This window comes from Peromyscus leucopus, chromosome 12 (genome assembly GCF_004664715.2).
Source record: "Peromyscus leucopus breed LL Stock chromosome 12, UCI_PerLeu_2.1, whole genome shotgun sequence".
In the NCBI taxonomy this organism is placed as follows: domain Eukaryota; kingdom Metazoa; phylum Chordata; class Mammalia; order Rodentia; family Cricetidae; genus Peromyscus; species Peromyscus leucopus.
This window is the reverse complement of record NC_051073.1, coordinates 51,154,621-51,226,709: the sequence shown is the minus strand read 5'-3', so window position 1 is coordinate 51,226,709 and position 72,089 is coordinate 51,154,621. Positions and strand designations below refer to the sequence as shown.

Below are 72,089 nucleotides of genomic sequence, written 5' to 3'. Positions count from 1 at the left end.
TCATGGGTAGAACAGATATCCACTACAGAAAATAAATTCAGGATGTAAGTTATTCTAGGTGCCATTTAGACCCCTAAACTGCTTTAGGTTAAAAGCAAGTAATGATCATAAAAAATACTCTGTTACCAAAAAAATATAAAAGCTCTCTGAAACATATAAGTTAGTGGAACATTGATAAGAATCGTTCCAAAGCCGGGGGGTAGGGGAGGTTGGGGTGGTGGTGGTGGTGGCGGTGGCGGCGGCGGGCGGCAGTGCACACCTTTAATCCCAGCACTTGGGAGGCAGAGCCAGGTGGATCTCTGAGAGTTCGAGGCCAGCCTGGGCTACCAAGTGAGTTCCAGGAAAGGCTCAAAGCTACACAGAGAAACCCTGTCTCAAAAAACCAAAAAAAAAAAAAAAAAAAAAAAAAAGGTCAACACGCGTAGAATGTATGTGTTTAGTAATAGGCTTGAATTTCTTGTGACAAGGTAAGAAAAGAGATATCTAATTTGGTATTAAACAGTAAAGTGAGACACAAAATACTCAATTCACAGATATGTATATAAGGAACTAATGTATAATTTCGCTTAATGTTCTATTAAGCTCTTTTGTGCATGTGCCTGTGCGTGTGCGTGTGCGTGACACATACAGAGGACAGATATTGACATCCGGTATCTCTTATCTGTTCTCCATCTTACTTTTGAGGCAAAGTCTCTCACTGGACCTCAGACTCAAAGCTTTTGCTAGACTAGCCGTCAGAGAGACCCCAAAATTCTCCTGGCTTGCCTCCCAAATCTGGAATTATAGGTGCATGCCTCCATGACAGTTTTTTATGTGGATGTTTGGGATCTGTACTCAGGTCCCCATGCTTACATAATAATCACTTTAACCACTGAGAAATCTTCCCAGGCCCTCAAATGTGCTTTGAAAGAATCTGAAGAGAAGGTTGGGCATTGACAGAAGCAAAGTGCTATGTGTTTTTTTTTTTTTTTATAATGTGGCTGGGCCTAAATGTCATATCATCGATGGAAAGGAAAGAGCGGGTCCACAGTCGTGGTATAATATGGGTCCATGTCAGTGCTCTCTTTCAGCCAATGATGAGGGGGAAACTCCCATCAGAAATTATCTCTAGAGTTAATTACAGTTATTAAGGAATCAAGGTACTTTGCTTCCTAATGAGATAGAAAAAGAAATTTCTGAATCTAGGAAGGAAGTGGTGGGGTTCATTTTGATGTCTTAGACCTTGAGCAGAGTTGGAGATTATCAAGTGGTGACTGTAACCATTGCATTTTGTGATAACCAGTAGTCTAGATGGTGTTGGAGATACACAATTTTAAAAGTCCTGATTATGCATACAATTTTTCTTGTATACATCTTATAATTGGATGCTAATTTCCTTAAATTGATTTTTAACATAAAGTTAAAATTTTCTTTTCTTTCTTTCTTCCTTTCTTTCTTTCTTTCTTTCTTTCTTTCTTTCTTTCTTTCTTTCTTTCTTTCTTTCTTTCTTTCTTCCTTTCATTCTTTCTTTCTTTCTTTCTTTTTTCCAAGACAGGGTTTTTCTGTGTAACAGTCCTGGCTGTCCTGGAACTCGCTTTGTAAATCAGGCTGGCCTTGAACTCACAGAGATCCACTTGCCTCTGCCTCCCAAGTGCTGGGGTTAAAGGTGTGCACCACCACTGCCCAGCAAGTTAAACTTTTCAAAGGAAAAGTTGAGCCAGGGAAATGACAGTCAAAGGCAATCATCACTCTGGCAACCTCACCTGCAGACTGCTGGCAAAGAGAAGCCATGAAAGGAAATGGAATCTGCTTATTTGTGGTGAATATCATGGGGAACTCAGCATCTGGTTTAATTTTCTTATTTCCATGGGGTGAAAACAAGAATCTCTGTGAGTTCTTTGACCTGATCGTGATCATACAGCTTGTCAAAGGAGGAACTTACAGACTAGTCTATGCACCAGCAGGCTCTACTTATGTACTCTATTTCCCCTTTCTCTGCAGAATCCTAACCCATCTTTAACTTCAATGGCTTGGCTTAGACATTTCTTCAGGTAGCTCTAGATCAAACTTGGAGTCAGATGCACCTGATGATGCCTGGGTGTACCACTTTGTGAAACCCTGCATCTAAAGTAAAGGGAAAACCATTGTGAAACATCTAAAGGTGTTTACAGAGGCCAGGGAATAGGATCCTACTAGGGGACGGAGTTGAGACTTCAGAGGGAAAAGGAGGCTTTATTGTTTGAATTTCATCACAGCTAATGAAATTGGGATCGACTGGATGTCATATAGTGAAAGAAAAACCGTAAAGAAAAAACACAAAACCCCCCACCATTGGAAATGCAACCACCTCTTCCTAGCTGATTTGAATTTTGTAAAGCAGCTTCTAAGAAGTAGTGTAAGCATAAACAGCATTCCCATCAACCTACAAAGTTCACCTGTCTGAGACTGGGGTTCCTTCCACTCCAACAGAGACATGAAGGCAGTCTCCAAATTACCAGAGTTAAACTGTTTGTGGTCTTGGGCAGGAAGCTCCTAGAAGAAACAAGCTCACCCCTCTCTTGCTACACAAGTCTGCTTAGATTCAAAAGAATTTCCAAGCCACCCAGAAGGAACTTGACAGAAGCCAGAGTCAACTTGCACTTAGGCCTGGTGTTTTCAGTTTGACACAATCAATAAACTTGCAAATGTTATAAATAAAATGAAATGCATTTCCTAATATAGTGGAATAAAATGGGGAATTAATTAGTTCATGAAGGCTCTGTCCTTATGAATGGGATTAATGTCCTTATAAGGGAGGTTGGAGGCCAGATTGGGCATTAATACCCTATTGTGGAAAGGAGAGGGACTCATGAGCCCTCTCTCCTCTGAAGATTTATGTACAGTTAATGGTTGATTGGGGTGGGGGGCATTTTCTTCAGTAGTGTAGCTGTCGGTGAGGTGCCCATACTTCTTTAATAGTCACCAGCCAAGAGCTGGAGCTAAGGCTCAGCAATAAGAGCACTTACTGCTCTTGCAGAAGACCCAGATTTGATTACCAGCAATCCTATCAGGCTGCTCACAACTGCCTGTAACTCCAGTTCCAGGAAATCAGGTGCCCTTTGGATTCTGCGGGCATATGCTCATCTGTGGTGCACATAAACTCACACAGGCTCACATACACATGCATAAATTTAAAAATAAATATTTTTTAAAAAGAATCCTCACCTATGATCCTGTAAACAACCCCAGTGAAACTTATTGGGGCACATAACACACACACACACACACACACACACACACACACACACACACGTAGAAGGGGACCTCATTGAGAAGAGGAAGGATAGCACTGTGAATAAGAGGGATTACAAAGAGAAGAGGAGGGTGAATATGATCAAAATGCATTATGTCCAGGTATAAAGATATCATGAAGAAACCCATTATGAATAATTAAAATATGCTAATAAAATATTTCAATAGTGAAGTGAGGGGGTTCATTTGCTCCTCCTACTTTGTTAGGACTCGACAAGAAATGAGAAGGCTCCTGTTTCTGTCTTCCCTAACCCTCTTCTCTTCCAATCCTTCATTGCTCTACCACCATAGACACTGACTCAGTGGATTATTATAAAAACAAAATGAGCTGGTAGTCTAGAACACCTTTAGACAGAGCCTACACAGGTAAGTGCAACTCTGTTGCTCCCCTGTCTAGCCATAGTGGCCTCTTCAACTCTGCTCACACAAGACACATTTGTGTTTGCCTCACTGTCCTTGAAAATCCACGGGTGTCTATCCCAGGCTGAGATAGACACCCACCAAGTTTGTTCTCTCAGCTCATTAAGCTTACCAGTATTCCCAGATGAATTAAAAATTTAAGAAGAAAAATCAGAAATGAAGAAAAACCAATACAAACTGAACAAAAAAGCTGGCCAGGAAGAAATGAAGACTGTTGATTGAATGCCTAAAGAAAAGAGGTGGAAAAGGTGAGATTGTCTCAAAATTCAGTTAAAATGTGGCTTATAAAAAAAGATTCCAAAAGACCAATAACGAGTATTAGAGGAAAAAGTGGGAATACTTTTTCCTCCAATACAGTGTGATTTTGTTCTCTCTAGGAAATCAGTACCACACCTAGAGCAGAAAAAAGACATCAATTAACCCTGGAGGCCAGTTCTTGGTACTATGTTTCTGATCGAACGCCTCAAACAAGCTAGTCACCATCTATAATCAGAAAACCTTCCTGCCCTTTGCCGCATTCTTCTTCCTCTTCTAGACCTGGCAGGGCCGTCTCACCTGGTCATGTGACCATCTGACTCTGTGTCAGGTAGAGATTCGCCCATCACCAAGTCTTTCCTGCTTCAGCAGCCAATCATGGCACACACCTGGTTCACCAAAAAACCCTGCTCCCTCTCCATCTTTATCCTTCCCAGAGCATCCCTGGGCCCTTTGAACCCTTCCCTTCTGAGAAGAATCACAGTGCATCTATTTCTACTTGAGATGCCAGAAGTTATTGTTTCCATCAGTTCATCCATCAGCAAAGAATTCTTTGAAGCAATTAAGTACCTATTTTTTTTTCCAGAGAACTCTAAACAGGTTTGACTTTCCTTATTTTCTAGAGCATTCTAAACAATTATCAAGTGAGACTTCACTATGAATAAATAAATAACACATATCAGGAGACAAGGAAAAGATGCATGAGGGACACTATCGAATTTCTCCTCTTGTTTCAAGGAAAGGAGGTCATATGTAGGTAGCCTGAAAATTATTCAAAACTCTTGGACCACTCTATTCTTAGCTTTGGCCATTTGGGGGTCCTGATGCTGATGAATTATGTAGGGGGGCCTTATCCAAAGGTTAAGTGTGTGTGGGGAGGGGGGTATACTATATCTCACTCCTGGCAAAATTCTGCTTCACTGTGTTAAGCTGAAGAAGTAAAGTTAGAACCGACCTCACCAAATTGGAATCAGAAGTACATAAGTTTCCAAAGAAATGAAAATGAATGTCATATGATTAAAGGGTCTGAAAAAATAATAAACTTCATTTGGGTGGAGGAACAAAAAATGCAAGACCACCCTCCTCCTCCCAAATCTCTAACTAGATGCATGGATTCTGTTTGATGTTGTTTGAACTAGAGCCGGAAGAAGAGTGGAGAAGACAGTTAGTGACTCTTTTCTTGGAAACTTTTTTAAAAAGCAGATTTATGGAACTCAGATGTTGATTCTTCCTCTTCTCTCTTTTCAGGAAGTTTGTCTGATGCAGGCCTCCCCCAAGTCCAGTTGGCTCCTGCAGATGAGATCATTGTTTTCCTAACATATCTTGGGATGGGAAAGAGTTCTGTGAATTTGCTCCAGGATAGATAGTGTCAGTCAGATGGAGGCTCACTCTCACGTCAATTCTCCTCCTCCATTCGGCTCCATCCTTCATCTTTTCCCTCTGTCCCTGAGGCTGACAGCAGTGCTCTGTGACCAGCATGTGGAGCAGCTGAGCTGGCTCCACACCTCCACCCACTGAGGACCCCAGGGAGCACAGAGATAAGCCGGTGCAGGATGACCACTTACCCTGCCTGCCTCTGACTGTTGCAGAAGGAGGAAGAACCCAGAAACAGCACAGAGGAGAAGGGTCAGTTCCAAGACCAGAATTTTTGAAATTAAGGTAGATGTTCACACCCAAATTTCAAAGCTACAGCCACAAATCTCAGATAGCATCCAATTTGTACATTTTCACAATTGAAAAATCATTTCATAATTAAATTGGATGGTCACCCTTGCAACGCTTTCTTGTTTCCCATTAACTCCACTCCAGCTGTGTCTTAGTTAAGGTTTCTATTGCTGTGAAGAGACACCATGACCATGGCAACTCTTATAAAGGAAAGCATTTAATTGAGGTGGTGGCTTACAGTTCAGAGGTTCAGTCCATTACTGTCATGATGGGGAGCATGGCAGGATGAAGGCAGACATGTTACTGAAGAAGGAGCTGAGGATTCTATACCTTGATCCAAAGGCAACAGGAAGTGAACGGAGATACTGGGCGTGACTTGAGCACATATGAGACCTCAAAGCCCACCCTCACGGTGACATACTTCCTGCAACAAAGCCACTCCTCTTAATAGTGCCACTCCTTTTGGGGGGACATTTTTTTTTTCAAACCGCTCCAAGCTGCAACCTGTGACAGTGAGACTGCATTGTTTGAGTTTTGATGTTTACAAATATAGGTATATCTATAAGTAGAAACTTATCTTTTATACAAAATTGGGAGGGGCGAAGGATACCGATTGGAACTAGGAGAAGTTAGAGGAGAATGGGGAACGAATATGGTCCAAATACATCATATGCATGTATCAAATTCTCAAAGAGTTAATAAAACTGTTGTAATTTTTTTAAGAAAATGAAAATAAATTGTCTTAAAACTCAGAGGTGAATTCCCTTCAAGTTAACAACTGCATTGAGAACACCAGGGTCTCAGAACATTTCTGTGTATGTTCCTTCCATTCAGATTTCACCTTTTGCCCATGTCCACTCATGCCAGACTCTGCTCTCTGATTCTCTGCTGCTGCCCCTGCAGGAGGCCTGGCTGCTATTCACATGTTCTATGATATTTAGGATTGAAGAGTTAACACCACACACTGGTGGTGAACTTCTGGAGATTATCAGAATATGGGTGCTTCTTAGCTGTGTGGCTTTGTGTCAACGGGTGTTTTCTGTCCTGACCACCCGGTCCCAACTGACTCAGAGGCTAAATGTGAATTATAAATGCTCAGCCAGTAGCTCAGGTTTATTACTCACTAGCTCTTACACTTAAATTAACCCACGTTTCTATTTATACTTTGCCATGTGGCTCATGGTTTGTTATCTCATTTTCTACACATCCTTCTTGCTCAGAGGCTGGCTGGAGTGTCTCTGATTCTGCCCTTCTCCTTCCCAGCATTCTTAGTGTGGTTACCCTGCTTAACATCATCTATCAAAACTACCCCATTGGGGAACAAACTTTCAAAACACCTTTAAGAGACACATTCAAGCCACATCCAAACAACAAGGAACAAACCTGAAGAGGCCCCAGAAAAATAATGTAAACCCTAGAATTGGAAAATAACAATACTTATCTTTAGACAGCACAGCCAGGCAAATTGTGCACCTTAATTTATTTCATTTCTTGCAATATTCTTTTGAGTATTAATTATCCATTATTTTGGAGAATAAAAACTTAACTAGAGCTGCTGTAGAATAATCCTTTTATACACTGTAAAGATGTGTCACTTTAATTGGTTTAATAAAATGCTGATTGCCAATAGCCTCTGAGTCAGTTGGGACATTATTTTTCTGGGGCCTCTTCAGGTTTGTTCCTTGTTGTTTGGATGTGGCTTGAATGTGTCTCTTAAAGGTGTTTTGAAAGTTTGTTCCCCAATGGGGTAATTTTGATAGATGATGTTAAGCCTTTAAAGATGGGACCTGTGGGATGTAATTAGGTAATTGAGGTTTCTGCTTTTCAAAGGACTTGAGGCAGCTTCCATGGGAACCTGGTTAGTTCTCACAAAAAGGTTTTCTATGAAAGATTAGACATGACCTTTGAATTCCTTGGCTTCCTCTCTTAGTATATAAACTCTACATCTCACGAACACTCCTTGACAGTATCATCTACCACTAGGCACTCACCTGAGATGAGGCAATGCCCTTGAGCCTCCAGAACTAGCAGTCAAGCTAACCTCTTATCTTTTTAAGATATCTAGTTCTGTTATAGCAAAAAACTTGCTAATACATTCCTTTCTCTGATAATTTAATCCTTTCCTGTCCTTTTAATATCAGATAAATATCCTCTTTCCTATAAAACCAGTGTCTATATCATGCACTTAAAATGTAGCATGTTCTAGTTTATTGTATTATTTCTTTTCCTTGCTGGCCCTATATGGCTTCTACCAGACTGGCATGGCAAGGACAGCATGTTCTTATACACTTTATAAAGAATAGGGGCTCACAGAGACTGAAGTGGCAATCATGGAGCCTGCCTGGGTCTGCGCTGGGCCCTCTGCACATAGGCTATGATTTTTTACCTTGAGGTTTTGGGGTCTCCTAACAGTGGGGATAGTAGTGTCTTTGACTCTTTTGCCTTTTCTTGGGACCGTTTTCCTCCTACTGGGTTTACCTCACCCAGCCTTAATATGAGGGTTTGTGCCTAGTCTTATTGCATCTTGTTATGCAATATTCAGTTGATATCACTGGGAGGTCTCCTTTTTTTTCTGAAGGGAAGTGGAGGAGCAGTGGATCTGGGGGAGAGGGGAGGTGAAGGAGGGGCTGGGAGGAGAGTGGGGAGGAGAAAGTGTGGTTGGGATGTAATATATGAGGGATGCTGAAGTAGGCATGTATTGTGTAAGAGGAGAATAAATAAAAAGAAAAAAGGAGAAAAATAAAATAAAAATATACTAATCCAAATTTGAAAAAATTAATAAATAAAAAAGAAAAGGGAAAAGAAAAAAAGAACACATCTGTTGCACAGTTCTTTGGCAGCAATAATCCATCAAGTATGGCTTTGCTATTTGGAATAATAAAGACAGAGGAAAGAATTTGATAGAACATGGGAAAAATAGGAAAAGTCTTTAGAAGTAGAGAAGATGGCTGAGCAAGTAAAGGTGCCTGTCAGTAAGTGTGATGACCTCGAACCCACATGGTAGAAGGATAAAGCCAGCTCCTGCAAGTGGTCCTCTGACCTCCACATACACAGTGGTACATGCTTCATACACACCTGCACACACACACACACACACACACACACACACACACACACACACACAATAAGTGAATGCTTCCAGGTTATGTTCATTCTTTTTCTAACACTGGATTCCAGATAATCTACAAAAGCAGGAAGGAAGAATTTCTGTCTTCTAAGTTAGTGAGACCACACAAATTATGTCAATATTCTTTGGAACGTTGCTACAAACTATATGGGAATTTTCATTTATCTCAAATTTGTCTGATAAGAAAAGGAACTGACATCTTTCAGCCAATGGAACTTGGGCTGTACATTTTGTACTTCTTTCAGAATAATGGTGGTTTGAATGAGAATGACCCTTTATAGGGTCCTATACTTGAATCTTTGCTACCCAAGTGATGGATTGTTTAGGAAAGATTAGGAGGTATGGCCTTGTTGGAGGAAGTGTGTCACTGGGGGCAGACTTTGAGGTTTCAAAAGCCCACAACAAACTGGGCGTTGTGGTACACGCCTTTAATCCCAGCATGTAGGAGGCAGAGGCAGGTGGATCTTTGTGGATTACAGGCTAGTCTGGTCTACATAAAAAGTTCCAGGACAGCCAAGGCTACATAGAGAGATCCTGTCTCAAAACAAGCAAGCAAACAAACAAACAAGCCCACTACATGCCCAGTAGTTCTCTCTCTCTCTCTCTCTCTCTCTCTCTCTCTCTCTCTCTCTCTCTCTCTCTCTCTCTCTCCCCTCCGTCCATCTTGCAGATTGGACATAAACTCTCAGCTACTGCTCCAGAGCCCTGCCTGCCTGCCTGCCTGCCTGTTGACATACTTCCTAACATGATGATCAAGGTCTAACCCTCTGAAACTGTAAGCAAGCCCCCAATGAAATGCTTTCTTCTGTAAGTTGCCTCGTGGTTTCTCTTCACAGCAATGGAACAATAACTAAGATAGTGTGGTATCTCTCTGCAGAAATATCTGCATGACTTTGGTGCAGGAGCTCTCCCTATTCCCCACAGCTAGCTGTCCTGGAACAACCAAAATGGGAAGCCTAGCTATTGATCAGGGCTTTGTGTGGAAAAATAATAGCACTTGAGTATTTTTTAAATTAAGCATGAGGGAGTGGGTGATTGAATGTGCAGATTTAAGAGATTCAAATTTGATTCTATGTGTCTGGCCCAGTGGCTCAAACAATAACTGGGGCTTCATCTGAGCTGTAGAATAAAATGTCATTAAGTTATAGAGATTTCCTTCTCATGGCTGTAAGCCATTTCTGATCCTCTAATCCATTCTTTAAGTCCTCTAAGACAAGATTTGATTTGGTTGATACTGGAGGTACCACCATGCCTGTTATCAAGTTGTGTTACAGAGCCACAGTGATGAAAGCCACATGATACAGGCACAAAAATAGAAACATCGATGGGTGGAGTAGAAAGAAGACTCTATCAGTAGAGTGGAATAGAAGATTCGGGTACAAGTCCACGTAAATACAGACACCTAGTTTCTTTTGTTTGTTTTTACTTGTTTCGTTTGCTTTTAACCAAGATGCCAAGAAACACACAGGAGGGAAAAAAAACAGCATTTTCAAAAAATAGGGCTAGGAAAACTGGTTATTTATATGAAAAAAAATTAAACTAGATCTCTATCTCTTACTCTGCACAAAAATTAACTCTAAATGGATCAAAGAATTTGGCATAAAACTTAAACTCTGAGATGGCTAGGTGAAAAGAGATGATGCATGCTACCAGATCTAGCACAGTACAAAAGGACTACTCAGGAAATAAGTAAGTCACTCAGGAAATAATGCCAGCGATTGGCAAATGGGACCTCATGAAATCAAACAGCTTTTCTAAAGCAAAGGAAATTCTCCATTGAGTGATTTGGCAGCCTACAAAAAAAAAGGGGGGGGGATGTCTTTGCCAGCTATACAACTGATAGAAGATTTATGACTGGAATATACAAAAAATAAAAAACAAAACAAAAAGCCAAAAGACCAAAAAACAAAATATAAACATCAAGAAGACAAACAACCCAATTAAAAATGGTCAATGAATCTGAGCAAGGAGTTCTCAAAAAAAGAAATACAAATGGCTAATCATTTTTAAAGACCAATTATCATGGGAAGGTAAATTAAAACAACTTGGAGATTGCATCTCACCTCAGTCAGAATGGCAATCATCAAGAAAACAAGTGACATCAAATGCCACCAAGACATCAGGCAGGAGGAACTCTTATATACTGTCCTTAGGACCATAAACTGGTGCTGCCACTATGGAACTCAGTGTGGAGGTTTCTCTAAAAGCTAAAACTAGAACCACCATATAACACAGCTACATCATTCCTGGGCATGTGCCCAAAGGACTCTACCCTACAACAGAGGCAATTTTACATTCATACTGTTGCTCTGGTCCAATAGCTAGGAGACAGCTTAGATGTCCATCAACTGATAAATAGATAATTAAAATGTACTAGATATACACAATAAAACTTTACTCATCCATAAAAAAAAGTTATGAAATTTGTGGGAAAATGGGTGGAACTGAAAACTATATAAGTGAAGCAACCCAGGCCCAGGAGATGAATTCCGTTTGTTCTCTCTCATGTGTAGATCTTATTTCCAAATATTTAGATTTCTGAGCTTAAATGAAAATGAATGTCTATAGAGAGCAGAAAACAGAAAAAGGAGCCATGGGATGGGTGGTGGAGGGTTGTCCTTGGTGGGGATTATAAAGGAAAAATGTGATGAATATAGAGGGGTGGATAGTAGGGGCTTGAAGTAGTACCTTAGGGGTATTATTATTCTGTTGCTATGACAAAGCAGTCTGAACAAAACCAATTTAAGGAAGAAAGGGTTAATTTGGCTTACAGATCCAGGTCACAGTCCCTCTTGAGGGAAATCAAGGCAGGGGCTCAAGCAGGAACTGAAGCAGAAGCCATGGAGGAGTTATAGCCACAGTGAGTGTTAAACATGTACCGTTGACAGTGGGCACTAAAGGTGGACTAAGGTAAAGTTTTAAATATAAATAAAATGGTGTCAGAAATCATGTTGATGGAGAGACGGCTCAGTGTGCAAGAATATTTGCTGTTCAAGTATGAAGACCTGAGTTCAAATACTTAGCATCCATGCAAAAAGCTGTGTAGCAGCACTTGTGCCTGTAGCTCCAGAGATGTAGGGGTAGGGGTGGGGACAGAGACAGGAGTATCAGTAGGGCTTGCTGGTCACCACCCTAGCCCGTGGTTCAATGAGAGACCCTGTCTCAAAGGAAGAAAGCAGAGAGAGATAGAGCAAGACACCCAGTGTCCTCTTCTGGTCTGTGTAAGTACACTAACATGTAAACACACACACACACACACACACACACACACACACACACACACACACATGTAGCATGAATCTTAAAAGTTCTTATTAATAAAATCAAACCTGAGCCAGGTATTGGGGTGAACTGGAAGATCAGAGAACCAAAACAAGCCACAGCTACCTCACCACGCCGGATCCTCAGCTGGTCTTGCTTCCTCAGACTGGACACCTCTGAGTCCTCATCCAGAATGGCTCTCAGCTGAACTTTGCTGCTAGAAGCCTGAAAGCTTAACTAGCCAAATGCTTCTAGTTTCTGATCCTCACGCCTTATATACCTTTCTGCTTTCTACCACCACTTCTTGGGATTAAAGGCTCGCTGTCTGAGATTAAAGGCATGAGTCACCATGCTTGGCTATATCCTTGAACACATGGATTTCTGCCTCTGGAATGCTAGGATTAAAGGCGTGTGCTACTACTGCCTATCCTAAGTATCTAGTGGCTTTTCTGTTCTCTGACCCCAGATAAGTTTTATTAAGGTACACAATATTTCGGGGAACACAATACCAACACACACACACACACACACACACACACACACACACACACACACACACACACACATGAGAAAAGAAAGAAAAAGAAGTCCTGTTGAGACCTGCTACCTCTCAAAAGAAGTACTTTCAGACTTGGCTTCCTAAGTACAAGTTTTGAAGTCAGAGAAATATATATGTATGTATTATCCATGTTCTGCTTATTTACACATGTGTGCTATGTGCATAGGAACATGTGTACCATGGTATGAGTGTGGAATTCAGAGAGCAACTTGTAGGAGTTGGTCCTCTCCTTTTATCATGTAGAGCCCAAGGATCCAGCTTGACATTGAGCATCTTTACCCACTGAATCATCTTGCCAACCTTCAAAGAAATACACTGCTAGCCTGACCATAAAAAGCAAACCCAGTTAATTAAGATAACAAGTAGACACTAAGTGTTTCATTCTTACTTTTGAATGGTTCATTAACCAGACACAAAATGTGAAGTCTAGTGATTCAGCAACCAACTACAATGTGAAAGCACTACAAAAGAACAGCCAGAAAAATACAATGTTCAAGCTGCTGGAGGAGAAAGGAAGTTCGCCAAGTTTCACCTAAGGAGAAGCAGAAAATTTTGGTAACTCAAAGATAAGTTAAAATTTTTATTTGAACTTTAACAGATAACATGTAAAGTTTACCTAGGATAAAAGTTAGGTCCAGCCGGGCGGTGGTGGCACACGCCTTTAATCCCAGCACTCGGGAGGCAGAGGCAGGAGGATCTCTGTGAGTTCGAGGCCAGCCTGGGCTACCAAGTGAGTTCCAGGAAAAGGAGCAAAGCTATATAGAGAAACCCTGTCTAAAAAAACCAAAAAAAAAAAAGGTTAGGTCCTTGTTTCATCTTTTCTATTTTTTATTTTTATCTATATTTATTTATTTATTTATTTATTTATTTATTTATTTATTTTTGAGACTGCATCTCACATTATGACTTTGGCTGGCTTGAAACTCATGACAGTCTTCCTGCCTCAGCCTGTGTGCCTAGTTCCTTTTTAAAAATAAGTTTTCTTTATTTTTATTTTATGTGTATGAGTGTTTTGCCTATAAGCAAACAATTTAAGTGTATTGTGAATATACCTGCCAGGTGCCTGTGGAGGCACCAGACTGCCTGGAACTGCAGTTATTGATGTGAGCTGCCATGTGGGTTCTGAGAATCAAACCTGGGTCCTCTGCATGAGCAGACAGTGCTCTTAACCTCCAGGCCATTGCTTCAGCTCCTGCCTAGTTCACTTTAATTCAACAGAGGTGAGTAAGACTACCGACCCATCATGTTCCTTCCCTTAAATAAAGTCTTGGTTTGATGAAGTTGCTTCATGTTTTCTTCCCATCCTTTAAAACTAAGGAACAGGAAAAATGTAATGATGGGTATTCTAGGTGACAGAGCACAAAATAAATTGAGATGGAAACTTAACTGTTATCTACTCTTAGATCAAAATCGTTTTTTATAGAGAAAAACAATGAACATCAGTAGAAAGATGATCCCCCTCCTTTAAGAGTATACCCCTTCTCCCACTGCACAATAATGCTCTAGAACATGATTTTGGTGACTACAAACTACCACTTTTCATTTGCTTGGGTGTCTAAAATGAACAGGGAGAAATATTTAGATTGATTTAAGAAAGCTCTTGGTTGGTTTTGTTTTTGTTGTGTTTTTACTTTTTATAGAATTATAGCAATTAGAGTTATACACAACAAAAGCAAAAGAGGACTTAAAGGCAATTCATGAGAATCTGGTGGTGTGATAGGAAAAACACAGTATCTCTGATCCTGAGAGCTGGGCTTCCATTCCACCTACACACACACACACACACACACACACACACACACACACACACACACACACACAAACACCATGTGCCTTGGAAACATTTCTTTAGCTGTGAAATAACATGGTATCTGTGGTGAGATTCAGCTAGTGCACTGGGCCACTGCCTGCTTTATAGTCCTAACTCACTCACTCATAAACACTGAAAATACAACAGTAAAAAAATGAACATGGCTCCTTCCTCCATAGACATTATCAGTACAGCAGACAAGGCATGCAATAATAAGGAGGCAAATGATTTCATCTAAAGAGCTATTTTCCCTTTTTGTTACCTTGTCACAAAAAGAATACCCTTTTTATGGGCCTTAAGTAAAGAATATAGAACTGGGGCTGGAGAGATGGCTCAGAGGTTAAGAGCATTGACTGGTCTTCCAGAGGTCCTGAGTTCAATTCCCAGCAACCACATGGTGGCTCACAACCATCTGTAATGAGATCTGGTGCCCTCTTCTGGCCTGCAGTCATACATGCTGTATACATAATAAATAAATAAACCTTTTTTTAAAAAAAAGAAATATAGATCTGCTTTGTATATCTACATCTCTCTACAAATATTTATTACCGTGTTGTGTTTATAAATGGGCTTACCAAATGCATACTACTTAGATGGGTTTAGGGAAAGTAGAAAGAGTTTTCATAGTGTGAACTTGTAGTATTATACCTTGCCCCACACCCCACACCCTTCCGTCTCCCCCACCTTCCTGCCCCCCACTTCCACCTCCATGCAAGCCAGGGTCAGAAACAGCCACTCTTGTGGTGGTCCTAGGAACATGAAGGAGTTTTGAATTCAGGAGTACTGAGACACGCAGAAGACAAACTCCCTTTTCCAAAGAGTATGGAACTCCTAAACTGGATCCACATTTTATTTTCCACCTGTGATGGCGGAAGATAGGGAAAGGGGCATTGTAAGTTGTTGTTCTGGGTGAAAATACCAGCGAGTGCCTGGAGAGAGCGATGAGAAAGGAACTGGAAATTTGGAGGAGGCCAAGAGTGGCTCAGTACGAAGTGCTGAGGGAGGACTTCATGTAGCAGACACCTTTGAACTGGGTCTGGACAATCAGGGTGCGTTCGGAATTGGAATCAGTGACGAAGAACAGTGGTGGTGATATTAAACTAGTGCACTGTTTGCTCATGCCTAAACCATAAACACAATATCAGAGAACAAATCACAATGAGAATCCACGAGTGGTTGCACTTGAGTTAGTCTACACGACGGAGGCATTGAGAGCAGTAGCTGGCTGTAGCATGAATCTTAAAAAGGTTCTTAATAATAAAATCAAACCTGAGGCCAGGTTTTGGGGTGAATGCTGGAAGATCAGAGAAGCAGAACAAGCCACAGTCACCTCACCTTGCCAATTTCTCAGCTGATCCTGTTTCCTCAGACTGGAAGCCTCTGAGTCCTCATTCAGAATGAATCTCAGCTGAACTGCTGCTCAAAAGCCTAAAAGCTTAACCAGCTAAAAGCTTCTAGTTTCTAGTCTTCATGCCTTAAATACTTTTCTGCTTTCTGCCCTCACTTCCTGGGATTAAAGGCGTGTGTCACCATGCCTAGCTATTTCCAGTGTGGCCTTGAACTCACAGAGATCCATGCCTCCAGATGGCTAGGATTAAAGGTGTGAGTGCCACCATTTTCTGGCCTCTGCATCTAGTGGCTGTTCTGTTCTCTGACCCCAGATAAGTTTATTAGGGTGCACAGTATTCTGGGGAACACAATACCACCGCAGCTGGCTATCAAAGTTTGAGGACACACTACAGAGGCTCTTGAACGCTGGGCTAATGCATGTGAGTTCTTTTCAACAGCGGTGAGCTTCAGTGGTGAGCTTCAGTGGTGATTGAGGATTACAATAACACAACTGAAACTGTAGGTCAGGAGGAGGACTCTACAACTGGTGTTGGAGGGGCTGCCATGACTCCCGCTATAACCCTGATGAGGAGTTTTCATAGCGTGAACTCGTAGTGTTATACCTTGCCCCACACCCCACACCCCACACCCTTCTGTCTTCCCCACCTTCCTGCCCCACCCCTCCACCTCCATGCAAGCCAGGGTCAGAAATGGCCACTATTGTGGTGGTCCTAGGAACATGAAGGAGTTTTGAATTCAGGAGTACTGAGACACACAGAAGACAAACTCCCTCTTCCAAAGAGTATGGAACTCCTAAACTGGATCCACATTTTATTTTCCTCGGTGAAAATAAAGTACCTCACAGCTGCAGCACCGTCCAGTTTATCTGTAGTTTCAGATTGCAGAAATGGGGAAGAAAGAAAAACAGTTTCTGCAAACACTAATCTGCTATGACTCAAAGCTCCAGTAAGTGCAAGCCAGACCCTCTAACTGCTTCTCACCCACTCAGGGCTGGGCCTTTACCATTTGGTAACAGCCGCTCAGAGCAAATTTGTGTAATATTGGCGCTCCCGGAACTCCCAAGGGTTGGATAGAACAAGCTGATCCAGACCCTTTCCCCTTCCAGGAGCTCTGAAGACCAAAAAAAAAAAAAACCTGTGGGGAGATGAGTGGCAGCTGGTGAACCAATGGACAAGTAGCTGATGGATTGCAGGCTTCGGGGATGACTCACAGAGATGCTGAAGAAAGCCAAGTGGCCCTGCCCAGCTGTTCTAGAGCTTCAAAACGAAAAGAGAAAAAACAGATGTTCATTTTTTTTTTTTAAAAAAAAAAGTGAAAAACCAACTACAAATGCAAAACATAATTTTACATTTGTGAAATGCAGGCCAGAGAGTACTTGCAGAATCAGAACACATTTTTGCTAGCCCCCACAGGGTGTTTGAATGACAAATACAGAGAAAGGGGGTGCATGTTTCTCGTCTCCCTTATACTTCCATGCTGCACTCCAGGGAGTATGAGACATGGTCTTGGTATGTCCCACAAGACACCTCCTAGTGTTTGTGCTTCATTTGTTTAGAGCCAGGAGCAGACATAGAAATGGCCTACCTACTCCCAGGGCAAGGAAAACTAATTAAGTAAGAGCAAGAGAGGTAGCTCAAGACTTTGCCCTATTACTTCATGGAAGAGTCATCACATAAAAACAAACAAATAGAATAAACAGAAACTAATCTGGCGTGAATTTAGCAACATAGAGGAAAATGCTAAGAAGCCATCCAGCTAAGCTTTAGAAATATTCCAAGTACAGGGTTTTAAATTGTCTTCATCCCAATAAGCAACCAGCTCCTGGGGCTGGGCCTTCAGGTGTGAATGCAGTAAGCAGAGGCAGCCAGAGGTTGGGCTCTTTCTCCCACTGATGAACAAGTAAGTGAGAAGAATGGACCTCAGGGATTTTCTCCAAAATCTTTGCTCTGCTGCCTCATCCTGAGGGCAAGTGGTCAAGATCTGATGCCATGAATTCTGTAAAGGATAGGGAAGGTGCTAGAAAGGCCCAGAGGGTGCTGTTTGGCATCTAGGGATTACTTTTAGGCTCTGTGCTAAACCCTGGCTCTGTCTTACCTGAACTGCCTCCAAAGTTCTCAACTCAATTATGAATGAATATAATCCACTCAGTCCAGGACTTCTTGACACCCCCCCCCCCCCCCGGAAATCACTCCATGACTGGAGAAAGAGTAAATGGAGGTTAAGAGAATCCAGGGCACCTTTTATAATCCACTCTTAAGATGGTCAGGTGAGAGTTACCTTAAGACAGCCCTAGATGAGAACTCTGAGGATTTCAAGAGTGGACCTGGACTCAGATAAGCCTTCAGGCTCATGTGCTAGATGCCAAAATGTTGGAAGAAGGTCAAGAGGCCAGGGTGGGATTTATGAAGGAGATATCACTCTCAAAGCTGGAGCAGCAGCTCAGGAGCAAACACCAGAGTCATGGTATATCTAATCTCCTAAAACTCTGACCCATATTCATCCAAAAATTACAGCCAATGACCAGCTTCCCTTATATATTGTTAGCATTCAGACCCACTTCTTGGAGTCCTGGCCAATAAGCAGATAATACCCTGGCCCCTCAACATCTTGATATCATCCTACTTTCCTGTTCCCTTTAAGAAAGGACTCTTCCCCCTTCGCGCTCTCTCTCTCTTCCCCCTCTTGCACAAGATAGCATACACCTCCCTCTTCCCTTCTCTCTCTCTCTTTCTTTCCCTATCTCTCTATTTCCCTCTTCCCCTCTCTTCCCCCTACCAAATAAAACTCTGCACTGAGCACTGTCTGCATGACAACTTTGTCTCTTACCCACCATAAGCACCTTGGCTCCACTCACCAAGGCCTCTCTCTCTTGCCATATCACACATATATATGCAGACAAAACATTCATACACATGAAATAAATCTTGATTTTTTTTAATTTTTCATATTCTTTCTCTGTGGTTTTAAACAATTTTTATTTTCTATGTCATTCAATATCTGATGTGATGCATTATTTATAGAGTCCTTCCTTCAGGATTAATTTCTTTTGAGTAATAAAACTTTCTGTATTTTCCAAAGAAGCAGATTGTTTCCTCAAAACAATCTGAAAATAAATATGTAAAATTGTAGGCATTATAGTGTTGGAACACAGTCCAAGAATGGAGTCATGGGAGGAGAATTCTGAGTACTTGTGAGAAAACTCTAAGAAACCAAGACTTAGTCTTGAGACCCCAGTTTCTTCAAAAACACAGAATTGTGCTGGGAGTGTGTTTCCGTGTCCCTCCCAGGTGTAACAGATAGGAGTGAGTTTATTCAACCTGCAGTGAAACTGGCCATTGTTATTTGTTTCTGTGCCTCTATGGGAAAACATGCTTTTGCCACGTGTGGCTTGCCTTACACGTTCGGCTTACCCTTGTAATTGAACATTTTACTCACGTGACTCCTCTTAACCCTTAGAGTATAAATTGTCTGATGCTCTGAAAAACTTGGCTATTGCATGAGACTTTAGCCCACCTCAGTCTTCCAGTTCCCACAGCCTCTAGAGTGGTAAACATTGTTGTTGGGTCACAAGCCCAGGACAAATGGCTGAAGTGCCTATTTAACAAACCAAATCAGATGCTGGCACAAGGTTGGTTCTCCCAGCATCCTTCAGTCCCTGCCTGTTACAGGGCCCACCTGGCTGAATACCCCACCCCGTTCCATAATTTTCAAGAAATGATGAACATAACACACATACAGACACACATGCATTGCTCTCTGGACTAGACACAAAAAAGAGAAGAGCATGTAATTTAAAATTAAAGCAATGCATTAATTTAGGATGTAAATTATAAAGCTGATTATATGGAAATCCAAGGCAAGTAAGATTAGTTGTTTAATTGTTCTCTTAAGACAGTGGTTCTCAATCTGTGGGTCATGTCCCCTTTGAGGGGGTCAAATGACCCTTTCACAGAGGTTGCTTAAGGAGGTGAGAATGGGGGGTGGGCTGGGGGGAAGGGGAGGGGGCAGGAAGGGGGAGAACAAGGGAATCTGTGGATGTTATGTAGAACTGAATAGCATTGTAAAATAAAATAAAAGATTACAGGGAAAAAAAAAACACAGATGTCCGTGCTACAATTTATAACAGTAGCAAAATTACAGTTATGAAATAGCAATGAAAATAATTTTATGGTTGGAGTCCCTACAACATGAGGAACTCTATTAAAGGGTCCTAGCATTGGGAAGGCTGAGAACCACTGTCCTGAAGAAAGTTTAAACAAATAGTCTGAGTATACAGCAGGATGTCTGGTTAATTACACAGTCTTAAGTGACCTTCAGGTGTATTATTAACTTATCTGTGAGGTGTGACAAAAGTTCCACTCTCTTAGAATGTAAAAGGCATTTTCACAAAGATAGTATCCCTACACCAGATTACCACGAGTAGATGCCCATGTGGTATGTGTCTCAAAATGTCATCTGTTTTGAGAAACCATCAAGTTAAAAAATAAAATTGAGGCCACAGTCTTTTCTAAATAAGTTATTTTGTTTTTAAAAATAGAAATTCAAACCACAGTCTTCTTCTTGATTGAAAACATAAATTATTCATTCTTAAAAATAAAAATTTCAACCAGAATCTTCTTCCTGCCCTAAACAAACAAAGCAACAAGCAAACAAGCTTTCTGTATAGCAGATTAACTTAGGACCAACATGGCAATAACAAATTCTTTACACTTTATTTCAAGTTTAGGTTCATGCAAAGTTTTTTACAACCATGTTAAAAATCCTTTATCAAGGGCATCTTTGCTACTCAGTTTCCAGATCATCCTATTTAGCACTGTGATATGCTTTCCCTTCATATGTGGGGATAGTCATTATTTTGTATTTTGTATATTCTATATATTACTGTGGAATATTCTTTTATACTGTGTGAAGATGTGTCACTGTGATTGGTTTAATGAAGAGCTGAATGGTCAATAGCTAGACAGGAAGAGGTTAGGCGGGACTTCTGCAGACAGAGAGGACTGGGGGGTAGGGGAGAAAGGCAGAGAAAGCAGCTTTAGCAGTATGGACAGATGAAGTAACGAGCAATGCAACAGAATATAGATTAAAACAAATGGGTTAGTTTAAGTTACAAGAGCTGGTGGGACAAGCCTAAGCTAAGGCCAACCTTTTATAATTAATAAGTCTCTGTGTCATTATTTGGGAGCTGGCAGTACCGAGAAAGACTTGCAACAATATATAAAATACATAATTTTATATGCAGTAGACATTTATATTTTTAATACTGCTTATAATTCTACTTTATAGTTTTCAACATGCTATGCAATTGCTCACTGTAGACACTCTGCAAGGGGGCTGGAGAGGTGGGTCAGAGGTTAAGACCACTGATTGGTCTTCCAGAAGACCTGGGTCTGATTCTCAGAACCTACTAAGCCACACTTCTGTAACTCCAGTTCCAGAAGATCCACACTCTCCTCTGGCCTCCGAGGGCAACAGGCATACATATGGTACCCATATCCATAAAGAGAAGTTATGCAAGTCCCAGGAAGAGACAACAGAAAACATATAACTGGATTCAACTTTTGAATCTCACTTGCCCAAATTGTTGGACAAAGTATCTTGGCCATTTTAGTTTTCTAAACCTCTTACAGAATGTGTGAAACATACATAATAAAATCTACCTGTAACAAAATAAATAATTCATGCAAAGTACTTAGTTCAGTTGCTTAGGACATAGACTTTTATAAAACCTGTTATATTGTATGATAAATGTGTGCTAATAAAAGTTTGCATTTAGACACATAATATACTTTGGCCGTATTTACTCACTAATACCCTCTCTTTTTTTTTTTCTCTCTTTTTTTTATTTTATATAAGAGATTTTTTAGTCGTTTTACATATCAGCCACGGATTCCCCTGTCCTCCCTCCTCCCACCCCCCAGCCACCCCACCCCCATTCAACCCTCATTTCCACCTCCTCCAAGGCAAGGTCTCCCCTGGGGAGTCAGCCCAACCCGGTACATTCAGTTGAGGCAGGTCTAATCCCCTCCTCCCTGCACCAAGGCTGAGCAAATTGTCTTAGCATAGGCCCTAGGTTCCAAAAAGCCAACTCATGCACCAAGGACAGGACCCAGGCCCTGGAGGCCTCCTAAACAGTTCAAGCTAATCAACTCTCACGTATCCAGAGGGCCTGGTCCAGTCCCATGAGGGCTCCTCAGCTATTGGTTCACCGTTCATGTGTTTCTGTTCGTTGGGCTATTTTATCTTTTTTTCTTATTCCCTTGTCTCATTCTCTTTACTAATGGTCTTCTTTCCTCATCTTTTTTAATTTTAATTTTCACATATGAGAGAAAGCAAGTAATATTTATTTCATTGGGTATGAATTAATTTGATTATGATTATTTTCAGTCTCATCCATTTTCTTGCAAATACGTGATTTTTCTTCTTTATTATAAATGAACATACATATGCATATGCATATATTCTACATTTTTTGCAATATTTTCTGTTGATGGGCACAACTCTGATAGTTAGCTCCATTGTTATGAACAGCACCTCAATAAACACGAGGTTACAGAATAGTCAGGTGGTGCAGCCTGTAACCCTAGTTACTCAGGAAGCTGGGGCAGCAGGGCCACAGATTTAAAACTTAGCTGGACTACAGGGTAAGTACGGGGCAATTTAGCAAAATCCTGGGCAACTAAGCAAAATCCTGTGGGTTTTTTTTTTAAATAATAATAATTAAATTAATAAAATGACTGTGTGTATGGTTCAATGTTAGAGTTCTTATCTAGCTGCTAAAACTATTGATTGGAACTAGAAACAAGTGAAGACAGCGCTGGAGAACATGCTGCTAAGATGGTCCACTCACATGGAAGATGGGTGACTCCTGGATCTTGAAGGGAAGCCTCATTTCTCTAGCCTAGGGTGCTGGCCTTGGGGCCACCTGTTTTACCAGGACATTGAGCAGCTGACTTCTTTTGGAGCAAATTATTTCAGAGAAGGAAAACAGGAAGTTGCAACGTCTTGTATTATATTGCCTCACTCAGGAAATCATACTACTCCATTTTACATCTAATTGGTTACATAATGGGTATTTGAAAGGCCTGGGAAGATGGCCACAGAGTAAAAAAATATCCTGTTGTAGGTATGCATTAAGAAGGAAAACTTTTCTTGAAAGTTTGACAAAACCATTCTGCTGTGGGACGGTCTGTATGTCAAATTGCTCTGATTGGTCAATAAATAAAACACTGATTGGCCAGTGGCCAGGCAGGAAGTAAGTGGGAGAAGGATAGAGGAGAATTGTGGGAAACAGAAGGCGGAGGCAGAGAGACACTGCAGCCACCGCCATGACCAGCAGCATGTAAAGACGCCGGTAAGCCACCAGCCATGTGGCAAGGTATAGATTTATGGAAATGTATTAATTTAAGCTATAAGAACAGTTAGCAAGAAGCCTACCACGGCCATACAGTTTGTAAGCAATATAAGTCTCTGTGTTTACTTGGTTGGGTCTGAGCGGCTGTGGGACTGGCGGGTGACAAAGATTTGTCCTGACTGTGGGCAAGGCAGGAAAACTCAAGCTACACCATTCAAGTATCACTATGTGTGTGTGTACACATACATATATTTGTGTGTACATACATATATTAGAGTGTATATGCATTTAAAATCTGAGTTACATATACATAAAATATATTTAAATGAGACTAACTTTGGAAGAAGTTACCAAATTTAAATACTTAGATATAATCAGAGATTCTTACACATATATTGGGTAATTGTCAACTATTGTTTAACCATTGATGTTCATTTTCTGCTTAAAGTAGAAAACAAATCTTGGCTGATTCTGAAATATTGTTTTGGATGGGAAGCCTGTGAATTTTTATGTTTTTGTTACATCGCTCATTCATTCAGCAGGTTTTAAATGACACTTTACTGACCTAGAGCCTAAACTTTGTGGAATTTCTTAGTGTTTATGGTAAGGGGACAGACTAAAAATGGTGTATGCCAAAAAGTGGACGCTGTAGGTTTTCAAACAGGGACAGAGAAAGGTTCCAACTTCAGTTTGTTTGGAGACAGATCAAACAATTCTTCCAAACTTTATGATATCACCTTTGAGCAGAGTCTGGAGTGAGTTATAACTACACAAGCAGGTACAGAGAGAAAGGAGGGGACTTTTCCAGAGGAAAGAATTTAGCAACCACAGATTCCAAGACACACAAGAGGATGATGCTATGTGCTACAAACTGGTCAGAGCTCTGGACAGCAGAGTTGGCACGCAAAGGCTGAGGAAGCCAGGGCCATGTGTGTCAGAGCATGGAAGATGAGCCTCATTTACAGGCTGAAATTTAACTTGTGGGCAGTGAGGAAACTGCTAAGGAATTTATGGCAAGGATGTAATACTGACATTTCAGGGAAGGTATAGTAATGGCCATTTGGAGGAAGGATTAGCAAGGATGGGTCTGGTGACCCAGAGAGCAACTGCAAGACAGCTAAAGTCATGGAGCTGAGAGCTAACACAAGACAACAGGTGTCATCTGCTCTGCTTACGACCTACGTGATAAATAGGCATTGCAGAACTTCATAGGAGAGTATCTTGTTTTCTAACTATTTATCTTTGTCTTTGGTACTCAGCACCTCTGCCTGTCTCCTTCCCATACTTTTGCTTTAGGCTGCTCATGAGTGAAGTCTTGTGTGGCTGTGTTCCAAGTGGCTGAGTTTTTAGCATGCTTGCAGGCCCATTTTTCATACAATAAATATAACCGCTCCCAGTCAAATTCAAAGATACAAAAGGCAGTGTAGTGCTTATCGGACACTAAGTGAAGGGGAGAGGCAGGGAGTTAGTGTTTAATGGGCACAGACTTTCAGGTTGTGATCATGAAAAACTCTGGAGATAAGCAGCCAGGATGGGTACACCGCAAGGCCAGTGCACAGCGTGACACTGACTGTACGAGTAAACAATTAAATGGTAGATTTTACAACATATATATGTTACCATATTAAGAGCAAAATCAAAATAGAGCTTCTAGGACGAATCTACCCAAGAGTGAAACATATGAGTCTGGTAAACAGACAAATTCCAGATTGCTTACTCCAGTTAAATGTGTGTGTGTGTGTGTGTGTGTGTGTGTGTTTTTCTGTTTTTCAAACCATTCTGTACTCTAAGAAAACATCTTTAGTGGGGGAAAAATAGCTCTACTGCTTCTGTAAAGCTTTCTTTTTCTTTTTCCTTTCTTTGAGACAGAGGCTCACTATGTGGCCCCCTGGTTAGCCACAAACTTGTGATGATCTTACTTCCTGGGCTTCCCAAGCCCTTGGATTACAGATGTGGACTACCACATCTGGTGAAAACATCATATTTTTAGAGATGAATAAATTGGGAGTGAGGGATGTTGACAAAACATATACTGCTTCCTCACAGACAACACAAATCCCAGCCAATAAATGAATGCATTATCTAAGTAGGAAGGGGATTTTTAAATATGGGGGCAGAGGCTCTCTAGTTAGGACTTGTGTTTTTCAATATAATTTGTTTCTCTTCTCTTTGGTGAAGTTATTTATGTTTATTGGCACCAACTTTGAATTTTTCCAATAGTTTATGCATTCTGATGATCATATTATATTTGATCTTTATTCTGAAATTTTTGCAATAGATTTTGCCAAAAAGCATTTTAAGTTAGAATATAATGTGGGGTTTCCAGCAGAACCCTATTAGCTGTGATTATTAACCAGTGTGACCTTAAGAAAACAGCAGAGCCTGACTTCAAAGCAGCCATTTCAAGAGAGTGGATGGAAATAGTGATGTTCAAAGAATTCATTTGCTGGGCCACTTATCCTGTGGCAGAAACTCAAAGCATATTTAAAATTCCTTCCAAGCATTTTCTCCAATGCTAGTTAATGAACTATGTAGGAAACTTATTATTGAATAATCATATATTGACCCCAAACAGAACTAAACAATTCAATCATTTACCTCATTTGTAAGATTTGGCTTCCAGAGGTTTCAGACAATGATTGAAAGGCAACTCAAACTTTAAAGATTGACAGCTAACCTCGTGGAAGCTGTCCAAAGATCCTCCTGTAAGCTAGATGCTAGTTGGCTTCCCATCACTGGGCGAACTATCCAAGATGATAACCCTATAAAAAGGAAAGATTTAGTTCAGTTCACAGTCTTAGATGTTTCAACCTGAGGCCACTTGGCCTGGTTGCTTTGGGCCTGTGGGCTGCAGAATATCATGGCTGGGAGTGTGGTAGAACAAAGCTGTCTCCATCATCGCCAGCAAACAAAAAAACAGAGCAAAGATCTGAGGTTCCAATATATTCTTAAAGGCAAACTCCATTGACCTACCTCCTCAAACTAGGCCCCACAGCCTAAAGTTTCTACCATTTACCAATAGTGATATCAGCTGGGGATTGAGCCTTCAACACAGGAACGTTTGGGAAGCATAAGGATCTGAGCTGTAACATGGTGTATGTGTGTGGACAGAGATAGCCCTGGATAGTATCCACTCCTGCCCCTTTCTCCTTTTACATTTCCCTGAGTTGTACTTGCTTTGCTTCAGAGTGCTTATCAGTACCTGCCACTCACGGGTCTCTCTCATTAAGGAATGAACTTTCACCAGAGCACAGCCTCCATCAACTTGTCTGTGTCTATATTCAAAACACTAGAATAAAGTCCAGTGTGTAATTAGTCTTTGAATGCATAATGCATGGGTAAAGTTAAAACTTACACTACTTTCCTGAAGTGTTTTGTCTCAGTTTCATAATTCCAGCATCAAAAATATTCACCTTGGGGGCTGAGGAGTTAGTTCAGTTGTAGATTACTGTCCAGTCATTCAGAGGGTCAGGGTTCCATTACTAGCACCCAACATAGTTGCTCACAATTGTATGTGACTCCAGTTCAAGGATCTAACATCCTCTTCTGTCCTCTGTGGACAACAGGCATAAGCATGATATACATACATACATATTCAGCAAAAATTAATAAAACTTTCTTTAGAGGCTAGGTAACAAGGAGGGCCCAAAGAAGGATGCATGGATTTCCCTGGGAAGGGGAAATAGAAGTGATCTCCTGGGTAAACTGGGAGTAGGTGGGGATGGGAACTTGAGGGATAGGGTGAGGGGTGGGATAGAGGCAGGAAAGTAATGACAGGGACATCTTGATGGGGGGCATGTCAGGGTCAGGTAGAAACCTGGTGCAAGGAAAACTCCTAAGAATCTACAAAGATGACCCGAGCTAGGACTCTTAGCAGTAGCGGGTAGGTGGCCTGAACTAGCCATCTCCTGTAATCACATTAGAGACTACCCTAAATGTCATTAGAGAGCCTTCATTCACTAACTGATGGAAGCATGTGCAGAGATCCAGAGCCAAGCACCAAGCCTCTCTGTTGAAGAGAGGGAGGAGTGATTATATGAGCAAAGGTGTTCAAGATCATGACGGGGAAACCCACAGAGACAGCTGATCTGGGCTCATGGGAACTCATGGACTCTAGACCGACGGCTAGGGAGCCTGCATGGACCTGCCCTAGGCCCTTTACATATGTGTGACAGTTATATAGCTTGTTCTGTTTGTGAGACTCCTAGCAGTGGAAGCGTGACCTGTCTCTAAAGCTTTGGCAGGCCTTTGGGAACCTATTCCTCATACTGGGTTGCCTCACCAAGCCTTAAAACAAAGGAAAGAGCTTAGTCCTACCTCAACTTGATATGCCATGCTTTGTTAACTTTCATAGGAGGCCTGCCCCTTTTTGAACAGAAACAGAGGAGGAGTGGATGGGGGGGGGGTGGATGGAGGTGAGGGGAGGTAATGGGAGGAGAAGAGGGGGAGAAACTACAGTAGGAGAGTAAAATAAATGAATAAATCTAATTAATAAAAAAAGAAATAAATTGTACAAAGCAATAAATAAATAAATCAAACTTTCTTTAGAAGAAAATAGTCACTTTAATTTTGATGTTTGGCAGTGCTACATCTTCTGTATTTGTCACTGATAGATCCCAGACCCAGGGTACTACCTTCTCAAGGGGGCGCCCCAAGAACCCAGACTCCAGTCCAGTTGATGCAACAGCACAAGGTTTTTATTGAAGCGGCTGTACAGTCGGGCAAACTCTTGTCCTGGGAGCAAGAATCGCATCTTACTGTAGTCACATAGGTGCTTTTAAAGGAAAAACCCACAGAAGCCATAAGATTACAATTCCCATACAATTTCGTTTCACAAGATCATGGTCTGATCACAGAGTGGGTACAGTCACGTCCACATGTACATTCTTCCTGAAACCTCAAGGGGGGTATCAGGGCGGGAGTGGAGTTTACACAAAAGTCACAGTGGTCCTTCCTGGAACACTTGCAACTATCCCAGTCACAGTTGAGCACATCTCTTTTTTTTTTTTTTTTTTTTTTTCTTTTTTTTTGGTTTTTCGAGACAGGGTTTCTCTGTGCAGCTTTGCGCCTTTCCTGGAACTCACTTGGTAGCCCAGGCTGGCCTCGAACTCACAGAGATCCGCCTGCCTCTGCCTCCCGAGTGCTGGGATTAAAGGCGTGCGCCACCACCGCCCGGCGAGCACATCTCTTAACAGAGATCTCTTTACATTGTTACATTGTTACAGGTTGAATAATGGCTGAGTCAGGCTGCCCTTGGAACTAGATTTTTAGTTTCTCATTTCCTGGGGCTTGGAGGGTGTAAGCCTGAAGGGTTAGGGTCTTTCAGTCACTGTTGTTTAACATATATGGAGATAAAGAGGCCCTATGTTTCAACATTAGTACAAATTTTTTTTCTTCTCTTCAGTTTTTCTTTAAACTGACCAGTCATAGTTTGTTTTCTGGGGTTTGCCATCTTTCTCCAACTGTATTTGATTGGCAGAGACTTACAATGTTAGTACCAGGGCTCTATGTCGGAGTGAAAAGAATGATACAAATCAATGGAAGGGTACTTCATGTCCTCAGAAATTAAATATCAGCTATGGAAGGACAGGGGAATGCAGTAGCTTCAACTCAGTGGCAGAGTGCAATCTTAGCATGCTTAAAGTTCTGTGTTCAATCTCTAGTGGAGAGAGAGAAAGGGAAAGGGAGAGAGAGACAAAGGAAGAGAAAGAGAACTAGGTGAGTGGGGAGTGGGGAGCCTTAGAAGGCCTCTCAGAGAAAGAAGAGTCCAGGGAGAAGCTTCTGGGGAATCCTGAGGGAAATTGATCCCAGGCCTAGACACAGATGCTCAGCTGGAGGTGTAATAGAAATCTGAGAGAAAGAGCCCAAGAAGTGATGTGTCTAAACTGTGGACCTCTAAGAACATCAAATGGTCCTGCCTTTCCCCTGCCACAGTTGACGATCTATGCGTCTCCTCATCGTGTAAGTTGTGCATGACAGAGGTCTGTCTTCATGTCCACCTGTACTCATTCCTCAAGTGATGCTCTTCTAGTTTTGTGATTGAAATAGCCTCCTAGATTTGTGATATCAGCCCCAGTCCTTCTTGAAATACAGACTCCTGCCTCTAGCTGTTTACTAAACATCTGGACCAAGCTTTTGACTAGAAATTCAAATATGATATTTGCTTTTCTCTGTTCCCTCAAGTGCTCTTGTCAGCCCTGTCTTCAAAATGCATGCCATGGTAAGATGATCTTCTGTAATGACCTGCTGTGAGCACCCTAGTTTGAGCTACCATGTCTTTCACTTATGCCAGTACAGCACCCTCCTAATGGTCTCCCTGTTAGAATTCTGTCCTCACTCCAGCTACATGACTGCACATGCACAGTTTGGGGTCTTGCATCTTATGTCATCAATGGGTGCTGGTGACTACGTATGCGGCATGGTCACACAATCTGCACCTCAAAAAGCCAGACGGACGCAGACTCCATTCTCTCTCTGTTCTCTCTGCTCTGCTCCCCTCTCCCCCTGCCATCCTTTTCTCTTTCCAGGCCTGTCTCTCCTCTCTCCCCTCCTCCTTTCCCTCCTAATAAAGCTCTGAAAATTAACACTGGATTCTGTCGTGACCGTGACCATGGCCTTTCACAAGGTAACCACCACCATTTATCAGACCTTTCACTCCCAAGATGCCAGGTTTTTTGACCTCCATACTCATCACTCATTCATAAACATTTCTATAAGTCCCATAGCGGCACTGTCATGCCTTTGCTTCACCACCGTTCTTCTAGGACACACCTGTGAAATACCCCCTGTCTTAGTGTCTGTGCAATTCTACTTCTCCACCTAGAATGTTCTTTTCCTCCCCACTACAGGAGTGACTTGTTCCTACTGTCTCTAGGTGCATTATCCTTGTCCTCATCTCAAATGCCCCCCCCTTTACTACCTTTTACTCCCTTCCCTCTTCAGGTCTCTCTTTCAAGCACATATATAGGCATATTGTAGCCACCTCTCATTCTCGGGGGAATATGTTTGAGACCCTCAGTGTATGCCTTTAGCCAAAGACAATATTGGACCCTGAATGTTCCTTTTTTTCATATACACACACACACAGGTTTAATGCCTTTTCCATACCAATTGAGCATTTGTGCATAATGCCCAGACCTTTCATAGTTTGACATGGGACAGCAATACCAACATGAAGTTTTTCCTTATGATTTCAAGAGGAATCATTCTTACTGTAGTCTTGTCCATCTCCACATACATGATTTTTGGTCTTTATTGTCCTGGTTTGCTTCTCTTTTGCTGATATAAAACATTGACCAAAATGAACATGAGGAAGAAAGGGTTTGTTTGTCTTAAAAGTCTATCACTGAGAGAAGCTACAACAGGAACCTAAAGGCAGGAACTGAAGCAGAGGTCATGGAGAAACACTGCTTACTGACTTTCTACTCCTAGGTTACTCAGCTTGCTCTTTATACAACCCAGAACCTCCCAATCAGTGGTGGCACTGCCTGTAGTGAGATGGGCCCTTCCCACATCAACCATTAGTCAAACAAATGTCCTGATTAATAAACTTGCCTACATGCTGTGGATATCGCTCTATATAAATAAAACATTGATGGCCAGTGACAAGACAGGAAGTATAGGCGGGACAAGGAGAGAGGAGAATTGGGGAAACAGGAAGAAGGGGGGAAAGACACTGCAGCCACTGCCAAGACAAGCAACATGTAAAGACGCCATGAGCCACGTGCAAGGTATAGATTTATAGAAATGGGTTAATTTAAGATAGAAGAACAGTTAGCAAGAAGCCTGCCACGGCCATACAGTTTATAAGTAATATAAGCATCTGAGTGATTATTTTATACTTGGATTGTGCATTTTCTCAATTGAGATTCCCTATTCCCTAATGGCTTTACATTGTGTCATGTTGACAAAGCTAATCAGCACATTCATCAAGTCAGAAACATTCATCTTTGTATTAAAGGAAGCATTTTGTGACCCCTCTTTGATAGCTGGTATCACCACCCATGCCCTCTGAGTCCATTGAGTAAAATGTGAATTAGATGAATGTAAGTACTGTGGGACTGAGAACACCAAATTGATCACCACCATGGCTCCAAGGAGGATAGTGTCTAGCATGGGAGATACACTAGAAAAAGAGATGATTATTCCCCATGAAGAAAAAGTAGGAGAATGTAAAACTTAATCCAGTTACTCAGAGTAGAATGGGATTTAAACAACCTTCTAAAGGGCCTTTAAACTTCCCCTAACAAACTCTTAAGTACTTATGTCAACTTTAAGAAAAAGAAAACCAGTAACAGTTCTTGAGAGTTTTGGCCGTTAGCTCATCAGGCAACTTTAAATATATATATTTATTTTTACTTTTTTAAATTAAAACATATTTACATCATTTCCCCCCTCCAACCCCTCCAATGTGCCTGCCTTGATTTGTCTTCTTAAAATTATGACCTCTTTTTCTTTAACTGTTACTACATACATAAGCATATATTACACACACGTGCACATGCATTACACACACACACCCACACACTCACACCCACACACACCCACGCCTAACTATAAATACAACCTTCTCAATTCCTTTGGTTTAAATTGTAAATTGCATGTACATGAGGTCAGGGCTGACCACTTGCTACTGGATAAGCAACTAGGGGCCTCATCCTTGGAGAAGGCTGCTTCAGCCGCTCCCAGCATCCCTTGGTTGCCTATAGTTCTTTGTCTAGCAATGGGGTACCATGAGATTTCCCCCTTTCATATCAGCATGTCTATTGATGATGTACTTCTTCAGGTCTTCTTTAGGTAGCCATTTATTTTTTGAAAAAGCATTTTCAAGTTTAAATTATGTATGAGGCATTTGGTTGGTAGTTTGAGATCAGTTTCAAGTATTTATTTGCTTTGGGGTTATCTTGTTCTCAGAACCTTTCTGGGTTTCCTCAGCATCCTGACTTAATGCAATGATGGGGTTTCCCCTAGACCTTTTATCTATTTTTTTTTATTTCCACTTTAGTTCCTCTCATACTGTGAATAACAAGAAAGGAGAGTTCATTTGCATGCTGAAGAACATAAATGTGGCCAAAGAAGAACATTTGATTAAGGTCTGAGGGTGGAAAGAAAAACCACAGCAACATCCACTGTGTGAACATTCAGTGTCTACCTCAGGGTATGATGAAATGGCTCTTCTAGCCTTCCTGCTGGAGAGAATGGAATCCTGGGGCAGGGGAGCTGGCTCCCCTGTGCTATGATGTTGAAATGCTGGGGGTTTTTTGTTTGTTTGTTTGTTTTGTTTTTTGTTTTTCCCTTTTCTCCCTGTTCCATGACATTGAAATGTTGGGCTGTTTTCTGCCCCCCACTCTGGCCCCTTGTTTCCTGTTTCCTTCTAAGCAGGTGATTTTCTAGGCAATAGGAGAGTGTTTTGAATTCAATTCGGTGGCATCTACTGAATGTTACTTTGTGCAAGAGAGCTATCTGCAGGTGATGGGCAGCCTGGGTTCTCTAGTGTGTTTGGGACAGCACATTTCTATGAATGTGGGTCCAGCCAGCTAATGGTCACCTTCCTGGATGTCTATCTCTTTATGTCCACTTTAACTTTCATCAGATAGCCACCTTCCACCCTCATTACTCTAAAGCAATCCTGATGACTCTTTCCTCACCCGCCCCACTGCTCAATTACTCTGCAATCGACACCAGGTAATTTCCTGTCACATAATCTCCAAGTTAGCATTTATGACATTGACTCTTGGCTAGGATGTGGTGATGCACACACCTTTAATCCCTGCACTCAGGAGGTAGAGGCAGACATAGCTCTATGAGCTCAAGGTCAGCCTTGTCTATCTAGTGAGTTTCAGGACACTTAAGGCTATGTGGAGAGACCCTGTCTCAAACAAAACAATCCCCCCCAAATGAATTCATATGTCACTTTGCCTTTGGCTGAATACACATCAACTCAGCTCCAGTCTCTCCTCTAGATCTGCCTCATCCCCATACTAACTTATTTCTTTCTTGGGTTGCTGGTGAAAGCCCAGGAAGAAGGCCTCAATTTCAGTTTCCCGAGACTAGTGCAAGCAGGGAGGGCCATGAACAAAAGACATAGTCCTTGCAGTATCTCCCTTTCTGCAAGTACTCTGACTGCTCAAGGTTCAGCCAGTTGTTTACTGTCTGGGACCCCTCACCAATTTAGAGCTACGTGCATGGGTCAATGTGAACGTGCGAGTCCAACCAGCCTCCATGGCAGATCAAGGACAAAGCCTGGGACTTGTCCAGGCCTGCCCCAAAATGATAACAGTAACCCCCCAACCAGTAAATTCAAAGGTTACACACCCTCACCCAATCATATGATGCAATGCAAAACACCCTGTTTGCTGTTCTTCCCTTTAAAAACTCCTCACCCTGAGAGCTTTGGGCTGTCCTCCTCTACTCTATGTGTCCAAGTGTTGGATATGGACCAAGCCCAGGCTTGCTCGTTATCAATAAACCCGTGTGTTTTGCATCGGGTGTTGGCTCTGTGGTGGTCTTGCTCAGGTCTTTGAGATGCGGGCACAACACTGAGAAACAGACTGGTCTAAATGGGGAGCTTAAGAAATGGAAATTCAGATCCCTATAAAGTCTCCCTATAAAGGGATAGATGAGAACTTGTCCCTTAACTTGCTCTTACTAGATACATGAATCCCAGACATCCCCGAGGAGCTTTTCCGAGGTCCCGATGTTGGTTGAGACCTCAAGATGGAAAAACCAAAGAAGCTTCAGGAGAAATCCTACTTGGTCCCTGGTTTGGGGAAGAGCACTGTCGGGTCTGGTCCTGCTCATGTGTTTAGTGCGCCATCTACTGACCCAGTGTCACGGAAGGAAGGGGAACCTGAGATTCCAGGAAGAGAAAGGCAGCTCTGGGTTGAGGTGGCTTCCTCTCTGGGCACCAACAACTCACTCATGTAACTGTGTCTCAGCTTGACTCCCAAAAGTGGGGTGGGGGGGGTGGGTGTTGGCGGCACAGGTTTCCAATGTTGTGCACATGGTTGGGGAGTTCATGGAATACATGAGAATTCAGAAAAATGAATGAGATTTGAAAGGCAAAAGGTAAGGTAAGCTGCACCATTATTTCAGAAAGCAGAACTCTAAAACTGTAAGTGCCCCAGTTGAACAAGTCGAAGCTCTTTTGTGGAAAAGAGAAACAACAGAGGAATTGAAAGACTATGTTACAAAGGATAGTGAGGGCAGAAAATGAAAAAGGAAGGTAGGACACCACCCTGCAGGACACCTGGTCTAAACTCCAGCTCCGCCACTCTTAATTATTTCTGTGATCACAAGAGATTCATTGAAACATCCCTCTGTCCAGTGAGAAACTAGGGGATCCTCCTATTACCTCACAGGTGTGTTAACTAACAGACTATGTGAAAGCACCAAAGACCGAGAAAATGCCTGGTGATCTGGTAGCTGTAGAGGAAAAGAGAAGAAAACAGCAACCACAAACAAGAGGAGGGAGGAGGCTCGGGGAGGGTGGTGTGGACCACATTTGAAAATAATGAAAACACACCTAGACTCGATTACTGGGCACGGGGCACTGATCCACTTTACAGTTTGAACCAAAGTTGGCTCTGACTTTTATGTACTCACAGTGGTGCCCAGTGGACAGGGCACCTTCCTGCTTGGTACTCTCTGCACTCTAAACCATGAGGTAAGAGTGCTACATCCAACGCCCCCTACAGGAATTTCCCCAACTCTTGGTTCAGAGCTGTATGTGCAGGAAATGCACATCTAACTGGGAGAGATGGAACTGACCTAGGGATGCAACTAGGGATGATGTTTTTACCCATTGAGAGAAGCTACTTGTACGGCTTAGTTCACAAGGCTTTGGTGGCCCCTGGGTTGCCACTGTTGGTGGCGATCAATAGTGAATTGGAGAGGTTGGGAGACATGCCCACCGGACCCGAGTGTCTTCCCTTCACACTCAAAGCTGAGTCCACACGGGAGACCCAGGAGGTGGAAGCCAAAAGCTGCCACAGTTTCTCCTGTAGAGAGACTGGTCCGACTATTTCTGTGTGTGTGTGTGTGTGTGTGTGTGTGTGTGTGTGTGTGTGTGCATATGTGTGTTTCATGTGTGCATGCACATATTCATATGTGTGCACACACCTATCGGGGAGTGGAGGCTTGGAGGCTAATGTCAGTCATATTCCTCAGGTGCTCTCCACCTTATTTATTTAATGTGTATAAATGTTTTTTTGTGTGTGTGTGTGTGTGTGTGTGTCTGTGTGTCTGTGTCTGTGTGTGTGTGTCTGTGTCTGTGTGTGTCTGTGTGTGTACCGTGTGCATGCCTGCTGACCGCAGAAGTCAGAAAGGTACATATCAACTGGAACTGTAGTTGTGGATGGTTGTGAGCCACCATGTGGCTGCTGGGAATGAAACCCAAGTTCTTCGCAAGAGCAACTAGTGCTCTTAACCAGTGAGTCTGCCCAGCACCTCCACCTTACTTTTTAGAGACAGGGACTCTCACTGAACCCGGAGCATGCTGATTCAGGTAGACTGGCTGGCCAGTGAGCTTCGGGGATCCAAGTGCCTCTGCTGCTCTCCCCAGCGGTAGGGTTACAGCCTTGGTGCTCAGTTTTTATGAGAGTGCTGGGAATCTGAACCCAGGTCCTCATGCTTGAGAAGCAAAGACTGCCACCAACTGAGCCACCTTCCCAGACCCCCACCTAACTACTTCTAGGGACCGTAAAAGACTCCAGGTTTCTAGAACATCTGGAGAGCTGACTATTGTCACACACACACACACACACACACACACACAGAGTGTTCATCATCTGTACAGAAACTGGGAACCAGAATGCCCATTCCCTGATGTAATGTCCCTGCAGTCTCCGGAGATAGCAGCCTTTGCCCGGCTGCCTTGCTAACCTTTTACCAGCTTCCACGCATCCCAAGGAAAAATAAGGACCAAGCGTACAGTAACATGAGCCCCAATTAGCATAACATAAAAACAACTTAGTCATGTTTTCCATGGGCTTTTCCAACCCCAAACTCAAAGCATAAAGCCGGCAGAAAGTGATAAAAATGCATGCGTGGAACTATAAATAGATGCATGCTGTCTGGCTATGCACCACCAAGGTCCTTTGGCCCCAGTGAGTGGCTGTCTCCCAGAAAACCAGTCAGGTGGAGAAACCGGAGGCTTTCCCCCTTGCAAACCATAGTGTGAGAATCGAGAGGAAGGGAGACCGCCCCTGATGGCTCGGTACGGAAGGGGTTAAGTCCTCAGTCATCCTATTCTGAAGTGATTTACGGTGATGTGTAGAGTTTCAAAACTTTTCCCAGCCCAGGCACAGCCTTTCCCTTCTCACCGGGTTCACTGGCTCTCCCGGTACTGAAATGGGAAGGAGGAGGCGTGTTTTGCTGATCTGTTAAATTCTTAGTGAAGTTTTCGTGATTTCCAGTGGCTGCTGTTGTTTGAGTTTGGTTTGGAGCAAACCTGGAATAGTCCTGACATTTCTGGAATGGAATCCAGATGAGGAAGAAGAAATAGAAGGAGAGGGGGGAAAAAAAGAAGAGAAAAAAGGTGGGGAGAAATAAAGGGAGGAGAGACGGAAGGAAAGGGGGAAAATTGTCCCTTTTTTTTCACATTCACATTCCTCTGTTTTCCCTCAGCCTGGAAAACATATTAATCCCAGTGCTTTTACGCTCGGAAACAAAGGGACTCGGCCAGACTGTGTGGGGGAAAGGGTGATAAGAAAGAACTTGGAACTCCACAGAGGGCAAGAGTGAGATTCAGAAAGCATTAGGACTTCCCTTAAAGGACAATCCCGGTGGCAGCAGAGGACCAGCTCACACAGACCCAGGAGAAACTGCAGACAAATGGAGATACGGACAGTCCCACGAACAGCAACGTTCACCTCATCTCACTGGACCAGAAGGTAAGAAGACACAGCCAGAAAGAGAAGAAATCAGCCCAGCTCCGACAGGCTGAGCTTCCTGGGGCTGCTTTCTCAAACAGGAGCTGCCTCCCACCCCTTTTGTATTGCTCACCCTCCACCAGGAGACAGAGGGCTACAAGGAACCGATTCCATCTAGGAAACTGTCCTAGGGACCCACCTTTCAATCTCTTTTGAAAGCCCCTGCATTCCATCTCCATGAACCACCATGTAAGTGTGCGATCTGGGCTTCTCCCTGTTTGCTTCACTGTTGCTTGTTGGAAGAAATGAAGTGTGAATGTTGTCTTAATTACAAGGCTCGTGTTACACGGTCTCTGGTGCATCCCGGGTACAGCTGAGGCAGTCCAAGCATGCCTGCCGCCTGCCTGTGAAGCAAGGTTGGATTTCCTGCTTACCGACTGACGGCTAAGCACTGGCAATCACAGCCGCTTGAAAGCAACTGGGCTCTCACCCTGTTTTGTCTCCGCTGCCCTCCCTCCTTCTTCTCTAGCTACCCCTTCCCCTTGGCCAAGATAGAGAAAGAGAGAATGCCCAGCTCTGTTTGCAATTGCAATTAATGATTTTTTTTTCTCCTCCCTCTCCCTCTCCCTCCCCCACTCCATTATGATCTTTCTGCATTCCCAAGTGGATAACACAATGATGTGGAAGATGGGACCTCATTTCGCCATACTGTTGGCCATGTGGCTGGTGTGTGGATCAGAATCTCATGCCCCTGTCTTGGATAGAGACAGGCACACAGGGCGCAAAGTACCTTTGGCCTCTCCAGTCAGCACTAGGTCGGCTCGATATCTGAGGCACACCGGGAGGTCTGGTTTAACTGAGAAATCCACCCAGGAAGAACCAAATCTTCAGCCTCCCCCAAGGAGGAAGAGTGTACCAGTACTGAGATTAGCTCACCCGACCACGAGGCCGACCCCCTTAGGTATCAATGGAGCGCCAGTCAGACCTGAGTCGAGACCAATAGCCAGGAGCTCTCCGCGTGAGATGGTCCGAGATGAGGGGTCCTCTGCTAGGTCCAGAGTGTTGCGTTTCCCCTCTGGGTCCAGCTCTCCCAATATCCTGGCCAGTTTTGCAGGAAAGAATAGGGTGTGGGTCATCTCAGCCCCGCACGCCTCAGAGGGCTACTATCGCCTCATGATGAGCCTCCTGAAGGATGATGTGTATTGTGAACTGGCGGAGAGACACATCCAACAGATTGTGCTGTTCCACCAGGCAGGTGAGGAAGGGGGCAAGGTACGGAGGATCACCCATGAAGGCCAGATCCTGGAGCAGCCCCTGGACCCCAGTCTCATCCCAAAGCTGATGAGCTTCCTCAAACTGGAGAAGGGCAAGTTTAGCATGGTGCTGTTAAAGAAGACTCTCCAGGTGGAGGAGCGCTACCCTTATCCCGTCAGGCTGGAGGCCATGTATGAGGTCATTGATCAAGGCCCCATCCGCAGGATCGAGAAGATCAGACAGAAGGGTTTTGTCCAAAAGTGTAAGGCCTCGGGCCTAGAGGGCCATGTGGTCCAGGAAGGGAACAATGGTGGCGGGGGAGCAGGAAGCACAGGCCTGGGCAGTGAGAAGAAGAAAGAGGACCCAAGGAGAGTACAAATCCACCCCACCAGAGAGCCTCAGAGAAAGCTGGCCACCACCAAGGCAGCCACTCCCCAACCTCCCCCAACCCCGAGGGCCACCATCCTTCCTCCTGCTCCAGTCACAACGGCCACCCGGGCCACATCCCGAGTGGTGACAGTAGCCGCCAGACCTACAACCACGACTGCCTTTCCAAGCACCCAGAGGCCCTGGACAGCCCGGCTGCATCCCTTCTCAGTCTCCCACAGGCCCTCTGCCACAGCTGAGGTGACCACCGCCAGGGGCACTTCCATTTCAGAGCAGCTCCACCCTCTGCCTCGGAAGGAACAACAGAGAGAGAAGTCCCAGGCCACCAGGAGGCCCAGTAAAGCCACCAACTATGGGAGCTTCACAGCTGCCCCACCCACCACCCTCTGGGAGGGCAGCACAAGAGTTGTGGGCACAAGTCGTTTCCGCGACAACCGGACAGACAGACGAGAACATGGCCATCAGGACCCAAACGTGGTGCCGGGTCCTCACAAGCCAGCGAAGGGGAAACCGCCCAAAAAGAAGGACAAGATTCTCAGCAATGAGTACGAAGCGAAGTACGACCTCAGCCGGCCCACGGCCTCTCATGGGGAGGAGGAGCTGCAGGTGGACATGACGCCCTCCCAGAACGCGAAGGAGTCAAGAAAACACGAGAAGCTCGGGAAACCTGAGAAGGAGAAGAAAAAAAAAGGGAAGAGTGCGAAACCAGACAAGTTACTCAAGAGTGAAAAGCAGATGAAGAAAGCCGAGAAAAAGAACAAGCAGGAGAAAGAAAAGAATAAGAAGAAAAAGGCGGGTAAGACAGACCAGGATGGCTATGAGAAGCCCACAGCAAAACAACTCACTCCAAGTCCCAGGAAGTCAGTGACCGACCTGCTGGGGTCATTCGAAGGCAAACGAAGACTCCTGGTAAGTAATGTGTTCCCCCTGTGTGCTGAGGTGGGGCATTGACATGTTTGTCATGTATGTTACAAACACATCTTGGGTGACAGAGTGAGGCTGACTGAGCCTGCCTCATGCTCAGGAAGGCTGGAGGCAGGATGTGGTATGCCTTTGATACTAGCACATTGGGTGTGGGGGGGGGGGACGGGATACAGATGGATTTCTGTGAGTTCCAGGTCAGTCTGGTCTACATGGCAAGTTGGCTTTTGTGAGTCTCACAGACACTTTTTAAACTAGAAGGCAGATACCTTCTTTCCAGGAAGACTACCTCCTCCATTACTGTCCCAATTACTAGAAAGAGCAGGAAGAATCCCAGGATGGCATGTGGACTGAGTTATTTGCTCTGGTTTCTAGAGCCTCAGAGTTGTGTATGAATTTCTCCTGAGGCTGTGTTGGAAATGGGTATGTGTGCCCACATTGGGGAAAGGAGATAAGCAATCCGCACCTCTGTTTTGCCTGCTGTTAAGTATATACATCCCGTGCCAGGAAACTTCTCTTTGAGCATTACTTGCCACTATCTGTAAAATGGTAAAAGGATTTAGATAAATTGAAAGGAGGCTTTGGGCAGGAAGGAGCCAATACTAAATGGAAGAAGGCCTTTTCTCATCAGGGATAGGACATGACTCCTCTTGTTTCTGACTCTTTCTGTGTACGCTCATGTTTCAGAACCCCTCCAAGATTTCTACATTAACTCTGGTTCTTAATACCATGATTTTAGCCCAGGTTGCCAAGGAGGAGTTTAGTAGGTTACATATAGTAAAAGACCCGTGAGTTCATACTGAGTGAGGCAAGTCATAACTAAGAGAAGTTCTTAGATACTGCCTGAGGGAGCCATGTCAGGCCGTTGTGACCATGCCCATCCTCCTGAACACAGGATCTGACTCCTGGCCTGGATTCATCTTGCATGCCAAACAGGCACCCTTCTCTAAGACATTTCTCAAGAGACCTTCAGCTTGTTCAAAGTGGCCTAAATTTGGATTAATGATCTGAGCAGAGAGACTCTGATGACCATGCATCTTAAGTGATTTAAAAACTTTTAAATGCACATTTGAAGTGTCAACCAGAGCAGAGGTGTTTGTGGTATTTGTTCTGGGTGGAGCATGTCTTGAATTTTCTTTTCATTTCCATCAATAGTGGTGTTAGGGATTAGAATAAAACCTAAGGTCTGACTTATTTTGAGAGAGAGAGAGAGAGAGAGAGAGAGAGAGAGAGAGAGAGAGAGAGAGAGAGAGAGAGTGTTTCTTTGGTACTTTCTGTAAGTTGATGGCATTTTAAACAGATTTTTCAAGTGACTGTGCAAATTTAGACATTCAGATGATAGGCTATTTGTAAAGAAGTTTAACAGCTGCTTCTATATTCCCAGAATCCATAAACTGAAATGTCCCAATTAGGGCCATAAGAATCACTGGTTTAAAGTAGAACTTGATCCGGTACCTGAATGTTTGTCCAGGATCCGTGGAGCCAAGCTGCTCTCTTGGGGGCGTGGGAAAGCATTACCACTTGGACTGCTTTGCTCAATGATTACCTGGGACTTTGCCCAGCCCACTAAAGCACCCTTTCACCCCATTCTGTCCATTTAGACAACAAGGCAGGCAGAGTGCTCCTCATGGCTAGATTTTAAACACGGAAAGAAGTAATCAAGGGTAAAATGTCAGGATTGTAATTGTGCACCCGCCTGACAAATCCTCTCGTTGCCCCAAGCGGGTAAGTCAAAAGAAAGAGGTTTTCATACTCCATCCCTGGAGTTAGCTGTGCCTTCCATTTCTCTTGCCTGCTCCCTGCTCTCTGTGTTAGGGATCGGAATGCCCAGCTGGGACTTCTCTGCTTTTTAACAGTATCCCTGGTCATAAATTGTTATCAAATGAAGCTCGAAGGACAGCTTCTGCTGATGTCATATGAGGCAAAGCAGAAACCAGCTGGAATCACTTCTGCCTTTGTTGGCTCTTTGGAGCCAGCCAGAGAACAAGGTTTGTTATTAGAAAGAAAATCCCAACAGGACACAGTTCAGTCTGTCAGTCCTGTGTGTGACCAGCTGATCATATCTCTACTGTGTTTTCTGAAGTGCTATGATGTATGGAGAAACAGTGGAGTCAAAAAGACGAGATGGAGCTGTCCTGATATCCAAACAATGCTTCTGGGTGAAAGGCGGTACTGGCCCATAACCCCTTTCCCGCTCACTTTTTCCATCAAACTCTGCTCGCGTTATTCAGGAAGCGTGGGGATTCAATTAGCATTCATTAAGGCTGAGCAGTGTTGAGCTGTTAAAGTAAGACAGAGAACGTTTACTTCTAGCCTCAACTAAACCTGGTATGCACAACCTACGGGTGGGTTTGCATTCCAAGAAATGGTGTGGACTTTCTGGCTCATTTCTCCAGCTTTTCAGTAACCAGATCCCTGACGCTAATTTATCGTAAAACCCCTGGGCGCTTTGTATTCATTCACACCATTCTTTAGATGTGAAAACATCCCATAACTGCTCTTTAACTAATTAGTTAGGGGAACCCTAGCAGCAACTGTGTAAGTTGTGGTTGAGCGACTGGCCTCTTCCAGGTCTTCAAGCACATTGCAGGTAGATCCAGGTGTCCTGCTTTTAATTCAGAAGCCCTCTGCCTCTCAGTTTCTTAAAAAAGAGCAGATTCGACATGTAAGATGCTTTGCTGAAACTTCATGGTTTTGTTCTCACAATTCCTACAAGGAATGACTTATTAACAGTCTTTCCCAGATGAGAAAACACAAGTTTAGATTCCTTGAGAAATTCACCCAATGTAGCTATTATGTAAAAAAGGCTGTGTATGTGTTCAACTTCAAAGTCAGTCCACACTCCAACCTCCCTTCCATTGGGTGTGAGCCTTGGGAGGTATATGCCACAAAGAAAATAGGAAATTGGGGAATAAAACTATTCCTTAATACTTCATTTTGGGGTAAATGAGATGGCTGAGCAGGTAAAAGTGCCTGCTACCAGGTGTAACAACCCAAGTTCAATCCCCAGGAATGACACTCGGTGGAGAGAACCATCTCCCATCTGACCTCCACATGCACCACACACCCACTCGGCCCACATACCATAGATAAATAACATAGCTTTTGAAACTACATTTTGAACTGTGAGTTTTCAAGACAAGTGAAGAAGCAGTCACATTTTCATAGTAAGTGCAAATGTGGAGTTACTGCCTTTCCTACACAGCTCAACTCTGGCTTTCTAGGCAGCTGGTGAAGAACAGTTGATTGAACCCATTTTTCTCTTCCCTCTGTCTGCTTGATGTCCATTTGGGGCTAGCTACAGAGATGGTGGATAGCTATTTATCACTAAACCATTGGTTCTTGTGAAGGATAGCTAGTGATCATTTGGTGGCTCTTAGATCCACCTACTTGTCAGCTCACAGGGAGCTTTGATGTGCTGGACTGCATGAGTTCAAGCTTGAGTCTCTGATTTCTTTGGCAATGGAATCTCCTACAGTCCAAGTGGGTTAATATTTTCAACTCTGCTTCTGAGACTTGGGACTTGAGATAACAATCTACTTATTTGGTTTTAGTTTTAGAAAAGGATTTAAAGTTCTGTTTTACAAGGCAGACTCCAAGACTGAAAGTTAGTTTATGGAGTCCTTAAAAAAAAAAAATCTAGTGTTTTGAGCCTCACACAGTACTGAGACTAAGCAAAGACTGAAAATACTTCAAACCTTTCCCAGCATCTTCTGGTTCATGTTTGCCCCCTTTACTTATACAGTCAGGCTTCATTCTCCTCTGGGACTCATTGACTCAACACACCATTGGAAAAGACACACAGACAAGATCACAGCACAGCTGTAAATTCAGGACACATGCCCTGAGTTACCGCTATCAAACTGGCAAGAGGGTATACAATAGGGCCGTTCACTGAGGAGTCCTGTGGTAGCCCTTCTAGAAAGGAAAACTGGAAATAGTTTCCATTTTAAGCACTGTTAGAGATGCTGCCACGCTAGAAAATGGATGTGACAGAGGTGTCAATACTCATGGAAAGGCTCTGACATGTCAGGTGACCAGCTGCCCCCGTTTCCCTGTGCAAACTCCATCAGCAGATCAAGTGTAAGGAGAAGGTTTTCCATCTGGCTTATGGGCTCTGCCTAGATATATTCATGGCCAGGGATCCTCATGTTTCCGAGTTCCCCTTGTCCCTGATGTGGATGGAATGATCTTTAGCTTGTGGAATGTGGACCAGCCAGCATGGATCACAGGATAACTTCAGGGTCTGAGGTCTCAGCACCTTAAGGAACTTGACATCAACATAAAATATATACACAAAAGAGACACAAAGTTTCTGTGTGAGCTGCGCAGACAAGTATAACTGTAATTAAACAGAGTAAGTGTTTGAGATATGGTAGTAGGGTAGGATGTAGGAGGCTGGAGGACATGGGCAAACACAGATGGTAGAGTTGGTGAGCTAATCAGAGGCAGTAGACATGTGTGTGTTTGGACGCATAGTCCCATACAAGTATCTACGTATATTGTTCAATTCCTGAGACTTTATGAAGCTTGCATAGAGGTTGTTTCTCGGTAAAGAAGACAAATGTAAGAGGCTGCAGGGTTGAAGTAAGACAAAAATGCCAGGCCTCCCACTTTGATGGTGGATGTTACCCTTTCCTCTGTCCCACTCTGCCTAAAAGTTGCTTTTATTTCATGGTTGAGAGTGGTCTGATAACAAGGGTAAAGGAGGCTCATAAGCCTGGGCAGAGTGAATTGTGCAACATGTACATCACCTCCCTGTAAGTTAAAGCATCCCTGGGCAAAAGCTCCAGGTTAAGATAAGTCTGAAAAGATTCTCTTCCTCTGAGATTCCTACTGGACATCCATAACCTGATATCACTGTGTACATGTGGGACAAACTGGCATGCAGGGGAGGAAGGGCATCTCTGAGATTATATATTGTCTGAAATTCTTAATTATACATGCCCAGGAGGAGAAGACTGGAGGAACCTTTGAGAATTCTTAAAATATGGCTGTGGCCCACAGGGCTCCATGACAAAGAATGAAGCAATGAAATGAATCCTGGGTATGGATATGAAGAGAGAGAACAGTAATTACTATTTATCTAGTGTCTGGGCAGCTGTGCCTTGGAACTTCTTGGAATATATTCTAAATATGGGCTAGGAGTTCAAAATCACGAAAACTTTCTTAGTTCTTTAAGAAGACATGTTTCAGTTCATTTTTGATTTTGTGTTTCATGTCTGTTTATATGGACACAGTGGTCAGGAAATATGTTTTAAAAGATATAATCTCCATGAGGAAAAGTATCAAAATTCCACATCTATCTAAAATTTATTCATTGATTCAGACTTTGCCTTAAGAAAAAAAAAAACCAGCGTGATTCTTAAAATATAGATTGATCATATTTCCAGTTGTTAGTTTGTTTTTAATTAGCTATATGTGTTTTGATATGGAAGGAAGAATTTAGATATTTTATTTTAACTAGACATATTCTAGATTTTTCTTTTTGGGCTTGTCTTTGCTGATAAACAGACCATTTTGGAATCACAAAATGTTGTTTAAGTGATGACCTAAGAAAAATTAGCAAAATCCTTTACTAATGTCCCACTCACAGGCTTCCAGAAGCATTTTAATTTTCCGGAGGGAATGTTTTGGAAAGCACAGAGATTTCAGCCGGGAAAGCTTGTAGGCCTCAATAAACAGCTCCGATGGAAAAAAAAAAACCAAACCAACAGCAAGATCAATCTGGGGCCAAATTTACTGGCTATATTTCATCAAAATAGTTGACAAAGGCTGACAACATAGTAACTTCTCCCACCCAAAATGCTAACCTGGTAGACATAGAACTCTAGAAAGAATTTATAAGCTCTGGGTGGGTGAATAGAAAAGTGGCTATTAAATTTGAACATGGAGGAATACAAGAAAATTTTTGCATAAATCAATCAATAAATCAATATAGGGGCTTGCTTCCAAGCCCTGTGGTAAGTCAACAAAGGGCGCCTGCGTGGGGCTCATTGTAGACACCTGCCATGTGAGTTCTGGTTCCAGGAGGTCAACAAGAACCTGGTCATCATCAGAATACAACTTCGTGTCCTCCCACTTCCAGGACAAGCAAAGTGTTGCTGCTCATTCTCAGTATGTGGGAAACAGTTTGGGTTTCAGCTTGAAAAATCTATGACATTGGAGAAGGTTCCAGAAAAAGTCAACTAAAATGATCAAAGAATCAGAGAAGCTTCCTCCCTCTTAGGGTAGATTCAAAACATTGAGACATTCTTAGAAAATACAAGAGAACCTAGATAATTAGCTAAATACACACACATATCCATGCATATACACAAGCATACATACATACACAAACAAACAAACATGCATACATTCGTACATAGAATAGCCAAAGCATACTCACTTTAACCAAAACAAATGAAATACAGCTCCCCCAGATGGCTGGAGATCAAAATATCTCTGCTGTATCCTTCCCTCAGTAGTCAAGAGTCATAAAACATGGTTGAAACTCCAGGTCTGATTTGAAGAGAAAGCTAAAATGAGACAGTTAATACCATCCTGATGGGATAGGGATGGGCTCTAGCATCAAAATCCCTCTCCTTGGGCTGAGTGTGACAACAAATATCATCTGTGTGGCAAAATATAGCCCCAAAAGCCATCCTAAAAACTGTCTGCAAGGTTGCCTAATAAAAATTTTGTTCCACAGTGTGCCGGCCTGGCCATGAAACTCTTTCAACATTATGGAAGTGAAAAAAAAAAATGATTGAATTAGCCTGATTAGTTAGTTAGGATAATGAAGGTCAAAATGAAGGAAGGCAGATAACTATTGCATGTCAGATATTCATGGAATGCGACAGCCTTGAAGAATAAGTATTTCTGTGTGCGCACAAATCGGAAAGCCATAGCACAGATGAAATGAAGACAAATTAGAGAACTGAGTAGAGACATCCAAACTATCTGGACTTGCTTTTAGTTTACTCTAAAAGAAAAGAAAAAAGAATGAGAGAGAGAGAGAGAGAGAGAGAGAGAGAGAGAGAGAGAGAGAGAGAGAGAGAGAGAGAGAGAGTCTAAATGGTCATTTGGGTCTTGATTACACAGCTGTCTAAGAAGAAAGCAATTTACAGTTTAGGTGCCCTCGGCTCCCACTTGTCTCTGGATTTGGCCTCATCATGACTTGAGCACTGTGAACTAATACTTGGCTTGTCCTCCCCTGCCTCCAGCTGATCACCACTCCCAAGGCCGAGAACAACATGTACGTCCAACAGCGGGATGATTATCTGGAGAGCTTCTGCAAGATGGCCACCAGGAGGATCTCTGTGGTCACAATCTTTGGTCCTGTCAACAACAGCTCCTTGAAGATTGACCACTTCCAGCTAGGTGCTCTTAAGCATTTTATAGTTTTTGTTTGTCTGTTCTGTTGGTTTTGTTTTTACTCCTTATCTGTGGTGGGCCCATTATTATGGGAGAGGCCTTGAGTGGGGGTTGGAGGAGATCAGAAGAAACATTGAGATGTCTGAAGGGTCCTCTGGTTGTGATGACAGAGATGATGTCTGTCTATCTATCTGTCTATCTATCTATCTATCTATCTATCTATCTATCTATCTATCTATGCAGGCAGGGACACTCTGGCTTAAGATGTCAGCATTTTAAAACAAAGACATGTAGTACTCTTTTTTGTTAAGTCAGAAAAGTGGTGGGAAATGAGAAAAGTATTACATAATTGGGGGGAATGAGAGAATATGTAGCCCCTTTCTCTTGGGTCCTGGGTCCTCTTGCCTATGAGCAGCACCAGTCAATATATGCCTACATGCTTTATGCTACAAGTGTTTCATCATACCTGGGGACCTGCCAGACTCTTGGATGCTGGCAAGCCTGGAGGGGGAATTAGCTAGAGTTAGAAACTGTTAGCCTAAATGAAAGGTCGCTGAAAATACGGATTGAACTTCACCCAAGTCCTTTCGGAGAGCAGAAGAATTTGGCTGAACTTTAGAGTTTGCACAACTTTTCATAGTGATGATGTGTATGAGGTTCATGGGGCACAGCTCGCCTCAGGCAGCTGAGTTCTAGTTCACAGCGGTTCCCATGGGCATGCTGCAAGAGTCACTGATTAGTTAAGCCTCACACTCAGAAGGTTGGAACTAGAGGCAATAGTTTCCATAAAACATTTTATGTAACAGTTTAGTGTGTGTGTGTGTGTGTGTGTGTGTGTGTGTGTAATTTTGGTCATTTTACCCCCAATTACTCTCTCTCATACCCCTCCCTTTCCCACTGAAACCCTTCTTCCTGACAAAAGTTTTATCTTTTAGAAAATCTTTCTTAAACATTACTTCACTCCTTTTGTTGTTTAGCTATAATTAAAGTTCTTTGGATTCATTCCTTATATTTCATTATCCTCTATATTTTTCATAAATATATTTCTTCTGAAAGTACATGAAAATATTTTTCCAATTAGCACAAAATAACATAACATAGCTCAGACTTTTCTGATACAAGATCATGATACAAATGCCACATCTGTCCTAATTATGATGTCAACTTGATTTGCATATGAACTAGTTTTCTAAACTATGTACTTTTGATTGTGATAACAACCATTAACATAAGATCGATTGTCTTAACAAATGTTTTGATGTAAAATATAGTAGTCTTAGTCTAGGCACAATGCTACCCAATGGCTCTCTAGAACTTAGCTGTACATTTTCAGCTGTACATTCTCTTTCATTGGCTCACCATTCCCTGAGGTAGCTACAAGTGACAAATAAATAACATCTATCTTGGTGTCCCATCATAAATCACCATGGATCAGTAACTGATTTGTGAACTCTGTCCCTCTGCTACGAATATGTTTGGTGATTAATGTCCTCAATCAACAACAACAGCCAGATATGATGCTTTAATCCCAGCACTTGGGAGGCAGAGGCAGATGTGTCTTTGTGAGTCTGAGGGCAGCCTGGTCCACATGGTGAAACTCTGTCTGAAATAACTGACGACAACAACAATCAATCGAGTAAAACCAAGAAACAAAGAAGTAGCTCTGGAAGCCAGCCGGTCCACATCCAGAGTTACAACTTATTTGTCATGTGATCTTGGGCAGGTTAGCTCTTAAGTCTTTAAAGAAACCTACTTCACAGGCTGTGGTGATGAAATCAGAGTGTACACACACACCCCTGCTGATAATAGGCACTATTCTTGTGGCCATCCTTATCATCACCATTGAGTCAGGTGGTAGTTTGGAGATCAAAGGAGCCACCACAGTTGTCACCAGGAAAACAATTGCTGCTGCTTTCTGCTAATTACAGAATGGTGACTTGCAGCCGCTCTTTCAGGTCAGATTGTCATTAGGACTCTTGATAAATGAGAAGCCCAAGAGAATAACAACATAAAGGCATAGTTAGTGGTTAACCGGGATTCAAACTATTTGTCTCCTGGAGTTTCACATAGTCGCTTGAGCCAGCAGGCTTCATGATACTCCAGATGTCTGGAGAGGAAATAGGCTTCCAATCCAGCACAGACTGGTGCTGGCAGATGATGAAAGTCCTCCCCAGCCAGGTGATCTCAGTGTCAAATGTGCTACCTACCAACTCTTCCACAAAGTGTTCCCATTCCTTAGTTCAGAGGCATTTGGAGAAGTCATTACGTCTTTGACTTCGATCTTGGTATGATCGTATTATAAGCATCTGGTGCTGCCTTGGAACATTTTTAGCATTATTCTGGTGTTTTCTAGAAATCTGGATTGAATATGAACTGTAGGGGGCTGAGTTTTTTTTTTTTTATTGTTGTTGTTTTTTCTGAGTTATTGGAAGTCAGGTCTTGTAGTTTACCTCTCTGTTCAAAGAGCAACAGGACCGGCCTGAATTGGAGGGAAGGGAGGTTCTCTAACCTAATTCCTGGAGGCCCTTCTCTCCCTGTGTTGTGACCCAGGTTACCCTTATGAGAAAGGCGTATAGCTCTTTCAGCCAAGACTGGGAGTCAGTTATGGGAAAATAAAACTTGGCGTGAGCCATAGTCTCAGTGAACCAAGTCCCAGCTTTGTCTGATTTTCAGCTGGAAGTCTGTCCAGTGGCTTTACTTCTCCTTAAATAGGAAGCAAGTACTGTGTATTTCTCCAGAGTTTTCCTAGGCCTTGAAAGCAGATGCTGACAACCAGATACAGTGTAGGCTGCCCTCACCAGCTGGCCCATCTTGCCAAAGGTAGTTGTAACATCTGGTGTGGGCCTACAAACACTAGAAAACTTAAGGTTTCAGACATTAGTCTAAATCACTTCTCGGCCTTTTGGCTAAGATCAAGTGCAGACATTAGTCTAAAGAAAGTCACAAGGCTTGAGCAAATTCCAACGCCCTTATGGGTTTGCCAACGGAGAGGATATTATGTATGAGATGCTAAAATGGATTCACATATAAAGTAATTCTTTATTGTTAGTATGTAAAAATGTCACTATAGCATAAGAATATTGGTGTGTATGTTGAGTAGAAAGAGCATAGACAGAATTGATCAGATAAGAAGAAGTTGCTGGGTAATGGTTCTTAACTAAAGGATGAAATGAAGAAGTAGAATATAGCATGTGGGGATTTTTTTTTTCCTAGAAAAACATTAACTTGAAAAATACTTTGATATTGGTATCAGATCCCCATATATTAAGAACTATAACACAACAAATACTTTAAATTCCCTCCATCCTTCCCTCTCCCTCTCCCCGCTCCTGTGTGTGTGTGTTATGTGAAGATGCTTGACCTTCCCCTACATTCAGAGGCCATTGGAAGACATCTGATGTCTTCCTCTATCACTCCCCACCTTATTCCTTTGAGACAGGGTCTCTCTCGGAACGTGAGCATGTTGTTTCCACGAGAGGTCCCAGTATGTGTCTGTTTCCACCCACTAATGCTGAAGTTGCAGGTCTTTACAAGGCTGCTAAGGATATGAACTTACTTACGTCTTCATGTTTGGGCAGCAAGTGCTCTTGCCTGCTGGGCTGTCTCCCCAGCACTGATAGCTTCTTCTGAAGGAATGAGTGTTTAAGGAGAATTAATAGAAAGGACATAAAAAAAGTGATGGATGTGGGATATAATAATAATAAGAGACAAAGCATAAAGTGCTTCTTCAAATAAGGAATACACACTGATGAATTTTAAACTCACTTTTACAAATAAGGATGACTGAATACATTTTGTCTTCGATTTTATTGAAGAATTATGTTATATGGTGAAGCTCACAATCATCAGTATCCATAACGATCCCCAAATCCTGCTCTCCTTTTGAGGCAGTCCAGAAAAATTGATCCTCTGACTCTAACTGTTGATTTTATCTGTGGTTGTAGTGTCTGGCAACCACCTTTTTTGAACCTCACCACCCTTAGTAAGGCAGAGTCTGGGTGAGTGGGTTTCTACAGTGTCCAGTTGTTTCCTGTGTGTTCATGCAGTCTCTAATTATCAATAGTATCTAGATAGGCTACAAAGCCTAGCACCCATTCACTCACCTTATTCCACCACTCTCGGCCTGTAAGATCAAATGGACCAGTGTTTAGGTCAATAAGGGAGATAAAAGAATATAGGTCAAGTGTGTAAAAAAAAAAGTCACTGGAGAATATGGTCTAAAGATAAGTGATTCCCTGTCAAAAGATGAGCAGATAAAGAAAACATGGGATATAAACTCAAAGAAATTTTCATAACCATTAAGAAAAATGAAATTTGTGGAAAAGTGGATGAAACTAGAAATCATGCTAAGCAAAATAAACCAGACTCGGAAATACAACTAAATATTTTCTCTCATATGCAGAAGCTAAATTTAAACTTTTATGTGTATATGTGTATGTATATACATAAAAAATAGGCTTAGATGTAAACTGTTATAATCAGGGATAATACCATAAATGGCAGAAAAAAAATTAAATAGTGGGTTTATTAATGGAGAAACCTTAGGAAATCAAATTTATATCATTCTCATTTGGGAAACTGAGGTATGTCATCTTTATCTAACTTTTGAAGGAGTTGATACATTTTATATATTTGTATAAGAAGTTATACATAGATGGTTCTTGAATCTGTGCCTGATCCTTTCACCCTATAACTCCCTGCCCTCTGCAGGCAACCATATATACACACATGTAAAGACAGATATACACATACATATACGTATATATGGAAAGAGAGAGTCACTAAGTTGCCCAGAGTGGCCTGGAACTCACTTTCTAGTCCAGATTGGCCTTGAACTTACCATCCTCCTGCCTCAGCCTCCTGGGATTCCAGATGTATATCACCAATGTGTTGAGAGAAGCCATAGTTCTGATATTGAAATAGAGAGCTGGAATACAGTGCACGGAGGAAATCTTTTTGTTGTTTGTTTGTTTGTTCATTTTTTTGAGATAGGGTTTCTCTGTGTAAAAGTCCTGGCTGTCCTGGAACTCACTTTGTAGACCAGGCTGGCCTCAAATTCACAGAGATTTGCCTCCTAAATGCTGGGATTAAAGGTGTGCGCCAACACTGCCCGGCTGGAGGAAGTCTTAATAGATATATTAGTTAAGTTACACTGGATCCATAACATTAATGGCCTTATATGCTATGATAAGAATTCGGGTTTTCTTATGTGAGATAGTAGCTTTCTGTCCTTTGAGTGAGTACATTATACTTAGCTAGGAAACCTGTTAAGTGCAGCTCACTTGGCCTTACCCTGAGGAATTCTAATTTGATTGGTCTGGAATACAAAGATTGAAATGGTAAGCTTCCAGGGACTGTGATGAAAGTGGGCGATCCATTCCACATGCCAGAAAAACAGCTGGCGGGAAGAGGGAGGTGCCACAGCCACAGCAGAGAGTGAAATGGCTCTGGCATTGGCAAATGGCTTTAGAGCTACGAAGTGCAGTTCTTGCCTCCAAGGAAATAATGGAGTTCATGATGGTATAAATATGAGAGATCATGGCCCATGAACATAGATCCAGGTCACCTTGGATGGCCTGCTCTAATGTGGAAGAGAGTATATGAATTTTCATAGTGATAGAACAAAAGAAAACTTGTAAATCAATGTGTTAATTAAATACATTGGTGGTAAGATCTCATTAGTAGTTACAGCAGATCAGAGCAATCTACAGGTTCCAGGTGTGTGTGTGTGTGTGTGTGTGTGTGTGTGTGTGTGTGTATGTGTGTGTGTGTGTTCTAATGTATGCCAATGTGTGTAGCAATCAGAGGTTGTTGTCAGATTTCTTCTTTACTCTTCACCCCCTTTTACTTTTTTTCTTTTTAAGACAGGGGCTCCCCACTGTGTAACCCTGGCTGGCCGGACACTATATATGTAGACCAGGCATTTTTGAGACAGATTCTCTCACTGAGCCCTGCTTGCTGATTGACTGGACTGGCTAGCTAGTCCATGCTCAGCTTTTTATGTGGGGCTAAAGATCCAAACTAAAGTCCTTATGCTTGCTTCCGTGGCATATGAGTCATCTCAACACCAGATGTTATCTTTTAACATTCTTAGCTTTAGGGTTGGTGGAAGTTAGAGATTTGCTGAGTAATACATTCCAAAAGCTTTACTAACAGTCAGAAAGATGCTAGGTCAAATATGTTTGGGAGTAAGTGGATATGAAGGAAACTAAACATAGCCTGAGATAATTTTTTCTCTTAATCTACAACATTCTATCTCTCCCCAACTACAACACTGTAGTCAGTCATCAGTCATTCAGAGTCTGTGCACTCTCCAGCATAGATATGGCTTCCTTGAAAAACTTCAGTTCACAGCTTGAACTTAGGGAAAGGTGAGAGGAAAAGAAACCATGGATGCCATGGAGAGGAAGCAGTCACAGGCTGGGCTTGTGGACCATTTGGACCATAATGCCAAGCATACAATTCCTTAATAGCTTATAATTGAAGCTTTTTTTTTTTTTTTTAGTTCTACTGTGCTGTCTATAGTCAATCAAATACTTGAAGAAACTTACTGTAGCACAACCTGAATTGGGCCACGATTTGGGATCAGTATTCTTGAGGGATGAGGAACCAGGCAAACTTCCCATTATCAGGCTACTGGTAATAGTGAGAAACAGTTCACCTCCACAGTCTGGTCCTTCCCTTGATAATCCTACTCCAAATGTCACGAAACAGACTTGGATCTGTGAGTCATTTTAGCTGGACAAGGAGAATGTGAATGGTTTACAGGATTTCCTTGGAGAATGGCTACTTGGAGGTCTTACAGCGCTTCACAAGAACAAGCATGCTTAGGTAGAAGTGGACAGCCTTAAGCATCTGTACTTTTGATGCTGCTTCCCCCAACTGAAGTGCATACATTAATGCTGCTCTGATTTGCACAGAATGCAAGAATAGCAGAGACCCGTGGCTAGAGCAGGCAGCCAGAAAGAGGAGGTGGCCTCATATGCACCTTCCTCAGAATTTGGCTTGGAGTGGGCTCTGCCCTGCTGTATATTTGCCTCCATCCTCCTTCAATTCCCCGTTGATCAGAGCCTTCACTGTTTTCCTTGGGCAGATTTCTTTCCTCAGGCCAAACATGTAGACATTTCAGTAGCCTGGGAGTGTGAAATGTTTTATTTCTAATATTTGGCTGGGTTATTTCTGAAAACATTTTGCTTGAGAGGAGAAACCAGATTGTGAAACCGGCTTCTTGCCAGTTAGAACAAAGTTTGTCTTAGATCTTGAACCAGGGTCCTCTTTGTGGATGATTGTGAGGTGTGTGTGTAGCACAGAGTGGACTGTATGGGAATAAGTTGTGTTGGGTGAGTCCTACCCTCATTTTACTTCTAGTTATCAGTGTGAACTTGAGCAAGTTAGTCCTCTTTTCTTTCTCAGAGTCAGTTACAGGTTGTGGTTCCTGAGAAAGAGACCCTGACATTCTTCAGTTTTGAATGTAAGGAGGTTAATGGGGAGTTAATTCCTTTCCTCCATTCCTGTGAGAGAAAGGAGGGCAAGGATAGACAAAGGGTGATTTTGAGCTCTAATATGGTTGACACTTAGAGCTGTCAGTTTTGAGATGAGGGGAATGCCTTTTATGTCTACTATCTCCCCACAGCCTCACAGCTACCATTGCACTTGAGCTGTGTGTGACTGAGAGAAAGGTGGCTCTTTGTTAAGAAGAGCAACTCTCAGGGAGGGGAATCCAGCTACAAATATAGAAAACTCAGCTCTGAAAGTAGGTGGAGCTGAACAGCATCCACTACAGTCCCCCAGATTCATCCTCAGTGATGTAATGGAGCCAAGACTCACAAACCTCAGCAGCATATTATATAAAAAAACCCACTTGGTAACAAATGTTCAGCCATAGGGTTCAGCTGCTTTAGATTGGTTAGGTTTATGTATGTACCTGTACTCAGCCATAAGTCAACTGGGTGAGTCTCCTGACCTCATCTGGGATGCTTTGGTCCTCAGGGTGAAGGAAGTAACTCTAGGATGATCTGGCATAGCCTTGGCTAAAATGGTACCAGGCTGTGTTCCTTATTTTACACTCAGCAGCCTAGTGTGACACATGTCCATAGTAGAGGTGAGAACCATCAAATACATGGCTTCCTTCACGCTGGCTGTATTAACAATCTACTAGTACGAATGAGCTCAGATTCTCAAGGCAAGGATAGTTCAAGCCATTCACCATAAGGGATGGAGGGGGTCACAGTCTGGGCAAGAATATAGACAGGTATAGAGAGGGTAAAGAACTGGGATCATTACATCTGTTACATTCTCCACCTTTCTTCCTTTGCAGCCGCTCACTTGTTTTGTGACTTTACCTGTTAGGTATTAATGTTATAATTTTGGTTCTAATTAGAGCTTAGACTCCCAAACTCTATCCAAGCTACTGACCCCTAAACCTAGCATCAGCATAGGAAGAGCTTAGAAACTGTTAAATATTTCACTGGATAAATATTTTATTGGATAAATAAAACCAAAAGGGAACATATGTACAAGGTCAAGCCAGTGAAATGGCTCAGCATGCAAAGGCACTTGTCGCTCACAAGCGATGACCTGAGTTTAATCCCCACAGCCCATGGAAAGGTGGAAATAGAGAAGAGATTGCACAGTCTTATCCTCTGCCTTCCAAATATGCACTACGGTATACATACCCACTCGCACACATCATAGACACACACACACACACACACAATAATAATAATAATAATAATAATAATAATAATAATAACAACAATAATAAACTTTTAAAAAGAGTTCAAGGCCATCTTAAGCTACAGAATGAATTCAAGACCAAGCCTAGGCTCCTTGAGACCCCATTATAAAAATAAACAACACAAAATATCAGCAAACCCCCTCAAAATTATAATTCCTACATGAAGATAAAACCTGTTTGTAAAGATTTAGAATATTAACCACAAAGGACGTTTTTATTTTTCATAGTTTTATTAACATATTAATTATGCATAACAATTGATGTGTGTGTCCCAATTAGTTTCATTAGTGCTCTTTACAGATAAATGGATGAGAGTGTGTTTATAGAAACATGGGGACTTTATCAGGGTCTACACTGAAGAAAATGGTCTTTCCCTTCCCCCCTCAACCGTTAACTACAATAAAGCTTGATAGAACAGCAGAGCCCCATAATCCTTTCTCCATTCAGCAACTAGGTGTTGATGGGCACCATCTTGTATAGGCATTCATGCTGGTATTTTTCTTTTGCCTTAACTGTTTTTAACCAAGAATAATATCATATTACACATTTACTTCTGCCATTTATTTTCTATGCTGAAGAAGATATACTAAAAACAAACAAAACTACTACATCAACATAACAATTTTTAATTAGTATATATGTTGTTAACAACAACAGCAAACTGTATAAAAATAGATATGTGATCTATATAATATGTCCTATCATATCCTTTTGCATTTTTCAGACAGGGCTTGGTCCTCATACAGCTCTTTAGGTCCTGTGTCTGTGGACCACTTCCATGACACTGTTACAACACTGTTACAAGGAAATAGATTTCTTTCTACTTGTACTTTATTTTGGAGAAATCAAGCTACTTGTCTATATTTTTTCAGGTAGCCTAATCAAATGACTCAAAGTAACAGTTTAACTGTAATCATCCTCTTACCAGAAAAGTAATGGATATTATGTTCAGCTTTAATCTCGTATTTACAAAATATCCTCTAGCACAGCATAGCACTTTGGTACTGCTCATTGGTGTCACATTCATAACTCAGACTCTTTGTGCTAATATGTATGTTTTCACACACTCACTAATTTTATTTTTTTAGATTTATCTTTAATAGGAGGGATTGTTTTAAAGATACAATTTTAGGCAGAGTTGAGGGAAACACTAATTAGTTTTGAAGAGGAAGTAAATATAGATATGTTTTAATTTACCCTGGAGTTATACACTGATAAAACCATGGTGACCTGGAATATTATAATACAGACACACATTTAGGGCCTGCAAAGTGGCACAGCAGATCGAGACTCTTGTATGAAGACTTTATGGCCGGAATACAATTCCTTGATCCCACAGGTGGCAGGAGGGAACTGACTCCTGTGAGAACCAACTCCTAAGAGTAGTCTGTGCTGTGGCATGCACATATGGCACCCATGTACACACACACACACACACACACACACACACACACACACACACACACACATTAAAAATAAGAAATGCATTTAACCTACCGATTTTCTAAGCTCTGAGGCACAGCATAGTAATACATTATGCTACATGTTCATCTCTTACCCATGATCCAATGAGTCCTGGAGTCTTGACATCATGAACGAATATTAGGAAAAGATAAAAATTCAAAGCACAGTTTGACTGAGTGGGTATCACTTTCACTCTATCACCAAGTTGAAAAAACTTGAAGTCAAACCACGAGTTAGGGTCAGTCTGTAAAGCTGCCCTGTCCTTAGAAATGTTTAAATACTTTCCAGATATATAACTTGCATGTTAAGCCACAGATGCCTTGGGTCTTGTGCTCTGGCTGGTTTTATGTCATCTTGACATAGGCTAGAGTCATTTTGGAAGAGTGAATCTCAACTGAGAAAATGCCCCTACCAGATTGCTTATGGGCAACCCTGTGATACAGTTTCTTGATTGATGTGGCTGGCACTACTGTGGGCCTGCTAATGCCAACCCTAGCCTGGTGGTCCTGGGTGCTAGAAGGGAGTAGGCAGAACAAGCCAGGAAGAGCAAGCTAGTAAGCAGCATTCTCCCATGGCTTCTGCATCAGTTCCTGTCTCCAGATTCCTACCCTGTTTGAGTTTCTGTCCTGACTTCTCTCAGTGATAGACTGTGCTGTGGAACTGTAAACTGAAATCAACCGTCTCCTTCCCAAGCTGCTTTTGGTCACAGTGTTTTTTTCCCAGCAATAGAAACCCTAACTAAGTAAGACACTGATTTTCATGTTTCCCATTGACTCAGGAAGTATTCTGAATTATAATGGTTTCCTTGCCTGAAATCTTACATGATGCGCAGTCTTCCAAAGACTCTTAAATTTTGCTTGAGATTGTGTTCATCTGCGAAATTTGTATAGTGAAGAGTTTAACTTCTTCTAGAGTCAAAAGGAACCTGGGACTGGTTTGGAGCATAAACTATTTTTCTCTATGGTGCATGTTTACTGAACTCCAAAGGTAATTATATGCTGAAAGAGGAACAGACACAGACTTCAGACTCAGAATTATCTATAGTGGAAGTGAACCTTAACAAACATGTCTGGTCTAGTTTCCTGGCAATTTAAGTGAAGACTCATACGTTGGCAGGATGGACAGTTTTCTAGGAATGCTAGACAGCCTTAAGGCTGACACTTCTGATTCACATGAATAGGGTGGGTAGAGATGGATTTGCCATTCTTAGGGGAGTGGTTTTCAATATTATTTTATGTACTCATTTGTTTCCTTTATATCTATCAATTCACTAATTAAATCACTAGAACTGATTTAATTAGTATTTTTTGCATGTATTGAGAGTTAAGTATATATAACTAGGAAATATTATCTGACTTGAGCTGGTTGAAAGTTCAGTGTCTCCATTCACTCTCCTCTCAACATTTTCTGTTTTGCCATACTCATTTCTATTCACATTTTTTTTTGGCCTTAAGATAATGAGAAACCTATGCATGTGGTGGATGATGAGGATTTGGTGGACCAACATCTCATCGGCGAGCTGAGGAAAGAGTACGGAATGACCTACAATGACTTCTTCATGGTGCTGACAGATGTGGATCTGAGAGTCAAGGTACGGGCTCTTGCTGTGGGTGAAGTGATGCAATCCCTTGGAATATAAACTATGGTTCCCTGTGGTCAATGAGTTCACTAGATTATAATTCATCACAAACTATGCCATAGTAGTAAGGTTTTGAAATGGTCCTAGTATTTCAGTTGTCTTACAAATTTGCATTCAGAAATGATCTCTTAGAAAAAGATTGGGTTGAGATGAACTTAGCCCAGTTATGTGACTCAGACCAAATCCTCCCATCACACTATGCTGTGAACTTACCAGACACTAGTTAAATGATTGCAGTGATCTAAGCCCTGGGAATAAAAGAGAAGGAGCAATGCCTTCCTTCAAAAAACCTGCACTTACCACAGATCCCATTATGGAAAGTCCTGACTTAAGATAAAAAAGACTGCAAGGATTTTCCATCGACTTTCTTTCTGTAGGGACAAAGTTTCTAACCCATTGAAAACTGAGTTATGCATTCATAATAATAATAACAACAAAATAGCTAGCTTTTATCACCATTTTTCTTGCACCAAGCACCTTGCTCAAACCTATGCAATCCTTGTCTTAAAGATATAAATTAAGTACCAGTGTCTCGTTTCACAGAGAGAAAAAACATAGTCCCAGAATGGGTACGTGCCTTGTCCGAGTTGATCCGGCTAGAATTAGATTTCATCCCGACAGAGGCTAACTACAGATCTCATTGTCTTCATCATTCCAGGATGCTGATATTATAAGAAGGTGTTGGGGGAGGGGGGCTGTCTACACCATCAGAACAACTGGCTTGATCTGCAGTATTATTGTGGTCCTGCGGAGAGATCACTCTATTAACATGTTCCACATATGGGTCACCTCATCTTTCACAGGAAAAGTTGGACTAGATGATCTCTAAAATGAAACCCCATTGAGGCCAAGTTGTAAGCCACACTCAGATGGCCCCTCATATTGGTTCTGCTGAGCAGGGCCCATATCCACATCAGGTGACTTTTAAAAGTATGGGTAGCTGGGATCCAAGGAAATGAACTTCATTGTCTAAATAAAACAGGATTTGACGGGAAAGTCAAGTTAAAAACCCTAGGATGCCGTGTCATTAGTTCTCTACGTTAGTGTGCTTACTGTTCCTCACTTCTTTGGTTGTGTCATAAACAGGAACCAGATTAGTGCTAGGCATATGGGAGTAAATGTAGGGCTTGTATGGTAGGGAAGATATGGATCATTTTTAGTAAAAGAAGACAAAAATAATTCGTTATAAATACACCAATTGCTTCCTGGAGTCCTGATTTTAAGCAATTGGCAGAGAGTACTATTGCAAAAGAGCATTTATAAACCATCAAACCCTCTAGGCTCCAAATCAGAAAGTTTCCCCAGACCTTGCTAGATGGCATAAATGATATGTACCCTATGCTTTCTTAAACAGCAATACTATGAAGTGCCAATCACGATGAAGTCTGTGTTCGATCTGATCGATACTTTCCAATCCCGAATCAAAGACATGGAGAAGCAGAAGAAGGAGGGCATTTCCTGCAAAGAGGACAAGAAGCAGTCCCTGGAGAATTTCCTGTCCAGGTACATTATCTTACATTATCTTTGCGTTCTCAGGAGAGGCTAGCACCATTTTGCCTGGAATGAACTCAGAACCAAAGAAACCTGGCACTTCGCCTGTACTTATGGGAGAGTGCTTGTCTGTGTCTGAGCACCTTGTCTGCTGGGCTTAGTCAGGAGTGTCTGGAAATGGTTCTGGTTGCAAGGCTCCAACTATAAAGGTTGATTTGGTGATATTGGATGGGTCTCTTCTGTTCCTTTTTTTTGGTACAGAGCAAATGCAAAACTTCCAAGAGGCTTGCTTCGTACAGTCAGTGAATCTAAGATGCTGTGAACATGATTTTTTTTCTTCATGAGCCTACTTCCATTTCCAAATGGGATTTGATATACTGTGCTTGATTTTCCACATCCTTATAACAAGACAATGAAAGTTTCACTAAAACCCTAAAAGTAGGACTCCTCTTGACCTAGCTCCAGGATTCCCTGGGGAGTATTGTGTACTCACAACCCTTTGATAGCAAGGGGTAGGAGCATCCCCCAGAGAAGACAGTATTTGCTCCATGCCTTTTCAATGTTGGGTAAAAATTTCATTAGGACTTTGAGGCCCTAAGAGAGACAAAATTGAAAATTACACCCACAACAAATAAAATCACATAGACCTCAATATAAACACCACCCCAGCTGTACTTCGTGGCTGAGGGTCTCCCCAAAATGAAGCAAACATTTGCTGGAGGCTCAGTGTGAAATGTGTGTCACATGGGCTGAATCTTCACACATTGCCTCACGTTAGTCAGGGTCTCAGGAATTCAAGGAATCGGAAGCGAATAACTTGAATTCCTGCAGACCCGAGAGACTTGGGGCCCTTAGGGCATAGCGTCTCATCTAAAGAAGGTATGATTTAGCGTTCATATGAGGATTCAATCTGCAACACATCCATTATGTTGACCCTGGGCGTCTCAACTCATCTGCTTTAAAAATCTTTCCACTGCAAAATGAAAATAATGGTAGGAGGGGCCCCTCCTCCATCCGAGTTGATGTATACTCATCCATGTTGGTACCAAGAACTTCACCTGGTATACATTCAGATGTAAAATGTTGCCCATAGGTTCTTGCGTTTGAATATTTTCAAATGTTCCCCCCACACAATTGTGTTCACTTAGATTTCAACTTGTGCTATCCTTCCTAATTATTCAATTACACAACCTCGTGTAGTTACAAGTTTGTCCCTACACCAAATTCTTTTAACATTCACAAGATCATATGTATGTGTGTGTGTGTGTGTGTGTGTGTGTGTGTGTGTGTGTGTACATATTCACTCACAGGTCTTGTGCATGGTATCATAATCTCTATAAGTCTGTATTACAACTGCTCTGTTGTGTCCAGAAAACCCTTTCCTTGAAGTTCACCACCTCCTCTGTACCCTCCCTCGTGGTAGACAGAAAATCCCACTGACTAGCTGAAGAGAGGTTGACACTTCGTGGCTGTTTGGAGAGTGAGAGTCAGTGTTTTTTAATGGTGACCCTTGGTGAGTCGACCACACTCCTAGAAGTAGTTGGACAATGAACATTGCACTTAATGGCTTTTAAAAAGAAGAAGAAGAAAAAACTGGAAGTTGAGTGGGTAGGAAGTTATGAGTGGGAGGATAAATCTGAGAGAGTTGGAGGGTAGAGAGGGTAGAGAATATGATCAAAATATGAAATCCTCAGAGAATTAATAAAATATCTTAAAATTTTAAACAGAATGATGCATTACTCGATGGCAGGAATAAACTAGCCCTGTGTTGGAATTCTGCCTTCCCCCCACCCCTCCACTCTTTGATCGTGAGATATTGGGCCGATTTTTTAACTGCCTGGGGATTCAGTTTTCTAATTTGCAAAATGATAATAAGTGTTCTTGTTCTTAAAATCACTGTGAACAGGTAATTGAATACTACAGGTAGCAAGGGGCTGGAACCTAGCACCAAGCAAGTAACCAATAAATGCTAGCTAGTACAGTATTCCCACATGTTGTGCAGGCCCTGTACCACACATGGTCAACGAGAGAAACTCCGTAGACCATTCGGAATTGAAAGCTAGGCAAAGAGAAAAAGGGAAAAGAAAAAACACTGAAATTGGGCGGCGGGGGGGGGGGGGGGTGGTGGTGTTTCTATGACTAAGCCAGTCCCTAAATGGGAATTTTCCTTGAATTTGCTGACTTGTTGGTGAGATGGCACAGCCTGGTTTCAACTGACCAGACCCTGAAACCAGTCTGGTCTTTAGCACTATATTTTACGCTATAATTACCCTTCCCTGAGACAGAAGCCCCAAAGAGTGGGCAAATGCACACTACTTCGGTATGCCAGTTAAAAGAAGCAAACACATGCCGACCTTGTAGGGTTTCACTGACTGAAAAGCTCAAGTGACAAAAGAACCATTTGCCCCCAAATGGGGACCTAAGCAGGGTCACAACTGTTATCACAGACAGGCCTTGGATGTTATTTCCTTTAGTGCCTGGGGCTGGGGCCTTGGATCCCTATGAGCGAAGTCCCATCAGGAATGATGGGAAGCAACCTTCTCTGGGTTGTGTCTGAGACAGGGCGTCACATCCCTCTCCCATCAAAACCTCATTCAGTGGCACATACAGGTAAACAAGTCAAAACAGACCTCACTAAAATAGCTCAATGGCTCCATGGAGGCCAGAGAGGTTGGCCTGGTTAGATCCTGGCTCGGGGCCAGCTCTGGTCTGGCGCTCCTCCTAAGGAAGCAGGGAAATCCAGAGACCAACCGTGCTGGAGACGCAGCCGCCGCCGCCACTGTTCCCTTTCCCAGGGACCTCTGGACTGTCTCATATGCTCCTTTCCCTCTGTCTGTGCCAAAACATTCATCTCCTTATCCTCAGTGGAGACTTGTTTTTCTTTCCCTTTGAAGAAAAACAAGCAGAGGAAGCGAATGTAATGTCGCAGCAAGCAATTCTTGGCAAGGCTTGGGAGACAGGCATCCATTCAGAGCTTGTATTTCATTAGACTATTATTTCCCCTCATTCACCAAAACCACTGTTCCCTCCAAGAGGCCATTCTCTTTGGGGTCAAAAACTCTCATGTTCACTCTGAAGCTAGATAGGGCATAGGGAGAGAAACCATGCGCTCAGGGATTGTTAATGCCTGCTGGTTGCCTGCACCTGAGGCAGAAAGCAACATCCCCAAACCTTTCCAGTTTGAGACAACGCCATTCAGCTTTTCCTTGGAAGCATACTTCTCACCACACTGGGGACCCCTAGAGCATGACGAAAGCATCGTCATCCTCAAGCCTATAGTTTGGTACCACCTTGGATTTACTAGCTGGGCTAGTAATCCTTCCTGATGTCTCTCTCATCATTCAGAAACCGGTGGAAACAAAGCTTGCTTTCTTGAGCCTTAGTGAAGAGCACTCACTGTGGAGGGAAAATGGGCTTTCAAATGACACACTGACACAAGGATCAGATCGATTGTCATGTGGCACAGTGATGGATGACGTCCAAGGTATACGAATGACAGGCTTTTAAACTGATGGATGATATCCAAGGTATACGAATGACAGGCTTTTAAACTGGGAGCTGCAAATGAAGACACAATTTCCCAGATCCATGCCATCATATGGATAACATACTGGCGGGTTTTGGCATTTAATTTTGTAACGCCCCTTTGAAGTAGACACTGATATTTTCGATTCCAGAAATAAGGGAAAAGTGAGACTTAGTTCAATTGCATGACATGCACAAAGTATTCAAAAGGTAGTGATGACAAACTTGAATTCAAGTTACCACATATAAGATAAAAAGTCTATTAGTGCACCATGACAGTAGAAGCTGGGTTTGCCAAAATCCCATGGCTTTCCACTTCCTCGGGGCAGTTGCATTGGCTTTCATTAATGATAGTGAGATAGAGATCAGAACTTACATTAACCTCTAGAGTAACAACGGGCCGCTAAGGACAGGACACAGGCTTTTATTTTTCAGAAACCATCTTTGACTCTTTTAGTGACTTTCCTGTTCTTCTTGCTGCCACAGTCACCCACTTAAAATATAGCAGTCTTCTTCTAGCCTTTTCTTGTTTGTATTCTCATCTCCCGATGCCTGCTGAACGCCACAGGCTGGGGCTCTAATTCTCTTCAGTACTCCTCTGTTGTCTTGGTTTTGCTGCCTCCCTCACGGTTTTGACTAGTCTTCCTTATAACTGAGAGCTTCCCTTTACCCTAAGTGACCCCACGGTGACCATGACCCAACACATCATGTGGGCATACTGTGGGAAGGTTCTATGGGCCAGGGATTTTTATTCTGGGAATGGAAAAACCCAGCAGCCAATGTTGTTCTGCTTTCTTACACTGGCCTCTGTTGTCTGAAGCGGTCACAGCAGCCTTGTGTGTCTTTTCCAGGTTCCGATGGAGGAGGCGGTTGCTGGTGATCTCTGCCCCTAATGATGAAGACTGGGCCTATTCACAACAGCTCTCTGCCCTCAGTGGTCAAGCCTGCAATTTTGGTGAGTAGGAGGCACCTCCTTTCTGCTTTCCCATACCACTCTCATTCTGGATGATTCTAAACTGAAACAGAGCCTTAGCTCATCCAAATATATTGCAATCCAGATGTAGATTCGCAGACACATATTCTATCTATTGAATGTGAAGTTGCTTTCAAAGTACTGTTTTAGTCAACTATAGGTCCCCTCACCTTCCTTTCACATTCTATACTGAAAGTATCTACTGCTTTACTTTTAATTATTTTTTAAACATGTCTCAAGATGATGATATACAGGCACCATCGTTTATCTGATACTTGGGTACAGGCTACTAACACTAGGTGCTTCTCCATAAATTGATCTTGTTCTGGGAATTAATGAAACAGAACCTTTTGTTTTTTTAAGAGACAGAATGTCACTATGTAACTGCCATATCCTCCTCTGTGCTAGAATTATGGGTGTGTGTAACTGTGCCTCGTTCTGAACCTTATTAAGTCAAGTCAAAAAGTTTCTTTTCTCCTTGTTGCAAATCCCTCAATGTTTTGAAAAATAACATGGCACCTTACTTACTAAACATTAGGGTAACTGAAAGCACTTGCATTGTTTTTTATCTGGCCACAGACACATATGCACAGTACATAGAACTTATTACTAGGTTCAGTGTGAAATGGGATGATGGTGAAGTCAATAGTGCCATGTCATAGCTGACATCCATGAGCTGTGCAGCTGCAGAGAGAGCACCCTGAGTCATTAGAGGTATGGAGGGTTGGTTTGGTCATTGGTTTAAAAGTTCGTCATTACAATATTACAAATCCAGGTGGTTTTGATTCCTCCAGTAGGAAGAGTCATGTCTACAATCATGGTGCAGCTATAAAACAGTCCTTGATTTTTGAAGGAAGGGTCTTCATGTGATTTGTGAAACATTATCAGGACTGTGATATGACTCTGTGGTATGGCCCAGTGCCTCTAAATTACACGCGCTTTTCGATTGTAAGATGTGAAATAGCTCAAAAGAAAACAGAAAGCAAACACCAAATGGTAAGACAATTTAAGAACTTCTCACTTACCCTCCATTCATCCAAGCTAATAATTTGCAACTATTGACATAGAATATGTGATTGTGTCAATATTCTGAATTGTATTTTAAATGATTCGGAGTCATCAATGGTACTAGGTGTGAAAGGTGTTCTTAGGGCAACCAAGGATTCATCACAGTAAAAATGTAAATCAAAACGAATCCCTCTTTGGTGGCCCATATCTATAATCTCAACACCAGGACGCTCAGCCCGGAGTTTGTGAGTTCCAGGCCAGCCTGGGCTGTGGAGTGCCACCCAGGTAAAAAAATAATGATGGCAAACAAAGTCATGGCTTGCTCCCTTTCCGTAGATGCCTTTTTCCAGAGCTAAGAGGTGGTTTTTTTTTTTTTTTTTTTTTTTTTTTTTTATTTATTTATTCTGGCACAGAAAGCCTATGCCACTTTAGTGCAAGCAAAGCCTTCTGTTACTTGCAGGAAATGTGAACAAATCATGCTTTCCAGGAGTCATTAAATTCATGATCATCCCTTCTGAAAATATGACTCACTGGTATTTGGAATAGAATGTTTCACCTTTCCGAGAAAAGATAAAGGTGGAAAACTAAACAAAACTGTGGGAAACAGCATTTTCCCTTGATTTTGGCTCCTCCTTATGGGAGCCCTCCCACATAGAAAGCTTTTCATTTTCTCCCCTGGGCAACATACTCCACTGATCTTATCATTAGCTCTGAGCTATTACCCCTGCTAGATGCTTCATCCTGATGTTTTCTTTCTGAATCCCTTCGCATGCTTTTCATCTTCAAAAGAATTCCAACAAACTATCAAGGCATGACCTTCCCTCCCTTGCTGAAACCTTAGCTGAAGATGGGAAGCAAGCTGTGCTTGCCTGGGGTTCCCCTAGGCATGCTGTGTGTGGGTAAGAACCTGCCAGTCAAGCGAAGCACCTACCCTGTGACTGACGCTTTAAACATCACGCACCTGGTTTGCATGGCTTTTCTGAGGGCCAGTTATCCATCAAAGGTGTCAAAACTTCAGGCTTAAGTTGTTTTTTGTTTTTTCAGAATATCAATCATTGTGCTGAGCTCATGTTAGGTATTTTACTGCCAATAGTTTCATATTTGGGTTTTTTATAGAAAGAGTCATTTTTAGAGCAAATTCTTTTGTTTCACCCCACCCGCCTCATACATAAAACCACTTGATTCTTGCTAATCCTAAAATCTGTAACTGGTTTTTTTTTTTTTTTTTTTTTTTTTTTTTTTTTTTTTTTTTTCAGTTTTAAAAGTGTGTCCTATCTTTTGGAAACATTGAAAACAGATTATTCTACTTGGCTTTTTGGCTTTTTATGTTCTGTATTCTTTTCAAATTTTAATTGACTTGAAAACTCACCAGTTGTCAAGTTGTGGGAAGTAAAAGCTGTTTTCAGATCTTCTCCTCTAATTTTGTGGCTTTCTTCTCCTGTGTCAGGTCTGCGTCACATAACCATTCTGAAACTTTTGGGCGTTGGAGAGGAAGTTGGAGGCGTTTTAGAACTGTTCCCAATTAATGGTAATGTTTCATTATTTTAAAACATTATGAATTAGCGTTAAGTTTAATTAAATCATGTTAAGCTATATGCAAGCAGGAAGTATACCTCAAAGAACAGTGTGTGTGCACAAACATGCTTGTGTGCCCATGATGTATCTGTGTCAGGGGCGGGACTAAGGACTAATCTTGGTTTCGATACAAAATTATTCAAACTAACAGTAAAACATATCTGTTTTTATAATCAAAATCATGCTTTTTGTCTATAACGAGTTTAAAGTTTTCAAAGTGTTTTATGTTATGTCATTTAATCTCATGATTGTTTTATGAGGTTGTATCAACTTGATTTCCTTTCAAGAGATAAGGAAATGCAATGCAAGGCTCAAAGAAGCTGAAGAAAATGACTACAGACGGAAGGTTTCAGAAGGCGTAGCCACTCCTTCCTCCTACTGAAATAAACGCCAGTGGATGAAATAGTTGGCAGAGTGCCAGAGTAGACCCCCGAGAAAGCCTCAGTTCCCCTCTCCTCTTTTTTCTTTTCACACATGCTATTAGTTTAGTTTCAGTCATTGGTTTTCAATACAATTGGCATTTTTCACCCTGGACAACAAAACAAGCTTTCCGATGTTTCTTGAAAGGAAAATGGGAATGCCAGGCAGCAAGCTAATTGGAAATGTGTCTGTATATAGAAACATCATTGTTTGTCAGTGACAGTTTGTAAAGACGATGTTGCAGGGTTAAATTAAGGCATGGGTTCTGTATTTTGCAACATTCTCAAAAGAGATGCCCCAGGTTTCATAGTTTGACACTAACAACCTTGCACAACATGGCATGTAATTTCTAGCTCAACGCTCCCGGCAGACAACTGGATTTTGAGCTAAAGAGAGCAGGTTCGTGGGTCTTCTGCTCTCACAGTGATTTCCCCTGGCTTTGTTATGTCTATGAATTCTTGACTCTTTAATTCACTAACAACCATTCCAATGCTTTTCCAGGGAGCTCCACTGTTGAGCGGGAAGATGTGTCAGCCCACTTGGTGAAAGACATTCGTAACTATTTCCAAGTGAGCCCAGAGTACTTCTCCATGCTTCTAGTTGGAAAAGATGGGAATGTTAAGTCTTGGTATCCTTCTCCTATGTGGTCGATGGTCATCGTGTATGACTTAATTGATTCCATGCAACTTCGGAGACAGGAAATGGCCATTCAGCAGTCACTGGGGATGCGCTGCCCAGAAGATGAGTATGCAGGATATGGTTACCACAGTTACCACCAAGGCTACCAGGATGGCTACCAGGATGACTACCGTCATCATGAAAGTTACCACCATGGATACCCTTACTGAACAGAAATATGTAACCCTATTCTCATCCAGTTTCCCCCTCATCTGCTAAAGCTGGGTGTGGTCAGTTACATAAGAGAAGTCGTCCATACTCTACATTCTCTGCCCTTTTCTTTCAGTGTTCTTTCAAGATTAAAGAAACAGTAAACTTTCCCCTACTCATGAGTTGTTATTAAGACATTTAAAAGAATTCTCTAACTTGAGAGAGGGAAATCTGGTGCTAAATAATTGTACTGAAAAAAAAGTTACTATTTCTTTCTTTTCTTATAATAGCTATTATTTGATATGCAAATTTTTATAAAGTGTTTATGCAATCTTTTCCTCATTTTTATATATGTTTAAAAAATAAAGATCACAGTATAGATGTTTACAGAAAACATCTGCACAGACACAGAAGACAGCAGATGACTTTTTTTTCCTTTTGAGACAGGATCTCTCTGTGCAGCTCTGACTGATCTAGAATTCACCATGTAGATCAGGCTGGCCTCAAACTCACAAGGCCCCCTCGCCTCTGCCTTCCAAATGTTGGGATTAAAGACATGAGTCACCATGTCTGACTACAGATGGCTTCTTAACACTTGAAATGTCAGCCTAAAAATATTTACAATAGTTCTTTGCCACATGAAGTTATTTTATGAAGCCTAGTAACACTAGAGTAGTGATATTGGCCATCAATTGTAAACCAATGTTTGTTATAAAAAGACAATTTGTAAATTCCTGTCTAACTCTGTGACATTTGTGATCTTTTCAGCTTTGGGGGTAAAATACTAAATGCAAAGGTTCTATATTGATGTTGATTCTCTGAGCATGACTTCAGCCTTTCTTGGCTCTGGTGGCCTTAGTCTAGAGGACAAAGGTGCCAGATGGCCATCAGAGTCACCTCTCAAATTTGCTGAAAGGAGTGAGTAAAATGAAAGATTTATTTAGAAAAAGTGAGAAAGATTCCCGAGAGTGGGAGGGGGTCCCAAAAGACAAAAAACTGCTTTGGCTTTATGGAATACTGTTAATGGCAATTCTGAAAATTCATTTTAAGAAATAAAGTTTATTATTTAAAAAAATTGAGCTGTGTGTAGGGGCTTTTTAAAGGTCTTGGGGCAGAAACTAGGCAAAACCTGAGTGTACTGTGGCTGGACCAATGGGAGCTCAAACGCTCTGTTGACCAGGGACATGATCAGGCACTGTTTGCCCAATCAGAGAAGCATCATGAGTTTCAGCCCCCTCTAATCATTCTATTTCAACCTCTGCTTGGTTTGCCAGCCACCCGCCTTGACTGGGTCTACCAGCTGTTAGTCAAACCAGGCTCATTTTGTTCCCAGGTTTTGTGACCAACCTGTGGCTTACCATGAACCCGTTCACTGCCTATGGGAGCTAACTCCTACACAACTATAAAAGGTGCTGGAGTTTTTCTTGGTACTTCATACATAGCTCTTTTGGCTTGCTTTTTGCCATGGACTGTCTTCAGAAGGACCAAAGAGAAGAAGGGTGAGCATGGTGCTAGACAAAAGTCAGGAATGACTGGAAGAGACGGCCTATACAAGTAATGATTTGATGATGCCATTCATCATCATAGGACCTTGAAAGTTAGACTCCACTTAGTATAAATGATTCAAATAGGCCAGGCGGTGGTGGCACACACCTTTAATCCTAGCACTTGGGAGGCAGAGGCAGGCAGATCTCTGTGAGGTCGAGGCCAGCCTGGGCTACAGAGTGAGTTCCAGGAAAGGCTCCAAAGCTACAACAGAGAAACCCTGTCTAAAAAAAACCCCAACCAACCAACCAACCAACCAACCAAACAAACAAACAAACAAACAAAAAGATTCAAATAATTTGTACCATTTTCTGTATACTCTGCTAGAATACAAAACGAGAAAAGACTTTTCTCTTTACACATAAACTCAGACAAGTAGAGAACAGTTACAGAGGCAGCTAATTGTAACAGTGGGTACAGCAATGGAAAGAAAGGAGAGGAGGCAGCAGCAAGTGAGAAATGAGGAGGAACTGCAGTTCACTGGTCATCTGGATGAGTAAACTGTTTTTCCTCCAAGTTCCCTGTGATCTTACAGGTGTCTTCCTTCCATTGGCTCCATCATCACCATGGTCAATGATCAATGGATTTTGGATACTCACAGCTTCCCTTCGAATGTCATAACTTTCTCAGCTTTAAGAAATTTTGGGGATATCCATGAAAGATGGTAGCACTAGTACTAATTCATTCATAAACACTCCTTCTTTTCTGTTGAATGAAATGCAAATGAGTAGTGAGTTCGTCAAAGAACGTTTCATCAAGGAAATAGTCTTAGTCCTACTTTTTTGAGAAATATGTGCCTGTTAACCGTCCACAACTTGGGGAAGGCAGGCAGCTGGAAAGATAATTAATCTACTTGTAGTCTATTGTCCATGACATAAAGAGCCTCTGTGGCTGAGGCCAAAGACAAGAGACACAGATTTATGCCTACATTTTTCTATCCAGCTTCAAGAGAAAGGAGGAGGCGGGTATGGAGATAATGGTTTAAAGTTAGAGCATAGAAGCCTTATATCATCATTGGGGCATCAAAGCCCTGTAGCATCATTGGGGCACCAACACCCTGTGTCATCATTGGAGCATCTGTACCCTGTATCTCTGGGAACACCAGAGCACTTAGTTCTTGACTCTGGGCCAGGATAAAGACAGTAGAATTTACTATGTGCTGTTTACAGTCTCAAACTACTGGGGTTGGGTGGTTTCTAACCGGCATAACATTATGCCTAGCCAATTAGATGGCCAAGGAAGTACTTAAAATTCTACATATGGGCTGGCAACATGGATTAGCAGGTAAGAGTGCTACCTGTTGCCAAGCAGGATGAGCTGACTTTGACTCTCAAGACCCACATTGTAGGAGAGAACTGACTCCTACAAGTTGTTCTCTGGCCCATCTACCCCCCTCAACTCAGCAATTGTAACAAAAATTAAAACAAAAGAAGATATTCTACTTAAAAATTCTGCTTTGAGCTTTGTTAAAGTCAAGATACACAGATCTTGGTGGTTCAAACTGAAGGCAATGGAGGAGTATAGCATGTGCCGTATAAGGCTCCTAAGAAGCTTATGCACTTAATGTCCCTGGAGTCTTCAATGAGTGCATTCTCCTGTCTTGCTGCACTCTGTCCTCTGACCTTAAATGAAAGTCTTACATGAGTATGTTCTATGAAGTCTGGGGAGCACTTTCAAATGATTGAACTTGAAGGACTTGAAATACGACGGCTCATTGGCTGTGTGTGCACTTGGCCAGGATATCCGAGGCCGTGGGTTTCTTTAACCTCTAGCACCATAAACAAACAAAAATAATAGATGAATTGGGAAATCTTTGCAGGGTAGAATAGTTTTACATATAAAACATAGATTATTAAGCCTGAATTCTAAAAATACTTTGTATGCTGTATTGAAAGCACACACGTAACAGCTATTAAGAGCTATAAAATGTAAGCCTAAAAGGCATAAAAATTCCAGTGGTCATCTTTACAGCTGCAAATAGAGCTGAGCTGTTCAGAGGCATTTCATTCCACCTGACTGACTTT

At 42.2% G+C, this 72,089-nt stretch overlaps 1 protein-coding gene across 3 annotated transcripts; it reads left to right on the top strand.

Annotated features, from left to right (window-relative positions):
• Positions 1-36,348: 36,348 nt before the first annotated feature.
• On the top strand, positions 36,349-68,855 carry Ccdc80 (coiled-coil domain containing 80). 3 transcript variants are annotated; one of them, XM_028872069.2, is made up of 9 exons: positions 36,349-36,608; positions 36,698-37,191; positions 37,607-39,492; positions 46,710-46,866; positions 58,516-58,652; positions 60,055-60,203; positions 64,568-64,671; positions 67,145-67,225; positions 68,194-68,855. In XM_028872069.2, exons 3-9 carry the CDS (start codon positions 37,618-37,620, stop codon positions 68,538-68,540), a joined length of 2,850 nt encoding a protein of 949 aa, XP_028727902.1. In that variant the 5' UTR covers positions 36,349-36,608; positions 36,698-37,191; positions 37,607-37,617; the 3' UTR covers positions 68,541-68,855. The 3 variants fall into 3 exon arrangements, with proteins under 3 accessions (XP_028727902.1, XP_028727904.1, XP_028727905.1); XM_028872071.2 differs by having other exon boundaries at positions 36,349-36,963; positions 37,086-37,191; XM_028872072.2 differs by having other exon boundaries at positions 36,349-36,963.
• Positions 68,856-72,089: the final 3,234 nt, after the last annotated feature.

Bases quoted from the DNA above. Each gene is read 5' to 3' on its own strand.
- Ccdc80 (XM_028872069.2), top strand. From the start codon at position 37,618: ATGATGTGGAAGATGGGACCTCATTTCGCCATACTGTTGGCCATGTGG. The intron at 39,493-46,709 runs GTAAGTAATGTG...CCCTGCCTCCAG, and splicing joins AAGGCAAACGAAGACTCCTG to CTGATCACCACTCCCAAGGC. The intron at 58,653-60,054 runs GTACGGGCTCTT...TTTCTTAAACAG, and splicing joins ATGTGGATCTGAGAGTCAAG to CAATACTATGAAGTGCCAAT.